The sequence below is a fragment of the Bos grunniens genome, chromosome 15 (genome assembly GCF_055505025.1).
Source record: "Bos grunniens cultivar Pamir isolate PY7600 chromosome 15, Bosgru_T2T1.0, whole genome shotgun sequence".
NCBI classification, from domain to species: Eukaryota; Metazoa; Chordata; class Mammalia; order Artiodactyla; family Bovidae; genus Bos; species Bos grunniens.
Window position 1 is genome coordinate 41,534,268 of NC_141179.1, and position 60,121 is coordinate 41,594,388.

General features: G+C 43.0%; 1 long non-coding RNA gene and 2 other non-coding genes across 3 annotated transcripts; 1 reads left to right on the top strand and 2 right to left on the bottom strand.

The window, feature by feature from the left end:
* Positions 1-9,029: 9,029 nt before the first annotated feature.
* Positions 9,030-9,138, bottom strand: LOC147357727 (U6 spliceosomal RNA). The gene has a single exon (XR_015142549.1). It is a non-coding gene; the product is annotated as a U6 spliceosomal RNA (small nuclear RNA).
* A 16,138-nt stretch (positions 9,139-25,276) lies between these two features.
* On the top strand, positions 25,277-29,807 carry LOC147357728 (uncharacterized). The gene is made up of 3 exons (XR_015142056.1): positions 25,277-25,559; positions 27,009-28,036; positions 28,624-29,807. It is a non-coding gene; the product is annotated as an uncharacterized LOC147357728 (long non-coding RNA).
* Positions 29,808-47,985: 18,178 nt separating this feature from the next.
* TRNAG-UCC (transfer RNA glycine (anticodon UCC)) lies at positions 47,986-48,058 on the bottom strand. Its single transcript has one exon. It is a non-coding gene; the product is annotated as a tRNA-Gly (tRNA).
* Positions 48,059-60,121: the final 12,063 nt, after the last annotated feature.

Consider the following 60,121-nt stretch of genomic DNA (forward strand, 5'->3'; position numbering starts at 1 on the left):
ATGAAGTAGAAAGGCAATGAGGTAACAAGGAATAGTGTAGGCAGAGCTGGGTTCAGATCCCTACCTTATCTGTAATGCACATAACCTTGGGTGAGTCATTTCAACTTCTAGATCTCAGGCTTCACATCAGTAAAATAGAGGCAATGAGGACATTTAACTCACAAAGCAGATGTTAAGCTTAATTATCAAGCTCAAAGATCCTCCATAAAATTTTAATGAAAAAAGTAGCTCATGCTCAGTTATGTCTGACTCTTTGTGATCCCATGGACTGTAGTCCACTAGGCTCTTCTGTCCATGGAATTTTCTGGGCAAGAATACTGAAGTGGGTTGCCATTTCCTACTCCAAGGGATCTTCCTGACTTAGGGATTGAACCCGAGTGTCTCCTACAATGCAGGTGGATTCTGTACTGCTAAGCCACCTGGGAAGCCCTGAAAAAAGTAGTCTGCAAAGATATATAATGCTTTTTTTGTGGAGTTGACTAACCATGGCAGAATATTTGAATGCCTAAGAAGGGTTTCTTCTCATCCCAAGGATGTACTGATTCAACAACCACCACATGGAGATAATGGGCCTGGTGCTTTTTGCATTTTGGTAACAAAGGCAGTATCCTGCCTACAAGGCTGGCGGTGCATAGCTTCATCAATCGGTCAGTTCCTGGGACTCAGTCATGAACACCAGACCCCAGTGCAATTTCCACTTGTTTATTCAACATCCATTTGTAAACTTCTCACCTTGCAAGGTGCTGCTACGTAATTGTGGGTAAGTCAGCATGTTTGCCTTCAAGGCCTCACTATTTAGGGTGGAATACCAACACACATAATGGTAATGCAGAGCTCTAGTGGCTGTTCCCAAAGAAACACTTGCCAAGGCTGGGAAGGCCTTTCTAGGTGTCCTTATTTTCCACTTTTTCAGAGGGACACATAGGAGCAGAGCTGCTAGAAAAGGAAACTCTGGCTTAAACACATTATCAGATTGTTTTCTGACCTGTGAAAGAAGTCTGGAGGTCAGTGGCTGGGGCTGAGGTGCTCCAGCTGTCCTGTCAGCATGCCAGCAGGAAGAAGAGAAAGGGTGAAGAGACAAAAGATGTTTACTCTCAGCTGAGAGTGGAAACTCTGGGCTCTTGTTGAGACCCTCCCAGTCTGCTAGCAGGGCATTTTGCTGCCCCCTACAGAATAGGAAGTGTAAAGTGTTACGTGTCCAACTCTTTGGGACCCCATAAACTGTAGCCCGCCAGGCTCCTCTGTCCATAGGATTTCCCAGGCAGGAATACTGGAGTGGGTTGCCATGCCCTACTCCAGGGGATCTTCCCAACCCAGGGACTGAACCCAGGTCTCCTGCATTGCAGGCAGATTCTTTACTGTCTGAGCCACCAGGGAAGCCCTACAGAATAGGAAGGGAGAGTGCTTTTTGTATAGAAAACTAGCAGTCACCACATCCACTTGTTAGAATATTAACTTTTCCACCACCTTGAGATTTCTTACAACTGTTTAAAAATAAAGATGGATGAGGGAGTGGTGGGGCTGAACCAGTGATGAAGCTTTGTGGTACTAGATGAGATACCATGGTTTTCAATGGCAGGATTTGTGTTGACTGGTATTCTTGATATGGTGAGTGAGGGCCAATGGAGTGAAAGATGGAGATGAGATGAAGTGGCTGAGCTGATTGGAGGCCGACTCAGAAGGAAGTGGCTTCCTGGGATTGGTTTTCTGAATGGCGCACAGAGGCAGCCCTGACTCCTACAATCAGAGAAGCCACTTTTCCTGTTTTCCACTGAAATGGGGAAAGCTGAAGAGAACATCAGGAGGTAATCAGTATTTTGGGGCCATTTCTTTGGCTAAGATGCCCTGACCTGAATCTACAACAGCAAAGGAGTTCTGCTATTTCAGCAAGCTGCCTGAGAAGCCCCACACCACTGAAATGAGTTTGAGTTCTCAGAAATGAGGCTATCAGCCTCTTGCAATCTTAAATTGACCTCTCATGATGGTGTAAAGCAATTGTGTCTTTCAGATCAGGATAATGCTCTGCTTAAAACTGCTTATAACTCTGGTTGCAGAGAAGATAAATTAGAATAATGAATAGAATTTGATGAGTGAAAATCTATCTTTACCTGCTTGTAGAGAAAGAGCTGAATGTCAGCCAAAAATGAATATGTCAGGACCTTGGAGAGATTGATGAGTGATACTGACAACCTGTTTAGTGGAGAAGTACTCAGAGGTGTGGGGCACTAGGTCATGGGACTTTCTGTAGCATTTATCCTCACCCCTCCTCCATTCCACTCACACAAAGGTGTTGACCACACTGTCACCATGGAAATGTCCACACATCCAACTGCCTGCCCTCCATCCCCACTGGGACCCACAGACAGCCGAAACCAGGCCCGTCCAAAACGACATCCCTTCCCCTCAAGTCTGTTTTCCATCCAGGTTAGAACTCTGGGTGGCATTCTTGACTGCATCTCACGTGCCCAATTCTGATCAACCATAAAGTCTCATTAATTCAAATGCCAGAATTTGTGTCGAGTTCATTTTCTCCTTTCCACCCTTCATACAATAGCCCTGGGTTAGACTTTTCTTTCTCCTCTTCTACCACCAATCTTCCAAAGGCTATTCCTACCCTGAAAGCTCCTCCTCAACTCTGTGTGTGATGGTCCCACCCTCTGTATAAAATTCTTCAGTGGCTGCCTTTGCCGTCCATGATAATGCCCAATTTCCTTAAGCATAACTGATGCCAATAATCTATCATAAATTTTGTGAAGCATGGCAGTCCAGAGTATATACTCCAGCGTTAGCCTGTCTTGGCTTTGTCACTTGCTGTGTGATTTGGGGCTGTTACTTTTACCGCCTGTGTCTTGATTTTCTTATCTGTAAAATGGGGATGATCATCTTATCTCATTAGGTTGTTATGAGAATGAAGCGAGTAAACAAATAAAGTAAAATAAATGCACACGCATACAGAAAAGTGCCAGCCACACAGTAAGCGCCGTATAAGCATTTGCTGCTGTGACTCCTTTCACATACGCTACGTCCCACAGCATCTGATGGTTTGCCCTCCCTTCTTTTTTTATTTATTTTATTTGTTTATTTGACTGCGCTGGGTCTCAGTTGTGGTACGCGGGATCTTCAGTCTTTGTTGCCGCATTTGGGATCTTTAGTTGCGACATGTGGGATCTAGTTCCCTGACCAGAGATTGAACAGGGCCCCCTGCATTCATTGGGAGTGTGGAGTCTTATCCACTGAAGCACCAAGGAAGCCCCTGGCTTGCCCTTCTTAATGCAGTTTCCTTTCTTAGTCATCTTTGTTGCCTCATTTTTGTTCAAGGAGCCTTTATTTACATGGACTTCTCTGCCTCGAGGACATCCTCCCCACCTGCACCCGGCCAACTCTCAGCCATCCTCAATGACTGAGTTCAGGAATCGCCTCCCTACCTCACGTGACACCTTGGGCTCATCCTTGGCTTCACATTTTCAGCTTTGTCTGCAGTGATGCCTTTACCAGCATATTTCCCCCACTAGCTCATGAAGAGAAGGGGGTTGCATCTTATTCACTTAAACGTTTTCCTGCCTCTAGCTTAGTGATGAGTATTTAGAAGAAATGCAGTAAAAGTTTGTGGGTTGGAAGAGGTTAGACTGCTAATAAAAATCCCACTATCAGAGCTATCTTTGTAAACACATATCTGAAGACAATGTTTCTCTGCTTGAAGATGTTGATTCTGAAAGAGTGAGGACTATTTGCAGGATAAACCACAAGACTTGAAACCAGCCTCTCCCTTGCAGGACCAGGAAGAGCCTGGCTGGAGAGCTGTTTAACCCAGGTCACCTAAGGCAGTGTAACCAAGGGAACACAGAAATCAAGAGGAAGGGAAGGAGAAGCAAAGGCCTGGATGGGTGACCATCCTGCTTTAGTAGTCATGTCCAAAGGAATGACTGCCTTAGCTCCTCTCTGGGCCAAGCCAGCTCTGACTCCTCAATCCTTCCTGATCATTGGGAACCTCGTGGTGGAGCTTCAGAACCTATTATGTCTCATGTGTTAACTGCTCTAAGGAGCTCAGGTGATGGTGCTCAGGTGGCCAGAGGTGCCATGGGCTTCTTCTCCCTGTCAGATGACAACAATGATCTCTGGTGACAAAGCTGTCAGTCATGACCCCAGGAGGCCACTAAAAACCCTGGAAAGCAAGCCCCACTGTAGGGCAGTGGCTCCAAGCCCTGGCTATACGTTAGAAGCACCTGGGCAGCATCTGAACCTCAGCATGTTCAGGCAACACCCCTAATAATTGAATCAGAAGGCCTGGTGGTGGGGCCCAGAAGTCAGTAATGTTTACAACTGCCCAGGTAATTCCAATATGTGACAGGATGGAGAAGCACTGCTGCCGGAGTGCTGCAGAGCTGGGTCAGAAGAGACTCGTTAACCTGGCTTTCTTCTGAGCTAAATGTGCTTCCTTCACACACACACAAAATGGTTACAGATTAAGCTCCTTTCCTCCTTCCCCACCCCCATGGTGATGAATAAAATAGACAAAGTTCCATGCATTATGGAGCCTATAGTCAAGTAGGAGAGACAGACCATGAACATTATAAATTCTGGAAACCCCATGGAGAAAAAAGCAGGAAGTTATGTGGAAAATGATTTGTTTTATATTGATTTATGGGGAGGAGAAACTTAAGCTGAGATCTACAGAAAAGGAAGGAACCAGTCATTTGGCATGATGGGGAGAGCATTCCTAGGCTGAGGGATTAGCATGTGCTAAGCTTTCACAGCAGGAGAAGGCTTGGTGTGTCTACTGCAGTCCAGTATCTACCACAAACATTCTCTGATTACCTACTCCTTGGCAGGCAGAATATAGGGATGGCAGGCATGGTCCCTACATTTGAGAAGCTCATAATTCAGTGGGGAGACTCTGTGAGGAGAAATATATCGCAAGAGGCAAAATTTAGCAGGACTCTTGGGGGAGAAATTTAACCACTGTAAGGAATAGTGGTATATATATATACCACTGTATGTATATATACACTCTGGAGAAGCAAGTGGCAACCTACTCCAATGTTCTTGCCTGGAAAATTCCATGGACAGAGGAGCCTGGAAGGCTACAGTCCATGGAGTTGCAACGAGTCAGCCATGACCGAGCGACTGTGTGTATATATATCTATATATCTATCTATATCTATATCTATCTATCTATCTATATATATATGAAATGAAATATGAAGTGAAATCGCTCAGTCATGTCTGACTCTTTGCAACCCCATGGACAGTAGCCTGCACCAGGCTCCTCCATCCATGGAATTTTCTAGGCAAGAGTACTGGAGCGGGTTGCCATTTCCTTCTCCAGGGAATCTTCCTGACCCAGGGATCGAACCCAGGTCTCCCACATTGATAGACAGATGGTTTACCATCTGAGCCACCAGGGGACCTATATATGTATATATCTCAGGGGTCTCGGTGGAGAGAATTAAGGCTTTGAATGATGACATAAACCACCTCTTTTGTCAGATGCTCTTTTTGACATCTGTGGGAAGAATTCTACAGACTGACAGGGGACAGAGTGCCATAGGTGCCAGAAAGCACATGTGTAAAGGCATGGAGGCATCAGAGTTTGGCATGCTTGGGGAATGAAGACGTTGGTGTGTATGGGGCTTCTGATGGGGCCATATGCTGTGCTGGAAGTGTGGCTGGAGATGGGTGGAACTGACAAATGAATGATATTAGGGACTCTCTCTGGGCTCCCTGGCATTAGAGGTAGCTAGGATGGACGATTCTCAAATCCCAGAAGAGGCTGCAAATTCCCTGGGACCTGAATAAACTCACCTCTTTCTTTGATCAGTTAGCTGTGCCTGAATTCAGTTTTTATAGAATGGGGGCTCTCAGGGTCTCTAGGTGCTAGGCAGCTGGCATCTCCTAGCAGTCCTCCACACACCAGGCACTTCAGCCTTCATCTGTCAGTGTGTGCTGTGCTGTGCTTAGTCGCTCAGTTGTGTCTGACTCTTTGCAACCCCATGGACTGTAGCCCACCAGGCTCCTCTATCCATGAGGATTCTCCAGGCAAGAATATTGGAGTGGGTTGCCATGCCCTCCTCCAGGGGATCTTCCCAACCCAGGGATTAAACCCAGGTCTCTCACATTGCAGGTGGATTCTTTACCGTCTGAGCCACCAGGGAAGCCCAAGAATACTGGAAGTGGGTAGCCTATCCATTCTCCAGGGGAACTTTCTGACCCAGGAATCTAACCAGGGTCTCTTGCATTGCAGGCAGACTCTTTACTAGTGGAGCTACCAGGGAAGCCCGAATTTCTCTGTACCTGAACCCCAAATGCTTATTGTTTCTCTTCTTCTTGAGGCAAAGCCACTTTCACATTTACTCCTTACAAAGAGAGAACAACAAGGGGCAGAGCCATCTGATGACCCACATATACAAAGCCTTGCTACAGCCTAAACATGCTTCTCTTCAGGATGCTGGAGGATGGTGGCTGGGCGTACCTGCTGACTCTCTGCCCTCAAAGTTCAAGTACACCTACAGTGCTTGCTATTGTTTGTTGCAAGCTGTTTTCACCATAGAAGAGGTGCTGGAGCAGAGAAAAGGTGAAGATGAGGCTGCGTGGTTTTGTGGGGCTAAGTTTGGAAGGGTCTTGTGGGCCATGAAGCTTGAAATTCAACCTTAGGCATCAGGAACAAGGGAAGGGTTGCCAGCCTGGGAGGGCCATGATGAGATCTGTGATTCAGAAAGATTTCTCTGTTGGTTAAAGGAGGATAGGCTATAAAATTGTGATACTAGATGATGGAGTTCATAAGAAGGCTCCCTGAGAGCCAGCTGTCTTGGTTCTTTAGTTCATTACTTTTCCCTAGGGTCTAGAACAGTGCCTATCACATGACTAGTACTCAATGGATATTCGATGGATGAATAAGAGCAGTTAGGAAGTTATTGTCCTGGTCCAGGAAAAAGAAGATGTTTAAACTTGGTCAGTGGCTTGGTGATGGAGAGAAGTTAAGATATTGAGATGGTGTGGAGGGAGGGAGTAGGAAGGAACAACGCAGATGGAATAGCAACTAAAATGGCTTTACTTCTTTAGCCCAGCACCAAGGACAGAGCATTCAGTAACCTGACTGTAGTGATCAGGACTGAAGTGAAGTGAAGTGGAGTGAAGTCGCTCAGTCGTGTCCGACTCTTTGTGACCCCGTGGACTGTAGCCCGCAGGCTCTTCCGTCCATGGGATTCTCCAGGCAAGAACACTGGAGTGGGTTGCCATTTCCTTCTCCAGGGGATCTTCCCAATCCAGGGATTGAACCCGGGTCCCCTGCATTGCAGGCAGACGCTTTAACCGCTGAGCTACCAGGGAAGCCCGTGATAAGGACTACTGGTTGACATAAGAGTCTCTATTTTCCATCCTGGGGTCAGGCTTCTACCCCTAGGAGTCATGGGCTCCATGATGAGCATCTTCTTCCAATAAGTCAGACTTGGGCACCATTCCATCCTTGGTGAACTTGGTGATACCATGGCTTCCTGGTGCAGCAGATGGGATTGTTGAATTTGCTGTAGTGCACAGTGGAAGACCTACAGAGTTTCTATCTCTGACATATTTTTCTATTTTAAAGTGGAAAGGGATACTATTAAAATGAAGTTTACCATTTGGATGGTTTCAAAACTCAACCTTCCATCCCACACAATGTCCTTCGATAGTCCACATGAAAGAATCCTCAGATCTAGTCTATACACAGGCAAATTGTTGTTTATTCTCTAGATTCTATTCATATGTTTGGTTTGCATGTCTTTTATGGCAATTTGGGCTGGTCACTAGCCAGCATGGCCGTGAGAGTACTGGTAGTACTGTTTTAAGGTATTTTCTGAGATCTGTCTTAGGCACTTACAACAGTGACTCAAAGGACTGCACTGTGATAATGATGATCTCTCACACAGTACAAATTATTTAACAGGATCACTTAATTTATTCTTTCCAAAAACCTTTGTATCTGGTATGTGATCAAAGACGTGCCTCCATTTTACAGATGTAGGAGCTAGAACTCAGACATTGATTGGTCTGTATCCACGCTTCTGACTTCCTGTCCAGCAGTCTATTTATTTCTTCTGCTATGAGCTGGGCGGGGTGGGAACTCCAGATTTTATTGATTTGGTGGCTTGTGATATGGGTTCAAGTGCGGTTGCCTGACCTCCCTCTTCCTGGGAAGGAGAGATCTGTGACCTCTCTCTGTCTTTCTCACCAAGTTTCCAAAGAGGAAGCAGCTCTCAGCCAGACCAGGAGCCTGAGCATGGTTTATAGGCTGTGGTGTATACAGGTGGCTCATTGCTATGTGCCCCAGGGCAGCAGTAAATTGATATTTGCTGATCTCTAGGCCTCTGGCAGAGATGGGGAGGGAGGGCTGGGAAAATGACATTTCTGTAAATAGCCACACCTGGTTCTAAGAGAAGAAGGACTGGCGTGTCCCTGTAGTCTCATCAATTACCATCAACCTTTTGCAAAGGGAGCCCCAGAGGAAAGAATCTCTCACACTCTTATGATTATTTATAGACACCCCCTCCTGTCCACACTCAGGGAGGAGTTTGGTTTGCTCGGCAGTGGCCTCCTTCCAGATGTGTTTATATTCCTCCAGGCCCAGTGGAATGTATCTCTCTGCCCCTCTATCATTAGACGGAGCAGAGAGGATGTCCTGGCATTGGGATATAATGAAGATATGAAAGGGGAGACATGGAGACGGCATGCTTGAATTTCTCAGCCAGATCCATGTATCTCCTGGCAATCACTGATTGAATAGCCACCTTGCTACTAAAGGAGGCAATTCAGCACGCTGGTTAAATAAACATTCTTTGTAAGCAGATAGACCTGGATTTAAATCCCAGCTCTGCCATTTATAAACTCTGTGGCTTTGCTTAAGTTACTTAAAATTTCTGTCTCCATTTTCCTCATCTTAAAATGGAATAATTTTCTCAGGGTCCTGGTGAGGTTTGAGTGCAAAGGGCTGAGTAATGCCTGACACAGGAGGTGATAGCACCTAAAGAATAGGTGCCTATTCTTTAAAATTTTTTTGAAATAGAGAATGCTTCATGATTTGCATGTCATCATTGCATATGGGTCATGTTAATCCTCTCTGTACTGTTCCAATTTTAGTCTCTGTGCTGCTTGCTAAGTGAGCACTGGTGCCTATTCTTACAAGACACTACTCTGTGTGTGTGTGTGTGTGTGTGTGTGTGAGTGTATGTGATTTGATAGACCTGAAGAAACAGCAGCAACGTAGATAGTACAGACAGGAAATTTTTGGTGAAAAAGTACCTATTAAAATCTAGAGAAGGAGACAGAGTGTCAGACAAGACAGGTCAGAGAAGACTTCTTTGCAGAAGAGGCGACTGAGCTACCTGAGTGTCTGAGATATGTTACTGGACATGCCAGCAGGATGCCCACCAACTGACTGTGGATTGGAAGAATGCCTTAGACCAACTTTTAGAAAAGGCTGTTTTAGCCTGGGAAAGATACCTGGTCTGCCAGTGTCCTGTGTCAAGGCTTGGCAGCCTCTGCAGATGGAGAGCTTTGTTGGCATGCCACACTCTACGTGGAGCGTTTGTTTCACAGGTAATCCAGCCCCAGTAAAAGGGAGCAAGAGAGATGTATTTTGGGTGAGTTACATGCACTTAATGAATTTTCCTGCTCTGTTCTCTCCTTTCAAATGGCCTACCTTCACTGAAATATAATGATTACCTATGTTATGAGCTTCTTACATTTAAAAATCTTTGGTATAAAAACGTTTACAAAATTGGGCATGATACTACAGGCAATCTTCATGTTTCTGTCACCCAGTCACAAAGGAAACTCATGGCCACTTTAGTTTCATATATACTCTCCTTGCCAGAGTATTTAAAACATTAAATATTGCCCCAGATCATTTCATTTCACCTGTAAATATTTGCATACATCTTTCTAAAAGAAAAGAACTTAAAAAAGAGAACAATCTTAACATCACTATTACAAGGAAAACATTAGAAACTTTTTAGTATGATCAAATATCCAGTTAGTGCTCAAATTTCCACAAACTGTCTTTTATTTTTCCAGTTAGATCAGGATCTAAATCCGATTCACACATTACAAGGGGCTGATATTCCTTTTCTTCTCTTCAGTTTATGAATTTCCCTGCCCTCTTTTTATTCCCTTGCAGTTAGTTTGTGGAAGAGATCATGTCCTACTTTCCAGATGGGACGCGCCGCAGTGGCCTCACCTGCCTTGCTCCTTTGTCCCTTGTGGTGGTTTAGTCGCTAAGTTGTGTCTGACTCTTGGCAGCCCCGTGGACTGCAGCATGGATGCCAGGCTTCCTTGTCCTTTACTATACCCTGGGCTTTGCGCACACTCATCAATGACGCCATCCAACCGTCTCATCCTCTGTCACCCCCTTCTCCTCCTGCCGTCAATCTTTCCCAGCATCAAGAACTTTCCAATGAATGGAAAAGTCCCCCCACTCCACCACACACTTTTAATTAAAGATTCTAATAGGTTTTAAAATCTGACAAGGCTATCCTTTCTTACTTCTCTTTCTCTCTTTTTTTTCTCACTGTTTTTTTTTTAAAGATTATTTTCAGGATTTTCCCTCTTGACTATTTTTGCTTATCTGTTCTTTCCAGTGAATTTTATAATAAATTCACCTAGCTCCAGAAAGAAATTTAGTCATATTTTATTGGATTATATTAAATTTCACAATTATATTAAATTAAATTTTGTCAATCACTTTTGGGGAGACCTGAAATCTTTGATATTAAGTCTTCCTATCCAAGAATACGGTATGTCTTTCTATTTATGTGAGGTTATTTTTGTGTATTTTTGCATGGTTTTATAGTTTTTCTTCATAGAGGATTTGGACATTTCTTGTTAAGTTTACGGTATGGTATTTAATGTTTTTTGGCTTTCACAAAGGGGGTTTTCTTTTCCAATATAAAATGATTTTTATTTGAAAATATGGAAACTTCATTTTTGTAGATTGATTCTATACCCTATTTTACTAATTTTTGTGCTTATAGTAATTTTCTATGAGTTCTTTTGGGTTATTTCTCTCTCAGGTGCTCAGTCAAGCAAGTCGTGGCCAGCTCTTTGCTCCTCCATGAACTGTAGCCCACCAGGCTCCTCTGTCCATGGAATTTTCCAGGTGAGAATCCTGGAGTGGGTTGCCATTTCCTCCTCCAGGGGATCTTCCTGACCCAGGGATCGAACACTTGTTTCCTGCCTGCATCTCCTGCGTTGGCAGGCAGATTCTTTACCACCCAGAAGACAGTGGTAGCAACACTTGGGAAGCCCTGTGTTATCTAGATGTATGCTTATATAATTCTTAGATCTAGTAATGATGAGTAATACTGATGGATTTTAGAATATTGAATCCGCTTTTCTTGGTCATGATGAATATTTTAATGTGCTGTTGGATTCTATTTACTAATTATTTAATATTTTTATCGGTATTTAGAAGTGACTGCTGTCTATAGTTTCCTTTTGTTAATGCAATCTTTTCAGATTGAAGTCACATTCACTTCATAAAATAACTTTTAGAAAAAGAGAATTTCCCTGAGAAACAATCTGGACCTGGTACATTTTCGTGGGAAAGCTCTTTTTTTATATATTTTTTTCTATTTCCTCTGTGGTATTTTATACATTTAGACTTTCTGTCTCCACTGAGGTTGATTTTGACAAGTTGTATTTGTCTAGAAAATTATCTGCTTTATTATTCCAAATTTATTTGCAAAGAACTGTACAAAGTAGATTCTTATAATTAAAAAAGTGTGCAGTTTTGATGGTGATTTCCTCCTTTTTATTTTATGTATATGGTACACCCCCTTACCCCTGCTTTTTTCCCCACAGTTATGTTAACTAATGGGCTCTTTTATTGTGTCCTTTTTTCAAATAATTAACTTTGGAATGTATTTATTAGTCCTATGTTTTCTGTTTCTAACTCATATCTTTTTTTTTTCTTTTCCATCATGGTTTATTACAGAATATTGAATATGGCTCCCTGTGCTATGCAGTAGGACCTTGTTGTCATTCATTCTATATGTAATAGTTTGCACCTACCAACCTCAAACTGTCACTCCCTCCCTCCTCCACCCCCTTCCCCTTCCCAACCACAAATCTGTTCTTTATATCTGCTTCTGTTTTGTAAATAAGTTCATCTGTATCATATTTTCAATTCCACATGTAAGTGATATCATGTGGTATTTGTCTTTCTCTCTCTGAATTAGTATGATAATCTCTAGGTTCATCTGTGTTGCTGCCTATGACATTATTTCATTCTTTTCAATGACTGCTTAATATTCTATTGTATACACATACCACATCTTCTTTATCCATTCCTCCTTTCCAGATAACTTCCTACCCTCTCCCAGAGGTGAGTGTTCTAATATTTCTCTCTATTGTTTAGTTTTGCAAGTTCTCAACCATCACACAAATGGGATTATACAGTTTGTCCTGTTTTGTGCCTGACTTTTTGTTCTTAATATATTTTTGAGACTCATATATGTTCTTGAGTATACTCATAATGCATTGTTTAAAAGTTTCTGAGTAGCATTCCCTGTTAGTTTTACCATAGTTTTTGTATCCGTTTGTTGGTGATTTTGGTTTGAGCAGCTTGGGGCTATAAAGAAAAGCTACTATAAATATTTTTTGTTCGAGTCTTTTTGTGGACACTTGGTTTCACTATTCTTGGATGAATACCTAGAAGTCAAGTAGTTGGCTCATAGGGTAAGTGCGTGCTAAACTGTATAAAAAACACCATTTTGTTTCTGAGTATTTAGCCTAAGGGAATGAAAACATGAATCAAAAGATATTTGCATGGTGCCCATAGTTAATAGCACTGTATTGTTTATTTGCAAGTTGCTAAGAAAGCACACCTTAAAAGTTCTCATCATAAGAAAAAAAATTACAGCCAAGGTGACAGATGTTAGCCAGATTTATTGTGGTGATCACTTAGCAATACACACAAATACCAAGTCTTTATGTTGTACACTAGAAACTAATATAATGTTATGCCTATTATACCTCAAGGGAAAAAATGAAAAAGCGAAAACTTTTTTAATAAAAGAAACAGGCAATTATTTTTCCGAAGGGTTGCACCATTAACCATCCACCAACATATGAATGTTCCAGGTGCTCTGAATCCTCTTAGACAGTATTATCAATCTTTTAAAATTTAGCCATTCTAGTGGATGTAGGGTGACATCTCATTATGGTTTTAATTTTAATTTCTTTGATGACTAATGTTGAGGGTCTTTCCATGTGCTTATTAGCCATTTATATATCTTCTTTTGTGAAGTAATTTTAAAAGCATTTTCCCTTTTTATTGAGTTCTTAGTCTTTTTATGTTTGATTTATATGTAACCTTTATATAGTTTTGAGACAGTTTGTCAGATATATGCTTTGCAAATACTTTCTCTCAGTCTGTGACTTACTTTTTCTTTTCCTTAATTCTATCTTTTGATGAGTAGATGTTATTAGTTCTGGTGAAGACTTATTTATTTTTTCTTTTATATGTAATGCATTTTATGTCCTCTCTGGAAAAATTTTCCTTGTCCCAAGGTCATAAGAATATTCTCCTATGTTGTCTTCCAGTTTTGTTGCTTTAGTATTTACGTTTAAGTCTATTTTCCATTTTGAATGAATTATTGTATGTGGTGGAGGTGTTTGTTTTTAGCAAACATACCCAGTTGTTTTATTCCTTGCAAGGGCTTTTCTTTCCCCAATGAACTGGCTTAGTGTCTTTGCTGAAGATCAATTGTCTATCTATTTGTGGGTCTATTTCTGTTTTCTCCAGTCTGTTTCATTGATCTGTATCCTGACACCAGTACTACACCATCTTGATTACCTTAAATATTTTCAAACCAGGCAATGAAAGTCCTGTGACTTAAAAAAATAAACTTAATAAGACTGTTGTGGTTATTCTATACCATTTGCATTTCCATTTTAGAATCAGTCTGTCAATTCCTATAGGAAAGCTTTCTAAGATTTTTGTGGTGGGGATTTGTGTTAGATAGGGCTGCCATAACAGAATACCACAGACTGGGTGGCTTAAACTATAGAAATTTATATTCTCACGGTTCTGCAGGCCGAAAACCCAAGATCAGAGCTTCCGTGGGTTTACTGTCTCCTTGGATTGCAGATGGCCATCTTCATACTGTGTCTTCATACGGCCTTTCCTTTGCGGAAGCGCACGCCTGGTGTTGCTTTATGTGTCCACATTTCCCCTTTGTATTAGTACATCAGTCAGATTGGATTAGGGCTCACACTGAGGCATTTTTAATCTAATCACCTCTCTGAAGGCTCTGTCTTTATTGTCACCTTCTGAGGTGAATAGGGCTTCAACATATGGATTTTGAATGGGACACAATTCAGCTCATAAGAGGATTGTACCATATCTATATATCAATCTTAAGATCATTGATATCTTAACAATACTGAGCCTTCCAATCCAAGAGCATATTTTCTCTCTCCATATATCTTAGTCTTCTTTAATTTCCTAGAGATATTTTGTAGTTTTCGGTGTAAAGGGATTGCACATATTTTGTTAAATTTACCTCTAAATATTGTCTGGTTTTGGGGTGCTATGATAAGTGGTATTTCAATTTTTTTAACAGTTTGTGATTAGTGTATAGAAATGCAGTTAGTTCATATATTGACCACACATTCTGAAATGTTGTTGAATTCCCTTATTACAGTAGACATCGCTGACTTTTTCCTGATCTTATAGGAAAAGTGTTCCATGTTTGCCAATAAGTATAGATCAGTTTTAGATTTCTCATAGTTATCCTATAACATCCTCAGTTCAGTTCAGTTCAGTCGCTCAGATGTGTCCGACTCTTTGCAACCCCATGAATCGCAGCATGCCAGGCCTCCCTGTCCATCACCAACTCCTGGAGTTCACCCAGACTCACGTCCATCAAGTCAGTGATGCCATCCAGCCATCTCATCCTCTGTCGTCCCCTTTTCCTCCTGCCCCCAATCCCTCCCAGCATCAGAGTCTTTTCCAATGAGTCAACTCTTCGCATGAGGTGGCCAAAGTACTGGAGTTTCAGCTTTAGCATCATTCCTTCCAAAGAAATCCCAGGGCTGATCTCCTTCAGAATGGACTGGTTGGATCTCCTTGCAGTCCAAGGGACTCTCAAGAGTCTTCTCCAACACTGCAGTTCAAAAGCATCAACTCTTTGGTGCTCAGCTCTCTTCACAGTCCAACTCTCACATCTATACATGACCACAGGAAAAACCATAGCCTTGACTAGATGGACCTTTGTTGGCAAAGTAATGTCTCTGCTTTTGAATATGCTATCTAGGTTGGTCATAACTTTGGGGAAACAGTGGAAACAGTGTCAGACTTTATTTTTGGGGGCTCCAAAATCACTGCAGATGGTGACTGCAGCCATGAAATTAAAAGACACTTTCTCCTTGGGAGGAAAGTTATAACATCCTCAGTGGCTATGAAAGTGTACCTTTCAGAGTCCTAGGTTAAAGATTGACAGGTCCAGCAGCTGCATTCTGAAACCCATCATTTTGTGCAGATGCCACATTTCCCAAAGTCTTCTCCCCCTCAGTGCCTAGGAGATGTGGGGTTCTTCTGGTGGGAGATGGTAACTTGAAGATTCCAAGACGGCTTTGGCCAAGTCTCTAAAAGCTGCCCTGGAGTTTCAGATGCTTGTGCACTATTTGCCTTCTTCCTTTCTTCTTCACCTGAGCTCAGATTCATATCATGATCTGACAAGTCTCTCATCCTCTTCCAGGCCTTTTCATTTCCTCTCACAAGCATCTCCTCTAATAAACCTCTTGCATGTCTAATCCTATCTTGACGTCCACTTCTCAGAGGACCGATACACAGAGACTGAGGAATTCCTGTTCTTTTCCTAGTTTGCTGAGGAAAGTCTTTTGTCCTTTAGTCACAAACACGTATTGAATTCTGTGAAAGGATTTTTATGCATTTACTAAAATGATCATATAAATTTTTTCCTCCTTTTTTTGTGTGTTACATTGATTGCTTTTTAAAAGTTAAGCCAACCTTGCATTCCTGAGATAAACACTGGTTGGTCATGAAGTTTTATCCTTCTTACGTACTGTTGTATCTTTGTTGCAATATTTTCAAGTGTTTTGTATTCGTAGGAGATATTGATCTGTAATGCCTAGTGTCTTCCTAAGGTTTTGGTACCAAAATTATTCTGATCTCATAAAATTAGTTTGGAAGAGTTCCGCCCTCCTTTGTTTCTCTAAAAGCGTTTTGTAAGATTGGCATTATTTCTTTTAAATGTTTTGATAGAATTTACCAGGGCAGCCATCTGTGCCTGGGGTTTTCTTTGTTTTCTTTTCTACATTTTTAGTCTTTATTTCTGGCATACTTTATTGTCTGTGGGGACATTATTTTGCTCACTCTTCTCTTTTTATCTTAAAATAAATTTGTGTGGGATTCAAACACAATCCTTTTTTGTTATCCATGCTTAAAGAGCATGAGTTCTCCTATTCACTTTGGAGGAGAGGGTGGTCCAGGATCCTTTCCCTAGCTTCACAGCTGTTAAGTTCACTATGCTGTTGTTATTTCCAAGTATTCAAATATGTGACCTTATATATTCCAGCACCTGTTGGCTCAGTTACAGTCCTCCAGATTTAAAAGGAACTTTGCTTTTCTTTTTCCTTAATACATTGTCCTAGACAAATTAGATTCTACTTCCAGTAATTTCTACTCAGTGTTGGCCATTGTCTTGGAAAGGAGCACTTGTTATTCTAAGAGTTCATAGAACCCAGACTGCTCTAGTGTTCTCCGATCTCATGCTCATAACCTGAAGCCTGTAAGGCACCTGCTGTTATGGCTGTTTCCCCTAGAGTGTGTTCCCCTTCCCTTGGGAGTATCTGTTGACAATTTTGGCTTCTCCGACTCTCAGGTTCCCCTTTGTCTCTCCTTTGCTTCCCACTGCACACTCACTGATGCCATATGGTCTTGGTGTTGTGTGTAGTTTTCCTGCAACAGTTCACATTTTGAGGCTGATGTATATCTTTGTTTTGCTGTGTTGTCTGCAGAACTTTGAATTTGCTTAGGCTCTGTCTGTTGTGTAGAGTGATTCAAAAAGATTAAAAAATTATAATACCATTGTCACTACCTTCCTAGAAATCCCTTACTGTCTCTGGAAATTTTGTGGTGGAGGTGGGGGTAAAGATATCCAATTGTATGCCCACCTGGGAGCTTAGGCAATATGTACAAATCACCAAGGGTTCTATTTGATTTTTGAAATGTTACAACTCTTGTGAAAAACTGCAGAACTCCTTTAGACTTGATGGTAGCAAGTCCAGAACACTAAAATTAATACATGTGAAAAAAAAGTGAGAAGAAAAATAAGAAGCTTCTTGTTGAGTTCTTCTTGGTGCCAGGTGTTGTGTGAAGGCTTTTAACATGAATTTTCTCAATTAAGTCTCTCAGCCACCCGATAATCCAGGTACTATTAGCTCCCCTACTTTATCGCTTTTGTCACTAGGCAGATAGTATCACCTCTACTTGACCGTGTTGAAATGAGACATAGAGAGGTTTGTAACTTTTCCACAGTCACATGAATCTCCCAAACTTCAAAAGCACTGTAGACACTCTTCCATACCACCTCCCACCTATTTGTGTACATACACCAGTGGGGAATGGAACTCAGAAGGTCAGGGGATTACTCTCTTTTAGGAAATAACTCTCAATGGGTACCTAAACTCTTGTTGAGTTATGGGGAGGGCATCACATGGCTAGATTTAATGACTTGAGGATGTCATTAAATTATATCCTCAAGGCATTTAATGTCCTGAGGATATAATGTAGCACTGTCTGTTCCACCCTCCCCCACCACCCCACCAAAAAAAGGAAAACTTTGAAGAAAGTGTCAACTCAATAGTCCAGTGGCAGAAAGAGAGGCTCCTCTTCAATCAGGCAAGACAACCAAGGTGAATGTGTCAATGGCAAGGCCAGCTTTGGTGGAAGTCACCAAATGACAGACAGGAGGTCAGGCAAGTGGAAGCATCTGGAAGGCTTCAGCTGATCTCGGTGATAAAGTAGGAGCCATATTTGCTCTGCTAGAAAGGCAGGGGGTTCCAGTCTTTGGCTTCCAAGTGGTTCTCTGGAGAAACCAAGGCCACCGATGGAGAATGCTACCCAGAGGCAATATGGATTAAGCGTGGGGGTTTCTAGAGGAAGATATCTGGGTTCATATCCTGTCTTTGTCAACTCTTGGCTATGGGACATTTACCAAGTTACTTTACTTCTTTTTTCTTTGTCTCTGTTGGCTGAGCTGTGGAAATGGGGACAATAGTAATAGCTGCTTCATTTTGTTGCTGGTGGGATTAAATGAGTTAATATATGTAAAGCACTTTAGGATGATTCCTTGTGCCCTATAAATCTCTAGATATGTTCCTTCTAATTAAAGTCCATCCTCACTATTTGCAGGTTCTGTTTTTGCAAATTTGACTTTACTGGCTAAAATTTGTGATTCCAACATCAATACCCATGATGCTTTCATGGTCATCTGTGAACCATGTGCAGAATAGTAAAAAGTTTACATCTCCAATGGGCATATTCCTGGCTGAGGCTGAATAGGTGATGCCCTGCCTTCTTGTTTCACCTTTCAGACTGTAGACAAGTGTTCTTTTTGTGATCTTTTGAGTACTACATTTTCTTTTGCATTTTTGTTGGCAACTTCACTGTCTAAAATGCACCCTCAAGCCTAGTGCTGAAGTGCTGTCGACTGTTCCTAAGCACAAGAAAGCTGTGATGATCCTTTCATAGAAAACAAGTACATTAGATAAGCTTCATTCAGGCATGAGTTATATTGCTTTGGCTGTGATTCAATGTTAACGAATCAACGATAAACATTAAAGTGTCTTTACACAGATACATACAGAAAACAAGGTTATGTATTGATCAGTTGGTGAAAATGTTGTGACCAGAGGCTCACAGGAGCCCAACCCTGATTTCCCCTATCAGCACGGGCTCTGTGTCCACAACAGTTTTACAGAACGTGACTACTGTGAGTGGGGGGCATCAGCTATCTTGTCTCACCTGGACTCTCCCAGCATCTGTGGCCTGGAGAAGTGAGGCTGAGGGAAGTGAGCCAATGTCTTCTTTTCTGGAGCTGGAACAGAAATGTTTTAAGCTCTGAACTACACTTTCATATGGTTTCATAGGGGCTTTCCTGGTGACTCAGATGGTAAAGAGTCTGCCTGCAATGCAAAAAACCCGGGTTCGATCCCTGGGTTGGGAAGATCCCCTGGAGGAGGAAATGGCAATCCACTCCAGTGTACTTGCCTGGAAAATTCCATGGACAGAGGAGCCTGGTGGGCTACCATCCATGGAGTCACAGAAGAGCTAAACTTGACTTAGCAACTGAAAGACAACAACACGGTTTTATGCTTTTCTTGACAAAATGTGGGGAGGACATGGGTATTTTGGGAAATGTCCACCTAGAGGGTGGGTGTCTCTTTGCAGTAGTGGCGGTGGGCCATGGGCCCCATGCACAAGGGCAGAAACTGGACTCTTGACTGCTGCCATTGGTGAGTGTGGAGCCACTTCTTGCTCTTGCCAGGCAAGCGTTACTTCTCTGTGCCTCTGCTCCCAGCCTGCATCCTCCACCGCAGACTGACAGCTGCCTCTCACATGGCAAGCTTCAGGAAGCACCTGGCGGACACCTGAGGTGAAGCCCAGGTCACAGCTCTTCAGCCTCTGGGGTAACCATCACCACGTGCTCTTACACTTCAGGAGAAACATGTGTGGCGTGTTTGGAGCCTCCTCTGGGATTCTGGGAGGAAATGGACCAGAGCAAGGTAGCAAACAGTGTCTCGGGCACTGAGATGAAAAGATTTCTTGTACCTCAAACCAGTTGGGAATCCCTCTAGTGAGAAAGGCAGTTTCAGACACATCTCATCCCCACTTCTTATAAGATCACAAAGCCAGAACACAGCAGAAGTCACCATGGCCTGTGACATCCTGGCAAGCTGCCATTGCAACACTGTGACACACTGCACATCACACTACAGAATGGACTTGGCACCAACACAAGCCCACAATGTGAGGTTATGATGGGGAGCTGCACAGCATACCACCATGCTGTAAGGCTAAGATTGTAATATGGCAACCTGATCGCCCCCCTGTACCTCCCATGATAGCATCACACATGTAACCAGCATATTATAAAACCCTGACCTCACAGCTTTCATTTTGGCCAACTTCCCTGACAGGGTCCTATCAGCTTAGAGTTCAGATGTTTCCCAGCATCAGGGTCTTTTCCAAGAGTCAGTTCTTTGCATCAGGTGGTCAAATTATTGGAGTTTCACCTTCAACATCTGTCCTTCCAAAGAATATTCAGGAAACTGGAGAGATCTCCAAGGTACTCTCAAGAGTCTTTTTCAACACCACAATTCAAAAGCATCAATTCTTCTGTGCTCAGCTTTCTTTATGGTCCAACTCTCACATCCATACACGACTACTGGAAAAATCATAGCTTTGACTAGTAGGCAAAGTAATGTCTCGGCTTTTTAATATGCTGTCTAGGCTGGTCATAGCTTTTCTTCCAAGGAGCAAGTGGCTTTTAATTTCATGGCTGCAGTCACCATCTGCAGTGATTTTTGAGCCCAAGAAAATAAAGTCTGTCATTGTGTCCATTGTTTCCCTTTCTATTTGCCATGAAGTGATGGGACCAGATGCCATGATCTTCATTTTTTTTTTTTTCATGATCTTCATTTTTTGAATGTTGAGTTTTAAGCCAACTTTTTCACTCTCCTCTTTAACTTTCATCAAGAAGCTCTTTAGTTCCTCTTCACTTTCTTCCATTAGGGTGGTGTCATCTGTGTAGCTGAGGTTACTGGTATTTCTCACAGCAATCTTGATTCCAGCTTGTGCTTCATCCAGCCTGGTATATCACATGATGTACTCTGCATATAAGTTAAATAAGCAGGGTAACAATATACAGCCTTGACATACTCCTTTCCCAAACTGGAGCCAGTCCATTGTTCCATGTCTGGTTCTAACTGTTGCTTCTTGACCTGCATACAGGTTTCTCAAGAGGCAGGTCAGGTGGTTTGGTATTCTCATCTCTTTAAGAATTTTCCACAGTTTGTTGTAATCTACACAGTCAGAGGCTTTAGTGTAGTCAATAAAGCAGAAATAGATGTTTTTCTGGAACTCTCTTTCTTTTTCAATGATCCAGTTGATGTTGGCATTTTGATCTCTGCTTCTCTGCCTTTTCTAAACCCAGCTTGAACATCTGGAAGTTCACGGTTCATGTACTGTTTGAAGCCTAGTTTGGAGAATTTTGAGCATTACTTTGTTAGTATGTGAAATGAGTGCAATTGTGTGGTAGTTTTGAACATTCTTTGGCACTGTCCTTCTTTGGGATTGGAATAAAAACTGACCTTTACCAGTCCTGTGGTCACTGCAGGGTTTTCCAAATTTGCTGGCATATTGAGTGCATCACTTTAATAACATCATCTTTTAGGATTTGAAATAGCTCAGCTGGAATTCCATCACCTCCACTAGCTTAGTTCATAGTCCCTCTGAGCTATTTTCCATAATTTGTACTGACTGCCCACTGTTGCCAGTGGGGATGGATCACTGGATTTAAGATGATGTCCTGTTCACACTTTTGCTTGGACACATTCATTTTCTGGGATTGGAGAAGCTATTTGATGAGTCCTAGACATCTGGGAGTCAGTGGTCAGTTGAGCGGTGTAGTGCTCAGTGCCTGAATATGTCTGGGGGCCTGGTCAGAGCTGCACCATGAGATGTTGTGTGTGTGTGTGTGTATGTGTGTGTTAGCCACTCAATCAAGTCTGACTCTTTGCAACCTTATGGACTGTAGCCCATCAGGCTCCTCTGTCTGTGGGCTTCTCCAGGAAAGGAAACTGAAGTGGGTTGCCATTTCCTCCTCCAGGAGATCTTACCAACCCAGGGATCAAACCCAAGTCTCCTGCATTGCAGGCAGATTCTTTATCATCTGAGACATCAGGGAAGCCCCAATGAGATGCTAGAGAGATGCAAATAGATCCAACTCTCAGGCATAAATAATGCATAGCATGAGAAGGTAGGATGTGCCTTATTCTACTGACATCATTTTGCTTAATTAAGTGATACTCCCAAGGATGTGCAGGAGTAATTACTCCTTTTCTGTCATGTCCCCCCTTTCTCCCACTAATTTGCTTCTGGAATTCCCCTACAACCTGAGGCCTGTCCTGGCTGACTATTTCTGAACTCTTTCATCTTCCTAACTTGCTAGGACTTCGTTGTGGTTTGGAGCACAGAGAGATTTGCTCCTGAATGCGGGGAGCCCCAGATGGAAGCCTTGAGATGGTGAATATAAATATTTACCCTAAAATATAATTTCATTAATATTATTTAGAAGTCCAATACTTGTTCACATATGTTCACGGAAGGCCTATTCATAATAACAAAAGAATGAAGTATTGATACATGCTGCAATGTGGAAGAACCTTGAAAATGTGCTTATACCAAGTATAAGAAGTCAGACCCCAAAGGTCACATATTGTATGACTCCATTTGTATGAAATAGCTAGAAGCAGTAAATCCATAGAGACATGTGTAGATTGGTGGTTGCTTGGGACTGGGAGGAGTGAGGATGGGGAGCAACTGCTTTATGGGCCTGGGGCTTCCCTTTGGGGTGATGAAAATGTTTTGGAATTAGATGGAGGTGACGGTTACACAACATCATGCATGTACTAAATGCCATGAATTTGTTCACGTTCAAACGGTTAACTTTATGTTTATGTAACTCTCAGCTTAAAATGGGGCCAAGTTTTTAAAACATTACATAGGAAAGATTTGATTAAAGCACCGTATACTTATTGGAAAGAGCTTGAAGTCATGACGGAAGCTACCTAGTCCTTCAGTGGCAGCAGCATATGAATTTCCTCCTCTTTACAGGTCCCCAGGGGTCAACATAGTCCCACAGTGCAGGGAGGCAGTGTGTGTTAACCCGGTGTATCCTGGGAGAGCGTCTGGGGTAGAAGAGAGTCGTGGGGAAGGGAGAAGTACCCAGACAGGGTGGGTTAGACTCCAGTTCAAGATACACTGGGCCATCTCTTCTGCCTGGGATGTGGGAGGGAGGAGACTTAAAAACCCACTTTCTCTATGACCTGTAAAAAAAATCAATTAAAGAATGCATAATTGAGTAGTAGTATATTTTTAGAGAAATGTTCTCCTTATGAATTTTTCTCTTAAAGTTAACTATAACTTTTTACTTAACTATAAAAGCAACCTACATATTGTATATAGCTTGGGAAGTACTGCTGCTGCTGCTGCTAAGTCACTTCAGTCGTGTCCGACTCTGTGCGATCCGGGAGACGGCAGCCCACCAGGCTTCCCCGTCCCTGGGATTCTCCAGGCAAGAACACTGGAGTGGGTTGCCATTTCTTTCTCCGACGCATGAAAGTGAAAAGTGAAAAGTGAAACTGAAGTCGCTCAGTCATGCCCGACTCTTAGCGATCCCATGGACTGCAGCCCACCAGGCTCCTCCATCCATGGGATTTTCCAGGCAAGTGTACTGTAGTGGGGTGCCATTGCCTCCTCATTGGGAAGTACAGATAAACATAAAGAAAAAAGGGGGAAATCACCAATTAGCCCACCCTACACAATGGCACCCCACTCCAGTACTCTTGCCTGGAAAATCCCATGGATGGAGGAGCCTGGTAGGCTGCAGTCCATGGGGTCGCTGAGAGTCGGACACGACTGAGCGACTTCACTTTCACTTCACTACAGAAGTAACTGTACAGTGGCCACTGCTGTTAAAACAGTTTAATATATCTTTTCCAGTGTTTTATCTTTGCCCTTTGTTCACATGGCTAAAATCACATGATGCATGCACATACTTCTTTCCCCCATGATATCATAGACTCAGCATTCCTCTGGTTTATTAAAACTGCTTTGTAAACATCATTGTGTTGGCTGCACAATATTCCATTGTTAGGAGGTATGGTTTATCTAGCCACATCCTTATCGGTAGACACTTAGCTTGCCCTCTAAGAGTAAAACACTAAACTCAGCACATACAGCAAAAGCACAGGTGGAGGGATCCAGGAGACTCTGAGAGACTGACTGTGTGACCAGGGCTATACAACCTTCAGGTGAGGTAGTTGCATGTAATCTTGGAAAGATGAGACTGGTATGTGATTATAATTTTGCTAGTAGGACCCAAACTCACAGCAGTTTATATCTGGTTTGGAGAACAAACAGAAGGCTGACCCCAACATGCAGCCTGGAAAAGAAAGAACTGGAGGCTGGCAGATTCATGCGGGCCCTGCTCAGCAGGGAGGGAGTCCTGGCCCAAAGATGTGTACTTTTTACTCCTTGGGTAAGTCTTTCCTGACCCCCTGTGTATGGCAGGTGAAGGAGACTCCATAGGAGTAAGGCACCCTCCATACCTCACAGGAGCACACATTTAGCAGGGCAGGCAGCTGTTCAGTGTGACTGTGAAGATGTGGGGCAGTGCAGTCTGTGCCATGGTGGGACTCTGTTCTGGGAGCAGGGACAGAGATCCTGGGTTCAGTCCAGGGAGGCTTCTCATAGAAGGTGACTCTTGAGCTGAGATTCAGGAGACAAACTGGAATTAGAGTCCCCTGAGCACCACCATGGATTCCTCCAAGTGGTCACCTTCTTCTGATTCCACACTCTCTAGGTAGCTGTAACTAATTTGACTTCTGATATCCGTAGTGAGAGAATGCACTGTTCAGGTCCTTGTGATGGGGGCATTTCTCAATGCCAAGGCCACGGTAGTATCTGCTCTTGAACTTGGTTCCTGTGAGCCTGTCCATGAGAAATGGACCTACTCTTTGTTCTGACCTGGTGAGTCTTCTGGGCCTGCAAGACCAAGGATGCCTGGGCATGAAGCATGGTGAAACTGCCAGGGTGATCTATGCCCCTAAGAACGCCTCTCTGGGAATGTCAGAGCTCCACCTTCTCCCTTCTACCTGCAACAGCTCCCTCTCAAGGGTGTTGTGAGGTTTAATCAGGATGATTAATGGGCAATGGGCCTGACTCTGAGTGAGTGCTCAGGAGTCTCAGTCTTGTCTTCCTCCGTCACAGACTCTCCTGCTCCATGTCAGGGGTAGTGGGTGAGTGGAAGGGATGAGTCACAAAACCTCCCTCCAGCTAGTTCTCTCAGCTCATTAACCAATCCATCAGTCATTGTGACTAATTGTTACTTTTTGAGATAAATGTTTAAAATATCATCTCTTATGACAAGTTCTTTAAAAGCTTCGCTGGGAGTGGTAGGCGAAGATAATAACGCATGCACAGAACAACCAGAAAATCATACTGGAAGCAGTTTGACTGTGAAGGTTCCCTCCTGGGCCTAGAATGTTTGCGGTCAGTGTCCAGTCTGATCAGTGCCCAGATAGTTACTGGCAGAGCTGGAATTCGAGCTTAGGTCTGTGTTTCTAAGCCCCAGGGCTTTCAGCTGCTACGTGTTTTGACTCCATGTGTGAAGAGTGGACAGAAAGTCTTGGACTTTGGTGTCAGAGGGACCTGAGTTTGCCTTACGAGCTGTGTGAACGTGGACAGACCATCAAGTCTCCTTAACGGCCAGAAGGTAACAGTGGCAGCAGCAGGAATGATAATGACTCATACTTACAGGGCTCTTGCTAGGAGTCAGGCGTGCTTTACTATGTTAAGTTGTTTTACTTGCAATAGTCCTTTGAGATTGATACTATTATGTTGCCAGGGAGTTAATAACAGTGACCGCAGTGGGATCACATGGAGGTTAAATGAGATACTCTATGTGTGTGAGTGCTTGGTCTGGCAGTAAGTACTAAATAATAGGGAATGTGGGTGACTACAGCTCTGAGAAAGACACGAGAGCCAGCTCTTCACTGCCAACATCCTCCATTTGTGAGAAGATACAACACTGATCTGGACTAGAATCCGGGCTCTCTTTGATTTCCTCCGCCCAGTGTAACTGCTCTTGTTCATGAAGCTGCCGCCTGGTGCTCCATAATGTCAGCTAGAGAATGAGCCACAGGCTCACAGGTCCCCGGAGCTAACTGATTTTGCCATCGTATATTCCAGAACAGACTGGTTGTTTCCTCAGACACAGAAAGTTCTTACCTGAGAGAAGGAGTACGGGTGCTCTTGCGCCTCTGGGCTCTGCTTTTTAAAAACAATTAATTAATTTATTTTAATTGGAGGCTAATTACTTTACAATATTGTAGTGGTTTTTGCCACACATTGGGCTCTGCTTTTTATTAATAGAAAAGAGAGATACCTGCATGGGTCACCACCATCCCACCCCCAATAGAATGGCCACCTTTTCTCCATATAGTTCCTGGGGATTTTATTCTGGGAATAGGAGGTGGGATAGGGGTTGGGAAAGGGGATGAGGGGGCAGTCGCCATACCCACTGGGAAAGACCCCTGTCATCCCAGAAGGGGTGAGCCTGGCTGCCCCCCTCACTGGAGCCCCATCTGAACAGAGGCATCTGCGTGAGTTCAGGAGGCTGGTCCACCAGGTGCCACGAGGCTCTGCCCGATGGTCCCCTCAGTTCCTGTTCCGGTCCATCTCTACCTGGACTGGAGACTGTCTTCTTTTTACCTTAACCTGAGCATCTGCTTCTGTGGGATATTAACTCATTTCCTTTGGGCCTGTGCTCTGAGCAGAGAGGGGCAGTGGTCACTGATTTCTGTCTAATAACTCTTCAGATCCTCAAAGACGGTTATTAACTCTCCCCTTGGCTGCCTCCCGCCCAAATAAACCATCGCTGCCCCTTTCACCTTTTCTCCACGGGTTGTTTCTCCACTCTGTACAGCACTGTTTGGAGCCCCTTTGTCTTCCCCACACCACCAGGAGCCTAGGAAGCCGAGGGGTTGGCCCAGGCTCAGAAGTCACTGCTGGCTGAGGGGTAAGGGCAGGGCAGCCAAGTGGGGGCGGGGGGTCCCATGACACTTTCTGTTGTCCCCGGGTTTCAAGTGCACAGACTCAACTTCTCTCCTTGCTGCTCCTGCTCTTAGAGAAAGAGGACAAAGGTATTTTTTTTTTCTACCAGGGTACAGCCTTGGCTCCCAGCTTTTCTCCCCTTCTCCTTTCTGGCTCTGCCACCTCCACGCTGACCACCATCACCGAGAACCTTCCTCTGGGTTCAGATGCACAAGAGAAGGCGTGTGGAGAGCAGACCAGCAGGCAGCAGCCACAGACAACAGCTAACATTGGTCATGAGCTGTCAGCTGACCGTATGCTGTATCTCAACTCTTCAAACAACCTTGTTGTTGTTCAGTCATGTCCGACTCTTTATGACCCCATGGACTGCAGCATGCCAGGCTTCCCTGTCCTTCACCATCTCCTGGAGTTTCCTGAAACTCATGTCCATCGAGTCGGTGATGCCATCCAACCACATCATCCTCTGTCACCTCCTTCTCCTCCTTCCCTCAGTCTTCCCCAGCATCAGGGTCTTTTCCAATGAGTGAGCTCTTCACATCAGGTGGCCAAAGTATTAGAGCTTCAGCTTCTGCATCAGTCCTTCCAATGAATATTCAGGATTGATTTCCTTTATGATTGACTGGTTTGATCCCCTTGCTGTCCAAGGGACTCCCAGGAGTCTTCTCCAGGACCATAATTCAAAAGCATCAATTCTTCGATTCTCAGCCTTATTTATGGTCCAACTCTCACATCCGTACATGACTACCGGAAAAACCACAGCTTTGACTATAAGGACCTGGTGGTCCCTATTCTATCCAAGAAGATTCTAAGTTCAGCTATAGAGCCATAAGGCACTTGTCTGAGACCACAGCCAGGAGTTGGTACAGCCTGAGCTGAAAGCCAGGCAGTAGGACTTCAGACACAGTGCTCTGAACACCTTCCATTATAGTCTACTTACTTTGCACAAGTGAAGCAAGGATGGGAAGAGCCCATAATGGGTAATTCAGGAGCAGGTGACTCTGTGGACAACTGGGGCTAAGGCAAAGGCCTCTGAGAGAGGCAGGAGAACAAGACAGGAGAGCTTCAAAAAGGAGACGATCCGCACCAAATACACAGAAAGGTCAAATATAATGATTCCACGTTGGTCTTCCTTTCAAGGTAAGTGCCCCCACTGGACCCATGTTCTGGCCTCTAGAAGGATCCTAGGCCCATGCACTGACTACACAGATATCACTGACCTTCGTCTCCATAAGGGTTCTCCCCAAGCTTCTCTGGTCCCAAGAATCCAAACTCTCTCCAATCCACCTCCTGGTTTCTACTTGGGCTCTCAGAGGGCAGGCCCAGGTGAGAACACCTGGGAAGGTAAGGATGCTCCATCTCCTCCCTATGCATGGACCTGGACTCAGATCTCCTGCTCCAGTCCATGGGTCTGCCTCTGACTGCATTGCCAGCACACTCTTGCTTTCCCATTTCTCTTCCTCCCTTCCTTTCCTCCTTGCCATAACCTGGGTAGAATAGGGGTCTTTAATTATGTTTTAGTTTCCACCACAACTAGCTGAGGTATGGGTGGGTAAAGAACAATCCCTAAGAGATATATCCATCCTTATTGCTGGAACCTGTGAATGTTACCTTATATGGCAAAAAGAGGTCTTTGAAGATGTGATTAAGTTAAAATTTTTGAGATGGGGAGATTAGCCTGGGTTATCCTAATGGGCACTAAATGAAATTATATGTATCTTTATAAGAGAGAGTCAGAGGAATATTGGATACCATCTGGTGTCAAAGGCTGAGAAGAGGAGAAGGCAATGTGAAAATGAAACAGAGTAATTAAAAGATTCTGACCTTGAAGACTGCAGTGACATGGCCTCAAGTCAAGGAATACCAGCAGCCACCAGAAGGAAGCATCACAGAAAGGATTCTCTCTTAGACTCTGTGAAGCCAGCATGGCCCTGCCAACCTTTTGATTTTGGCCTAGTGACACTGATTCTGAACTTCTAACTTTTAGAAACCTAAGAGAATAAATTTCTGTGCTTTTATGGGTATATATCCAACCCCCCAAAAACACTAATTTGAAAAGATACATGCACCCCAATTTTCATAGCAGCATTATTTACAATTGCCAAGATGTGGAAGCAACCTAAATGTCATCAGCCCGGTGAATGGATAAAGATGTGATATAAACAAACAATGGAATACAACTCAGCCCTAAAAGAATGATTGTTGCCATTTGCAGCAACATAGAAGGACTCGGAGAACATTATGCTAAGTTAAATAAGTCAGACACAGAAAGCAAATACGGTATGATTTCACTTATATGTGCAATCTGAAAAATACAACAGACTAGGGAATATAACAAAAAGGAAACAGACTCACAGGTATAGAGGACAGATTAGTGGTTACCAATGGGTAGAGGAAGGGGGGGAGGGGCAAGATGGGGGTAAAGGATTAAGAGGTACAAACTACTATATATAAAATAAGCTACAAGGATTTATTGTATAACACAGAGAATATAGCCAATATTTTATAATAACTATAAAAGGAATATAAGCTTGTGAAGATTGTGAATCATTATATCGTACACCTGTAACCTTTGGAAGGAATGATGCTAAAGCTGAAACTCCAGCACTTTGGCCACCTCATGAGAAGAGTTGACTCATTGGAAAAGACTCTGATGCTGGAAGGGATTGGGGGCAGGAGGAGAAGGGGATGACAGAGGATGAGATGGCTGGATGGCATCACCGACTCCATGGACGTGAGTCTCAGTGAACTCCGGGAGTTGGTGATGGACAGGGAGGCCTGGCGTGCTGCGATTCATGGGGTCGCAAAGAGTTGGACACGACTGAGAGACTGAACTGAACTGACTGAACCTATATAATATTGTATAGTAACTATACTTTAATAAAATAAAAGAAAAAAAAGAAGTTGTAAATATGCATTGTCTACCAAAAATTTTTCTGTGCTTTTAAGGCACTTCATTTGTTGTAATTTATTATAGCGGCCACAAGGAAATGAATACATGGGTATCGCCAATGTACATGAGGAGGTTAAAGTCTATGACCATTAAAAATGCTTGGATCCCATGTTTGCAATTCAATGCCTAGGAGTGGGACAGGAGTCAGGGTATAGCTCAAAAATTCAAATTCATTGTTTTGGGGAGGTAGGATTTTGCCACTGTTTCTTCATACTCCTCCTTCCTTCCATGCTTAAGGCTCTTAAGGACAGAAGCTTCTCCTATAGGATCTGAGAGGTTCTTGTTGAACTTGTTAATTTGTGCCTTCTCAGCAGGACTTGCATTTTAAAAAGAGTACCATCTCCCTGTCCGCTCTCCAAGTGCAATCTTTAATCTTGTGCCTTCCCTAGACTCTGCAGGTCTCTGAGGATGGCTACTCCATTCGCCCCTAAAATACTACAAAGGAAATAAAGATAGAGAACAATGAACAGTACGGTTGCTTAGATAGGGTAGTTAAGAAAGATTTTCTGAGGCCTTGACTTTCATGCTTAAAAGCTGGATTATTGTAAGCATAGAACAATGCAAGCAAAGGTTTCAAGGTAGGAAAAAATCAGATATGCTCTAGAACTGAAAGGAGACCAGTGTGTCTGGAGAGTAGAGCTAAATTAGTCATATACAGCTTTGTTGGCAACCATGGGGAGTTTGGGTTTTTCTTTAAGTAAAATGCAAACCAGGCTCACTTGTTAGTGCAAACTCTCAGATCCTTCACAATTCTGAACTTACCAATACATTTTGTTTTCCATCACACAGAAACTGAGACACAGAGAAATTAAGTTGAATAACTTGCTCAGAGTCACACAACTAGTAAATGGAGTTTGACTGAAAATCTAGTTCTGAGTCCAGACTCTGTGCTCTTACCCCCATGAAGGAGGGTCTCCAGTGGATTCACTGTGACATAGAGCTCAGCGTGACTGTAAGTAGAGACAGATTTCTTGGAGTGTAGCCTGAGCATCACAAACTTTAATTATGTCATTTAGAGACCTGATCACCCAAGATGTGATGGGGAAGTGCTGTTAATTTATTCTGTGCTGGACCCATCAGGCCCATGGGTTTTACTTCTAATTGTCTGAAATGGTTTTCTCATCCAATGTGCTCCAGAATGTAATGATCCAGAAACTCCTGGCTGATGATAGAGGATTGAGAGAGAGAGAGAGAGAGCCCTTGCCTGCTCTTCTCAATGGGCTGGGATCTGCTTTCAAAATGGTTTTTCCATCCTTTTTCTACCACTTCCACTATCAATAAATATTGCTATTATTATTAGTTATTGCCTCAAGATAGTGGAACTATGGGGAAGTTCCCAGAAGAGAAATAAAGCCAGTAAGATGGAGAAAGGGAGGATCTTGCCAGAAAGGCTTACCCAGTGGTATGGGTGGGGCCAGTCCTGCGGGATCTGGGCTGAGTTTGGAGACACTGGAAGGACAAAGTATAGAGGGGAGGGATTCAGAGGCCCTGCAACTGGACCTCCTTGTAAATGCTTCACTTTAATGGAATTCCAGACTGTATGGCTCCCCCTGTTCCACCAGGTACACGTATAGAAGAGCAGACCCTTGATACTTAGTTTTGGAGGTAAGGGTGGGAGGTAAGAGGCAGGGAAAGGGTGAGCGTCCTTTTTTCATCTCTGTTTGGCTGGAAGCTGGATACACGATGGACCCTTGGGAAGTGTTGCACTGTAATAGTGGGTAGGATGAAGTAACTGTGCTCCTGCCCTGTCACCTGTTCTCTGGGTGACCCTGGTGAAGCTGTATCACCTCTTTGAACTTGTTTTCCCTCACCCACCACATGGGCATGAGATTAGCAGCCACCTGGCAGAGTTCATCTTGAAGAACAAGTGCAGCGAATGCATCTTGTAGACTCTGGAGCCCTGAACAATTCTAAGGCGTGAAAATCTCCAAGACAGTGTCTATTGTTCCTTTTCAAATATGCCCAGGTATCACATTTTTCTAATTGTTAACAGCACAGTTCTCCCATTAACATATTCCTTCATAATAATGAGAACATGTATATTCTTCTTTTTGTGATTCATAAAGCTAGTTTTGTTCTGAATGCAAAAAAATGCTATTCTTAAGTATACAGTCCCCCTTCCCTCTTTAGTCTGTGTGAGAAAAGTAGTTCTTCACTGGTTTATGGCAAAAATGTCAGCACCATCATTTGTGCATCATGAAGACTTTCTCTTTGTCCCCAGTCCCAACAGTAGAACTTTCTGGAATCAAAGTTGAATTGTTAAGGGAGGAGATGCTTTCCTGTGTGTAGGGTCAGTCAGAGGGTGTCAGGGTAGAAATAAAGATCAGAAAAAGGCTAAACCACCTACAGGTCAATGTTTGTAGGCAGATAGCCCTGGTTCCGACCAATCCTGGATCTGCCACTTACAACGTCTGCGACCTTGGGAGTGAAGCTTGGAACCTCTGGATGCCTATTTTCTCATTTACAAAATGAGACGAGAGACACCATCCTTTTTGGGCCATGGTGGGAATTAATGAGAGAATGTGCGTGAAGGACATGGCACAGGGCTTGCCAAATACATGCTCAGTCATTGGGGCTGTTTTTAGGACTTCTGCTCAGCTTTCTGTTGGCTGACACAGAGAGGAGGGAGACTGCGGTGAAATGGTCAGACCTACAGCCTCTGGATTTATACGACCACAAATCCTTCTGCACCTGAAAGTGGTCCTGAAGTGTGTAAGGTGGTGTATGATACCTGTCTCCCTTTCCAGAAATGGAGACAGAGAGATGGTTGTGCTACAACCCCTGCCCAGACACTGTAATGGCATCACATTCTTAGCTATGCATTGCCCCCAAATGGCAGCCTCTTGCATCTGGAAAGCACTGTAGAGCCTCAGAGAGCTGTGCTCTTTGAGACACTGTTCTAGGTCATCCTGCCACCTCTTTGGGGCTAGCCTTGGTGTCAGAGTGAGATCCCTAGTTTCCTCTTGGTTCCCCTCTTCTTACCCTGTTCCGCTGCTTGCTCCCCTCCCAGCTGGCCTGGGCTGCATGAGCCCATCAGCCCCACTGGGCCCTTGACCTGCTGTCATGGGGTAGAGACGACAAATGCAAACACGGACTGGGCCTTGTGGGCGACGGGTAATAGAAAGAGTGAAGTCTGGCCCGGGGTTTGGTATGTGATAATGATCCTCTAAAAAAAGAAGCTTAATTACACCCTGAAATGGAATGATTCCTTTATTCTCTTGAACTGAATGTGCTGGACTTGGGAGGCCCCTTGCTTTCTTGCTGCCTGGTCTATTTCTACCTCTCTCTTCTTGCCTGTGTTGTTTGCGTCACATTCCAGAAATGTTTCCAAAGACTGAGGTCCTAATGAAAATGGACTGGCTTGTAACTCAGAGCCCCTCATAGGTCAGGTCCTTAGGCACAATTCTAAGGATCCACCATGGACTGAGTCATCTTGAATGATTTTAATTCACTACCGCCAGCTTGATTTTTACCATAGGAATAGCAATATCGAGCATATTGGCACCCAGAATAGATATTCAATAAATAATTTTGGAAAAAAAAATAAGTAAAGGACATAACCTGATACCAAATGGGCCATCAAGGTATATTAGTGGAATCTGAATTTGATCAGTTGTCTTATCTGTGAAAATGGCAATAATAATCACAGTACCTGCTGGCAGGGAGTCTGACAGAATGAAGTGAGATAATCTGTACAAAGAGCTCAGTGCCTGTCATACACGGAGTCGTCAATATCTGTTCCCTGTTATTATTATCAACTTTGCAGGCTCTGGGATTTTCATAATGTGGGTAATTCGAAGGAAGAGAGAAATGACTCCCCCTGAGGAGACTCAGCTGTCCACACCACACAGGCTGGAGTGTGAGGTGTGGGAGGATTAGGACAGAGAAGTAAGCAGAGGGACAGAGATAATCCAAAGAACATTTGGGGCTGCTAGTTCCTTTGCAAGGCACAAGGAGTCTAGATCAATTCCACGTGATGCTTTTTGTGACAAGAAAGAAGGCAGCTGGAGGGCACAGGAAGCCCCGTGAGACCAACTCCAGGCACCCTGTCCTTGGAATCCCAGGAGTAATTCGGCGGACTAGTCTGATTTCCACCTGCAAATACACGGTTTAGGGCACTCACGACAAATGGCTTCATTTCTAGCATGGCTGTACAAGGGAAGCGGCTGCTTCAAACTTCATCCCAGTAACAAACTGAGCAGATTTGCAAGACCAAGGCTCAGTGAGATGATCACTGCACCGACCTGATACGTAATTGATGATGACTGAGATCTCCCTCGCCTGTGAGCCCTGGAGATGGATGTGAAGCCCCATTCCAGGACTGTAGAATTTAGTTCCTCTCTACAATGTCTACGAATAGAGAAGGAAATGGCAACCTGCCCCAGTATTCTTGCCTGGAAAAATCCCATGGACAGAGGAGCCTGGCAGGCTGCAGTTCATGGGGTCGCAAAGAGTTGGACACGACTGAGCGACTGAGGACACAGAATTTCTGTAACCCCTGTGACCTCACGTCTCTACCATGTTTAGTCAGATGCGGGCCTCTTCCCTGTTCTAAATTCACGCCCACGTGAACTCACATAGACTGTACTGAACATTTGGATAAAAAAGTTCATAAATTAAAATTAGATGTTCTCATTCCTAGAATGTTCTTTAGCCATTTCCTCCACGGGGAGCATTGCCTCCCTCTCTAACTCTCTCTCTTCTTGGCTTTCTCTAGTGACTAGTTCCTACTGTTCAATTCAGCTCCCTGTGTGTGTGTGTGCTAAGTTGCTTCAGTTGTGTCCGATTCTTTGTGACACTGTGGACAGTAGCCCGCCAGGCTCTTCTGTCCATGGGATTCTCCAGGCAAGAATACTGGAGTGGGTTGCCATGCCCTTCTCCAGATTCAGTTCCCTGCCATCTTGCATATCCAAAGGGACTGTCACCATCGTCAGAAGGCAGATGTGCTTATAAATTGCCCCCCATTTCCCACTGCATACTCAGAACCAGGAGGATTTCTCCACCTGTTTGTTAAAGAAGGTCATGAAAATGTGCTCCATGTGCAGGAAGATGCTTCCTCCTGAGCTGAACAAGACAAAGGTCAGAACTACCTGTCTGGAGCTGCTGGTCTCCCTTTCCAGCCGGGAGAATGGACTGGCCAGCTTGGCTCCGTCCTCTGGCTGGACATGGGTTTTGGATGCAGCCTCAGGCCCTGGCCATCTGCACACAGGGCCGCGTCTGTCGCTAGGCAGATCCTCTCACTGCCTTGGACTAACAAGCCTGGGAGACAGGTGGTGAGCATAATATTACAGGCCGAAGGTTTCAGCCAGAGGCCAGCACTCACGCTGACCAGCCCCAGCTCTTGGCAGACCCGGCACCACCTTGAAAATCATGCTGCTCATATGCGCTTCTCCCTGTCCTGAGATGTTACAGGAGCGAATTAAACACAGCCCAGTTGTTTCCGCTTCCTCCTGAGGAGCAGGAGGGCACAGGGCTTCCTTTTTCTAGCACTGACTGAAGGCATCCTCCGTGAAGTGGTCTACATGGGTAGTCTCATCCAGTCTTCACAGGCATCCTGTGTGGAGAGAGAATCTCGTCTGACAGAGGAAGGGGGAGGCCTGGGGTTCACAAAGAGCTTGAGAGCCCGCTCACGTCACCCTTCATGGCGATGCTGTCCCATCCTCCCTGGGCAGAGGAAGCACACTGACATTCACTGGGCACTAGCTCTGTGCCAGGTGCTCCCACGCCAACGTTACCCTTTTAGGTTAGAATTGACAGCTCTGAGATTCTATTAGCCCCAGTTTCCAGGTGAGGAAGCCAAGTCTCAGAGGCTGAATCATCAGATGTGACATCAGGGCTCCAGCCATGGTTCTTCTGCTTGTTGTCCCCACAGAGCAGTGACTCAGGTTAAGCTGACTTAGGCTAGCCCGTCCGGTGTGGGTGCCACTGGGACCCACCCAGCTCTCCCTCCAGCCTCGCTGGCTCATTGTCTCCAGGCCTCCCCAGCTGCCGACTTTCATAACCAGCCACTGGCAGGCTCAGTTCTGCCAAGGCCTGCAGCCAAGGGGAGCCTGGCCCAGCACAGTGGCAATTCCCTGTCCATTGGAGAGTGACTTCTGGAGTGGGACTGCTGCCCCATGCCCTGTGATAGTTGCCCAGAATGAGTGAGCTGAGCAGGTGGTGGCTGCGGGAGCATCAGGCTGTGGCCTCCCTCCTTGACCCCGTGCCTCCTTGGCCTTAAGCCAGGACACCGGTTTCAATCCAGTTCTTACATCACAGGGCCTAGTGGGCCTGGAGAATGGTCTTGACCCTCTGCCTTTGATCTGGGCCTTTGATCTGACTTGAGTATATCTTGATCAAGCAAAGTGCTCTACTGTATAGGTTGGGGGACAAACAATACCCCCAACACATTCCCAGAATGCACTGCTTGAGTTCTATATTAGTTTGGGCTCTACAGAGAAACAGAACCAATTTGATACACACACATGTGTATGTATATCCACATATATGTATATGAACATATATATATATACACACACACATATGTATGGGCTTCCCTGGTGGCTAGATGGTAAAGAATTGGCCTGCAGTGCAGGAGACCAAGGTTCGATCCCTGGGTCAGGAAGATCTCCTGGAGAAGGAAATGGCAATCCACTCCAGTATTCTTGCCTGGAGAACTCCATGGATAGAGGAGCTGGGTGGGCTACAGGCCATGGGACTGCAAAGAATCAGATGGGACTGAGTGACTAACATTCACTCACACACACATAGAGAGGGGAGTATTTGTTCTAAGGGATTGACTCACCAACTGTGGGGGTGGACAAGTCTGAAATCTGTAGGGCAGGATTTCTGTTACAGTCAGGAAGACAGCGCTTTCCTCTTTGGGAAAACTTGGTCTTTGATCAAGGCCTTTAACTGATTGAATGAGGCCCACCCACTTGTGGAGGGTAATCTGCTTTATTCAAAGTCTACAGATTTAAATGTTAATCATATCTAAAAAATATCTTCACAGCAACATCTAGACTGGTGTTTGAAGAGCTGAACATCATAGCCTAGTCAAGTTGACACATAAAATGAACCATCACAGGCGCCCATCTGTGAAAAATAGTGGCAAGTCTGGGAGTCCAGCCCATGCCTCTGTAGCTCCTTGAAGCTCCCTGAAGTTCCTACAATGGCCACACAGGTGTCACCACAAATAGCAGTAGCAAATCTCCCCAGCATCGTGTTCAGAGGATGGTACTCAGCTTTTCAAATCCCCAGGCACGAGGAGATGGCATTTGCTATGGCAGACTGTGAAACTAGAAGCCAAATGCCCAAGTGGGCTGGGCACCAGGATATTTATGGATTATGCAGCTGAGTCTCAGTGGCAAAAGCAGCTCAGCTACCCTGAAGGTGATGCTTGCAGCATGAGAGTGGAGGTGCATCCTCTGCTCTGGCTGCCCTTGGGCAGGGGTTCACGGCTCTGGAGCCCGCTGCCCCCCACAGCCTAACCCCAGAGGGAAAGACTGAGCTGTCAGCTTGCCGTGGCTCCGCTCCTGGTCCTAACTGTAGCCGGGTGCCCTCCCAGAAAGCCTTTATCCCTTCTTCCCTGAAAGATGCTGGCCACTACTCTCTGTGCAGGCAGTCCTAAAAGGTTCCATTTCTTTTAGAGGGGACTGAAGGAGTGGATCATCAAGAACTGGCAAGCCCTGCCTCCCCCACCCCTCAAACTGGTGAGAGAGTAAGAGCACCAATGAAGGGCCACATACCGTATGCTTACATATTTAAAAATTAAACACTGTTAAATACAATACATTCTGTCCTCCTACCTGGACAACAGTCGCTTCATAAGCACCCAGAAGGCCAGTCTGAATTTGGAATCCTCAGCCTCCCCTGAGTTCTGAGAATATGGTGTTGCAGGGAGAGCTGTCACATGGCCCCCAGCCTCCAGGTCACCTCTGTTTCTCTTCCCGTTTCTGGCTCTGACCCCCACTGCAAGGGCCATTGCAAGCACCCAGTGGATGTCCCAGCGTACATGTCTAAGCTCTGTCTGTAAGGCCTGCCAACAGCTCCTCTTGGCCGCCACTCAAGCCTAGGGGCATACACATGAGTGGAGGGGTCTAACTTGTGGAGTTAGACCTAATGAGTGGAGGACTTGTCCTGGGAGGAGGCCTGCTCAGATCTGGGAAGCAGACTCTGACTGAATGGGCAAAGAATTTAATTCAGGGCACCCAAAGCAGCTGATGCTCAAATGGTAAAGAATCTGCCTGCAAAACAGGAGACCTGGATTTGATCCCTTGGTCAGGAAGATCCCCTGGAGAAGGGAATGACTCCCCACTCCAGTACTCTTGCCTGGGAAATCCCACAGACAGAGGAGCCTGGCAGGCTACAGGCCATGTGGTGGCAGAGTTGGACATGACTGAGTGACCAACACTTTCACCCTTTCACCCAGAGCATAGTCTGGTGCAGAGCAGGGGACCAGCTGAGAGTGGGTGCAACCACTTGGCCCTGTGGACTCTCTGCTTCATGGGGAGGGGTGTGGCCAGAGGAGGGCCAAAACAGGGCTCTCTAAAATATGGGGACCAGGACAGGGACCCTTCTTGTGTAAGAGTGGCACTGTACGTTGGAATGGTTTCAGAGATGCTAGCTCAGTTTAGCTTCTTGCTATGGATACCAACTATTCTGTGATTTGATGTTCAATCTGTTTCTATGGTTATCACCTCCCTCCCATCATTCTCATTTATGGGGAAGGAGATCAAACCAGTCAATCCTAAAGGAAGTCAACTCTGAATATTCATTGGAAGGACTGATTTGAAGCTGAATCTCCAATACTTGGTCCACCTGATGTGAACAGCCAACTAACTGGAAAAGACCCTGATGCTGGGAAAGACCAAGAGCAGGAGAAGAAGGGGGAGACAGAGGATGAGATGGTTAGATACCATCACCATATGGACATAAATTTGAGCAAACTCCAGGAGATAGTACAGGACAGAGGAGCCTGGTGTGCTGCAGTCCATGGGGTTGCAAAGACTCAGACACACTTAGAAACTGAACAGCAGCAAACTTTTTTGCCTTTTTCTTTGGGGTTCTGTTACATCTTTTAATATTTTACCCAGTTCCCTTTGCATCCTAGGTTTCATCTTTGCTTGGTTTCCCTTTGTGGTTCTTTTGGTCTGCCTTCCAGCATCCAGGTCTTCTTTCGTGGTATTGAAGCATCAAGCAGGTTTCTAACAATTTACTGTGTCTCCTGTGGTAAATAATTTTTCAAAGATGTAATTTTGCCTGTTTCTTCATTGTGTTTCATGTTGGATTTTCCAGTTGTTTGTCCATTTGTGAGAAGAAATTAAACTAGACTTTCTTTTATTTTGCCAACAGATTGCCCTCATTCCTCAAGTGTCCTGGCATCTCACTCACTCCCCAACCCCCTTGCATATCTTGACCTGCTCTGTGGTCTGAGAAGCATGGCTTCTGCTCCAGCATCAGTATCCCATGGTCCTCAGGCATCTGTCTTTGGGCAGAGGAACTGTCTCCTGTTCTGAAGTCCTGGTTCCCGGTCTAAATGTGAGCCTGAGTCCGGTTCTTTTTTGTCTGATGCAGCACACAGAAAGCCCTAAGCTCTGGAATACTGGGCTTCTAGGGTTTTCCAGGATGTAGCACCCTCTACTCAGAGTTTGAGTTTCTAAAGAGTTCTAGAAAATATGGTGAGGGTCAGAGGGAAGGGAGCAAATAAATCAACATGAATTTTCCTGCCTCAGAAAGCAAATATTGAACAGTATAGTTGGTAATTCTCTTATTTTTGGTAGATTCTCACAGGCCAGAGGAAGACAGTGGGGGATGGAGAGCATCATACAAAGTTTTTTATTGCTTTTTTCCCTGTTCCCTGCCTTGTGTTCACAGGGCAGGGTATTTAGTCATTAGGCATGTAACTCAATCTGACCTTAACAGAAACATACCAAATGTTTGCTTTTTAAATTACCTCTATAAATTAGAAAAATTTCCACCCCGATTCTGGCAATGATCTTCTCTTAACCTTAGTTTCTGCCTTATTCAAGGATTATTAGGTGCAAGTGACAGGACTGTGCAAGCTAATTTAAGGAAAAAGTAGAATTAATCGGAAGGACATAACAGTTTCTCAAAAATTCAAGGCTGGGAAATGAAGTTCCCAGCCCCATGAGGGACTGGGTAGTCAGAGGTCTCTGACTTATATCATAGGATGTGATTAGCATGCCTTGGCCAAGTGTCAGGGGAGAATGCTGGACCACCCATTCTGGGAGCAGTAGGAAAATCAGAAACTCAGTTTACCCTTGCAAGGCTCAAATGCCTCGCCCTTTATGTATGCAATGCTTGTACTTTCAGCTTGGGGACCCTGCTTATCCCATTGTGGTGCAGACTGTTTTGGAAGGAGGCTGCTGCTGAGTTAAAGCTGGCCTCGGTGGGCTGTGGCCCCAGCCATCGTAAGTTTCAAGAAGCCACTGCCCCATAAGAGGGCTCCCCCAGCAAATTGGCCATATCACCTAGGGTCTACCACAGTGTGTGGAGCCTGCGCCTTGGGTGACCCAGTCAACACAATGACCTTCTCTTTTTAGATTGTTAGAAAAATGCAACAAAGCCCTGCTTTCTGCTGTAGAAAATCATTTATGGAGCACAGCCACCTCTCAGGTTATTTCCACATGAATCTCTACTATGGATGGTGGTGTGAAACCCTCTTCATTTGCTATGCTTCCTCAGGGTTTTACTTGGGAGGGCTCCATGTTATAAGCCTATAAGTTAGAGCATTCAGGATCTGCCTTTTTCAGTACAGTCCATGGCCACAGAATGGGACTCAAGTCAGTGTCTGAAAGACTGGAGGCAGGCTGGCTTTAGTGCCTACTCATTCACAATCTCTGTTACTGGAGTGGGTAGCCTGTCCCTTCTCCAGTGGATCTTCCGAACGCAGGAACTGAACTGGGTCGCCTGCATTGCAGGCGGATTCTTTACCCACTTAGCTATCGGGGAAGCCCAATAGGGTGGCAGGACAACCCATAAGTTCTACCTGTCTCTACTCCCATGGCGATTTATTTGTGGCATTCCTTTGCCTACCACTGTCACTGGGCACCCCATTGTCTAAGACCACCCCACAAATATTCCTCCATTTAAGTCTTGGAGGGAATAGTTAAAGGCATGGGTTTCTTCCCTCCTAGAAACTTTTCATGTTACAAATTCCTCCACTTTTTCGTCAGTACTCCCTGCACTATAAACAAGTAAAAGGGTCCCATCGTATCTTTTTTTCTTCATGGCTGGGACTGCCTGCTTTACATCATAAAAATAAGAGAAGTCCTCAAGAGCAGACCAACTGACTCTTTTTCCTTGACCAAAGTAAAAAAGATTATGAACTCAGGGCACTCTAGGATAACCTGAAAGGAAGTAGATGTCATCAGCCTCAAAGGCGGTCTTCACCTCTTCCCGGCCCCTCCCCTTCCCCGGCTGCTCCTCTCCGCTTCTCTCAGTGAACCTCTCTGTTCTGCCATTTTTTCAGAGTGCCGTTGTCTGCCCCACTTAAACCTAACCAAACACAACTTCCAGTTTTACATACCTCCCCAGATGAGCTACTCTCGAATAGAGCTCCTATACTGCAATTTTAAAGACTGGGAAGTAAGACTCAGGTTGGTCAGTTTGGGTTGGTGTTTGTCAGTGAACCAATCAGCTCTAGCCAAGGTGTGGTGCTACAAGCCCACTGTCCAATCAATGGAGGCCCTGGGGGAAGTCTCTCTGGGAGTAGAGATGGCAAGGCAGGGAGAGTGCTGGCTCTGGTTTCCATGGCTTTATTGTGTTACCTCTCGGTATTTTCATGAAACATAGAAGAGGGCTCACCAAGTGTTCCATGTAAACCTGAGACGTGTCACCATTTGACAACCTGGTCCCCAGGTCTGTCATCTGACTCCATAGGATAGAGGCTATTGAGACTGTGCAAAAGCCTGTGTGGCCTTCCTGGGGAATGTTCCTGGCCTTAATGTTGTAATGATACAGTGATGAATAATGCCAATATGTGATTGTTCTTAGTTTGAACTCAGTAATTCAAAAGGGATAGCAAACAGCAAGAATGAAATCAAGTCTGGACTATGGGGTTGAGGATATAGGGTTATGAAGCTGTAAAAAAAATTTGTTTTCCTTTTATTCTATAATTTATCTAGGTCTATAAGACAAGTGCAATGTATTTTCTGCCTCCCTGAGTCCTCTGGGCAGAGCAGTGTCCCTCCCCTCTGCATTCCCACAGCACTTTGTTCATCTCTCAAAATACCATTTATCATACTTTGTGGTAACTGTTTGCTGATGGGTCTGTTTTCCTCGCTAGACCAGGCTCCTTTGGGAATCTTTATTGTGTTCCTTTTGTATTCCTAGCATGAATTGGATCTGAACATAGTAAAAGTTCAATAAATATTTGTTGAATGAACCAGACCCAGGACTCAATGAGCCCAGGCAAACCTTGGGTATCTGTGCAGCAGCCAAGTGGAAGAGTTCCCTGCCTTTCTGCTTCTCATTATGTGGACTCCATCCATAGTTGGGGGTCCTCCCATGGCTTCCTGATTCATTTCACACACTTTCTTTCAGATTATGGGTCTTACCCAAACCCCAGCCCACTTGGCTGGAGCCTTGATCCTATGCCTGACCTTTGTAGCCCTCTTCTTAGCAGATCAGACCCTGAATCGTGTTCCTCCTCGCATCACTGCCTGGATCCAACCTGAACAGACAGATCTCAGGCACCATGATGCGGCACTGTACATGATACAGCACAGCTGCCTGCTCTAAGGGGCTCTTCTGTTTTCTTCTTCATGTTAGATTAGGCAGTGATCGCTACACTCCCATTTCTGTCCCTTGCTCGTGTGGACCGTATTTAAACTCCAGAAACACTTTGGCTAGTATAGCACCTCCCTCCACCTCCACCTCCACCCGACATGGTATCACTCACTCTTCCTCATGCTATTGGCTGATCCCTGCTTTCCTCATTCCATCATCTCATGCAAACACCCCAGGACAAAAGGATCCTATCTTCCCTGGGTTGCTGTGCAGAAGGCTCAGCCTGAATCCCTTCTGGTCTCTTTCAGAAGGGATTTTTCTTGCATTGCTAGTAAGGGAATAGTTTCCTCAGCTGGACGGTTGCCATGTTCACCATGTCAAATGGACTCCCCTGGGGCCAAGGCTGGGATTAGGTTAAGCCTCTATAAAACCGAGGCAAATTTGTGCTTGACTAACTTAGCACAGAGCTCAGCACTACCTGGTTTTCTAAGGCTGGGCAGGAGAGACCTGGGACTTTGAATAAAGCTCATCCACTAGAAAGGGACCAGAAACTCCAGGCAGACTTAGATTCTTTCACTTAGAGAAGTTTCAGTCTAGCAGAAAGGCAGGTGTCTGTGGGGACCACAGGGAAGGTAGAAGCTGTATTTGTTTCTAAGCCTGCCATAAAAAAATACCACAGCCCAGGTGACTTAAAACAACAAATTTACTGCCTCATAGTCCTGAAGGCTAAAAGTCCAAAATCAGTGTGTTGGCAGGGTCATGCTGTCTCTGAAACCTGTGGAGGAGAATTCTTTCTGGCCTCTTCCTAGCTTCTGATGGTTTGCCGGCAATTCCTGATATTCCTTGACTTGCAGCTGCTGCGCTTCAATTCCTGCGTCTGTCATCATACGTCATTCTTCCTCCATGTATCCCTGTCTCTTCTCTGCTTATGAGGACACCAGCCACATTGGATTAAAGGCCTACCCTAGTCCAGTGTGACCTTATCTTAACTAATTGCATCTGTTATGACCCTGTTTTTAAATAAGGTCACATTCTAGGGCACTGAGGTTAGGATTCCAACATATCTTTTTGGGGAGGCACAATTCAGTCCGTAACAGTCATGCTGCAGTGGATGTCAGAATAAAAGGTTAAGGATTTCATTAAATGGGTGGAACAAAGAGAAAGTGTGTTGCTTCTATCACAGCTCAAAATCTCCTAGAGCTACGTCCTTAACAGGCTCTTGTTGCCATCTTCTCTCACTTTCTCAAGACTTACTTCTCCAGTTATCTCCTGTCACTTCTAAATGATCAACCCCTCCCCCCCTTTTCAGTGGGACTATTTGCTTCAGCTCATAAGCATGATTGACTATCCTTTATGTTTAAAGTCCTTCTTTGGTTCCTCATCCCTCTCCAATTACTGCCCATTTCTCTGCATCCCTTCACAACTTAATGTCTCACAATATTTGTTTACATGTTATCTCTATTTCACATTTTATCACCTCAAAATTCTCAAATTATGTCTCTTCCATTGCACCATTTCACCAAAACTTCCTGTGTCAAGGTTACTGTAATCTCCATGTTGTCAAGTTCAATGGACAATTTAGTTTCTCATCTTACTCTCTCAGTTGCATTAGATCCAGATGACCACTCTTACACCACTGATTTTCTTCTTATCTCTGATGTCTATGACAATTTCTTCTCAGTCTTTGTTATAGACTCTCTTCCAATGTCTAAATATTGGTGTTCTGCAGGGCTGCTTCTTTCTCTCTTCCTAAATGATCAATTTATATAGCCCAAGATATCATCTACATGCTGATAATGACCATATTTATATCTCCATCTCACTCTCTCATTTGAACTCCAGTCCTACATATCCAGCTACCTGATTCAGCTACCTACTTGAGTTTTCTACTTGGATACATCATAAGCATCTTAGTCTAAATATGCCTAAACAGAGCTCCACTTAGTTCCTCAAACACATGAGGAGCTCTTTCCTACCTCTAGGCCTCATCTATGCTACTCCGTCTACTTAATTCCAGTTCTCCTCACTTCTTATTCTTCAGGTTTCAGGGAGACTCTTCTGCCCTCTGCCATCTAATATTCCCTTCTAATGCTATTGATATTTCTCAGGTGGCTCAGTGGGTAAAGAATCTGCCTGCAATGCAGGAGATGCAAGAGACATGGGTTCAGTCCCTGGGTTGGGAAGATTCTCTGGAGGAGGGCGTGGCAACCCACTCCAGTGTTCTTGCGTGGAGAATCCCATGGACAGAGAAGTCTGTTAGGCAACAGTCCATAGTGTTGTAGAGTTGGACACGACTGAAGCAACTGAGCAACACACACACACGTACACATGCAATTACTCATGTATGATTTTTTCCCTCTCTCCTCCACTGGACTGTGTTCTCTTGAAGGCAGGGTTGTGTTTGTTTTCTTCTCCATCATATACCCCACTCACAGTACAGTGCCTGACATGCAGTGGATGCTCAGCAATGACTTGCAAAATGAATGAATAGCTAATGACAGGGTTTTATATTGCCTTGGAAATGCAAGTCCCTGGGCAGGGCAAGGAGACCCCCAGGACTGTTACCCAGTTTCAGAAATTAGTGTCAGGGAAAGACCATAAAATTTCTTTCTAGGAAATCTGAAAATGTTTCAAATAAATGTGTCTATTCATTTATGTAATTGCACAGAGCACTTCTCCAGAGCTCTCATTCTAAGTACTTCAGTAAAATAGGATAATGAGTCAGAGTGTTGAGAGGAGACAAACTGCCTTGGAACTTGAGGTCTTGGAAGAATCAGAGCCAACACCCTAAGTGTTGCTTCTCTTTAAGGAGGGATGTTGGTTCAAAGGGCCACAGTGGGTTCATCATCGGAAACTGGGACACCAGATTCAAGCCTGGGAGATGCCTTCTTGGTTGATTACAGATCCTTCAGACCCAAAGAATGAACTCTGCTTTATATTGCTATAGAAAAAGTGCTGACTTGGCTAAGTGAAGTTAGCCTCTGTTGCCTGGTTTCCCAAATGCATATGACACCTCTAAAGGGTCACGTTCATGACTCATTCACTCATAGACAGCTTTAGAAGATGAGGATGAGGTTGAGTATAAACAACTGAGGCAAAACTAATGATGCCTCTTGCAGAAAAGGCAACCCAGAGGCTGGGTTGGTGATATATAAAAGAAGACAGCAGTGGGGCAACTGATCAATAAAGAAATATTTTATTTGTTTCAAAGATAGCATGCTTCAAAATTAGCTGCTCTTTCCAAAAAGAAGAATTTCTTCCAGTTATTCTATATAGCCAGGGAAGAAACTGACCTCTTTGGGAACCAGCCTGTATCAGAGAGGAATCAGGCTGAACGCAGTAGAAATGGACTCTGACTACTTAAACTAGAAAAGGGGGGGGGTTGGAAGGATAGTGAACAGCCCTAGGACTGAAGAAAAAGCTGAACAATCAGACGCCCGAAAGGCCAGTTGTCAAGGGAGCTCCGGGGTTCTCAAGTGATCAACATTTCTTTAGGAAACTACTATCCGATGACTGAGATTCCAAATGAGAGCCTGACTGACCTACACCGAGAGCCATATGCCTGCTTCAGTGGGAGGGGGTTGGAAGCCTGAGATTCTTAGTCCCACTAGAGCCAAAGGGAGTAGAGAAAAAAAAAAAAAAAAAGATTCACAAAGGACTCGATAGAGCAGACAAAACAAGCAATTCATGATTCTGATGGTGGTAGAGGTGTCAGTAACCAGATTAATGAATTAATTCATTGTGAACCTTATCAGTATTTATATAATTCAAGTCATGTGACTATAAGCTGTGTTATACAGATGAAATAAAAGACACTGATTAACATTAAAGAAGTTACCATGCAATGTTGGGAGGCAATTAAAAAGACATGAAATTGTTCAAGTTATGGTTCCTTGGGTTGCAAGAAAACAAAACTCAGAGTTACTCAAGTAAAGAATAGTGTTTATTGCAAGGAAGCAGAGCTCTCACAGAATCAAAGGACATGAAATCAAGTGCAGTCGAGCATCAGGGGAGATGGAGAGGAACAGAAGCAGCTGGCTACTGGTTCTACTTCTCTCTCTTGGGCCACGGGCTCTTCTCTGCTCTTTCCTTCTTGTCAGCTCCATTTTCCTTTCTCTGCAGAACAGCTTCCGCCTTTTACTCATCAACTTGCAAACGTTTGCCATTATTTTCAGTTTACAAGACTTTTTCACCACCAACTGTCAGCAATCTTATGTCTCATATTAAGTTCTCAAGATAGAATCTGTTCAGCCTCGCTCTTCTCTTGGTGCAAGGTCACACAAAGTCAGATTTCTAGGCAACTAGTGGCTCAGACTGTAAAGAATCCGGCTGTAATGCAGGAGACCTGGTTTTGATCCCTGGGTTGGGAAGATCCCCTGGAGAAGGGAATGGCTACCCACTCCAGTAGTCTTGCCTGGAAAATTCCATGGGCAGAGGAGCCTGGCAGGCTACAGTCCATGGGGTCACAAAAAGTAGAATGTGACTGAACAACTAACATTTTCACTTTTTTAGCTTTCAACACACTCGCTAATTTGGAGTCAGGTGGTCATCCTTCGTTCAGTTCGGCCTTAGCTGTGTGTGTGCGTGTTTTTGGATGGATGTTGGTCAGAAGGAGGTGTGTGTGTGAAACTATAGGCAGGGCAGAAAAATGTTTTTTTTTTTTTAATTTCTTATTGGAGTATAGTTGCTTTATAATGTTGTGTTCTTTTCTGCTGTACAGCACAGTGAGTCAGTCATACATACACATAGATCTCGTCCTTTTTGGATTTCCTTCTTTTACAAAAATATAACTATGATGAGTTAAAGAAGATAAATGGCTGATGTCGATAGAGATGGCTCTATTGTGTCCATGTTTTGGAAACATCTAGTTGAGAGGATAAAAGAGATGTAACAGAAGCTTGATAAGGTAGGACAGAGGGAAAATGTGGTGAGCATTTATTGTTTCTGCCAGATGAACATTCCCTCCCTCTGCTTTTACCTATGGTGCTCACCACACCATCCCTCTGTTTCTTTAATCTGTGAAATCTCCTCTAAGCACTTCTAATCTTTACATCTATCCCAGAAATTTTGACATTTTGTGATTTTATGTTTATTTAGTTGAAAAATATTGTCTTTTTCCTTTTGATTTCTCTTTTGTCAAATGGAATATTTGTAAGCATGCTGTTAAATTCCAAACATTTGGCTTTTTGCAGATATCTTTATGTTAATGATTCAGTTAATTTCATTGTGACCAAAAGACATACATTATATAGTCTGATCTTTTTTAATTATAGGCTTTTTATGGTCCAGAATATAGTCATTCTTGGTAAATGTTACATGTGTGCTTGAACTGGTATGTTCTATATGGGTCTGTTTGGTTTGGCTTATTCATGTTTTGTTTCTGTTTCGGCTTGTGGGATCTTAGTTCCCTGACTGGGGATTGAACCCAGGCCCCTTGCAGTGGAAGTGCAGAGTCCTAACCACCGAACCACCAGGGAATTCCCCATTCATTTTTTCTATATTTTTAGTGATCTTCACCAAGTTGTTCAGTACTGAAAGGTGTTAAAACATGCAACTGCAATTGTGGATTTATCTAATTCTTCCTTCAGTTCTATCAGTTTTTTACTTCCTTTTTTGAGGTTCTGTTATTAACGGTATATACATTAGAACATATATACATATGTTCTCTCCTCTTGATGGATTAATCAATTTATTATTATAAATGTATCCCTTTATCTTTTAATATTTCTTGTCCAAAAGTGTTTTCTCTGTATTAATGTAGCCCCTCAAACTTACCTTCAATTAGTGCTTTCACGGTGTATCTTTTTGCATTCTTTTAACTTGCTTGTGTCTACAGTTTTATTTACTTATTTTTATTATTTTTTTGCCATCCCATTGTCAGACACATTATTCCATTTGGTCAGATTATGTTTCTTTGCTCATCTTTTGGTTTTCAGAATGAGTCTAGCTCTTATTTGCAAATGCACTGAACTCACATGTCCTTGCATTTCCGTGTACTACTAAAACTTTTGTGTTTCTAAATTTTAACTTAAAAAAAAGTCGTCTCTTTATTTGTCTGCACTGGGCCTTGTTGTGGTATGCGGGATCTTTAGTCTGCACATACAACTTCTTGGTTGAGGCATGTGGGATCTAGTTCCCTGACAAGGGGTTGAACCCAGGCCCCCTGCGTTGGGAAGGCAGAGTCCTAGTCACTGGACCACCAGGGATGTCCCTCTAAATTTCAAGTTTTGCAGATGGGTGGAAAATATGGTATGGGGAGGGAGGTGGGAGGGGAGTTCAGGGTGGGGAACACGTGTACACCCGTGGCGGATTCATGTTAATGTATGGCAAAACCAATACAATATTGTCAAGTAATTAGCCTCCAATTAAAATAAATAAATTTATATTAAAAACAAATTAGTGTCTAAAGTTTTAAAGTGGGTTTTTATAGATAGAACAAAATTGGTTCTTGCTTTTTTTAATCCAATCTAACAATCTCTGCTTTTAATTGCAGTGTTTAGATTGCCTATATTTAATGTGATTATTGATATGTCTGGGTTTAAATCTACCATATTGCTGTTTGTTTTCTATTTTCCTATTTGTTTTTCATTCCTTCTTTTTCCTTTTTTTTTTTGCATTATTTTTATGATTCCTACTGATCTCTTTGTTGCCTTATTAGCTATACCTCTACCTTGTCTTGTTATTGGTTCCTCTACCATTTACAATATATTGATACATCTTTAACTCATCACAGTCTACTCTCAGATAGTGTTAAACCGTTTCATGTAAAGTGTAAGAAATTTTTCTCTTCTTTTGTAAACTATTGTTGCATTTTACTCCTATGTATGTTATAAACACCATGGGATGCTGGTATTATTTTATTTTCAATAGACAGTTTTAATAAAGAGATTAAACAGTGGAAAATATCTTTTATATTAGTCCACGTATTCCTCTTGATTCTTTTGGGTAGATACAAATTTCCAAATAGTATTATTCCTTATGCTTGAAGAATTTCCTTTAGTATATTTTAGAGTGCAGCTATGCTGGTAATGAATTTTCTCAGATATTGTTTGCTTTAAAAAGTTTTTAGCTCACTTTCATTTTTGAAAGATACTTTTGTTGGGCACAAAACTCCAGCTGATAGCTTTATCTTCTTCTGGTTTGCACAGTTTCTGACATAAAATCTTCTGTCGTTCTTGTCTTCATTTCTCTGTACGTAATGTATTTGTTTTCCTCCGACTGCTTGTAAGAATTTCTTTTTAACCATTTTTTTCGGTAATTTGATTATTAAGTGGTCTGTTGCATTTTTATTTTATTTTTAATCAGTATCTGTATTGAAGTATAGTTGATTTACAATATTGTGTTAATTTCTTCTGTGCAGCAAAATAATGCAGCCATACATACATAAACATTCTTTTAAAAATATTCTTTTCTATTATGGTTTATCATAGGATATTGAATATAATTCTCTGTGCTATACAGTAGGACTTTGTTGTTTATCCATTCTATACATAAAAGTTTATATCTGTTAACCCCAACCTCCCACTCCATCCACAGGGAACCCTGCTCAATGATCTGTGGTGACCTAAATGGGAAGGAAATCTAAAAAAGATTGGATACTTTTGTATACTGATTCACTTTGCTGTATAGCAGAAACTAACACAACACTGTAAAGCAACTATGAAAATGAAAATGAAGTTGCTCAGTCGTGTCCAGCTTTTTGTAACCCCATGGACTGCAGCACGCCAGGCTTCCCTGTCCATCACCAGCTCCCAGAGCTTGCTCAAACTCAGGTCCATCGAGTTGGCGGTGCTATCCAACCATCTCATCCTCTGTCATCCCCTTCTCCTCCTGCCTTTAGTCTTGCCCAGAATCAGTGTATTTTCCAGTGAGTCAGTTCTTCACATCAGGTGGCCAAAGTATTGGAACTTCAGCTTCAGCATCAGTCCTTCCAATGAACACCCAGGACTGATCTTCTTTAGGATTGACTGGTTGGATCTCCCTGCTATCCAGGGGACTCTCAAAAGTCTTCTCCAGCACCACAATTTGAAAGCATCACTTCTTTGGTGCTCAGCTTTCTTTATAGTCCACTCTCACATCCATACATGACTACTGGAAAAACCATAGCTTTGACAGACCTTTGTTGGCAAAGTAATGTCTCTTCTTTTTAATATGCTGTCTAGGTTGGTCATAGCTTTTCTTTCCAGGAACAAGTGTCTTTTAATTTTGTGGCTGCAGTCACCATCTGCAGTGATTTTGGAGCCCCCAAATATAAAGTCTGTCACTGTGTCCATTGTTTCCCCATCTATTTGCCATGAAGTGATGGGACCAGATGTCATGATCTTCCTTTTTTGACTGTTGAGCTTTAGGCCACCTTTTCACTCTTCTCTTTCATTTTCATCAAGAAGCTCCTCAGTTCCTCTTTGCTTTCTGCCATAAGGGTGGTGTCATCTGTATATCTGAGGTTATTGATATTTCTCCCGGCAATCTTGATTCCAGCTTGTGCTTCTTCCAGCCTGGCATTTCACATGATGTACTCTGCATAGAAGTTAAATAAGCAGGGTGACAATATACACATACTCCTTTCCCAATTTGGAACCAGTCCGTTGTTCCATGTCCAGTTCTAACTGTTGCTTCTTGACCTGCATACAGACTTCTCAGGAGGCAGGTCAGGTGGTCTGGTATTCCCATCTCTTGAAGAATTTTCCTCAGTTTGTTGTGATCCACACAGTCAAAGGCTTTAGGGTAATCAATAAAGCAGAAGTAGATGCTTTTCTGGAACTCTCTTGCTTTTCCAATAATCCAGTGGATGTTGGCAATTTGATCTCTGGCTCCTCTGCCTTTTCTAAATCCAGCTTAAACATCTGGAAGTTCTCAGTTCACATACTGTTGAACCCTCACTTGAAGAATTTTGAGCATTACTTTGCTAGAGTGTGAGATGAGTGCAATTGTGTCGTAGTTTGAACATTCTTTGGCATTGCCTTTCTTTGCAATTGGAATGAAAACTGAGCTTTTCCAGTCCTGTGGCCACTGCTGAGTTTTCCAAATTTGCTGGCATATTGAGTGAAGCACTTTCACAGCATCACCTTTTAGGATCTGAAATAGCTCAGCTGGAATTCTATCACCTTCACTAGCTTTGTTCGTAGTGACGATTCCTAAGGTCCACTTGACTTCGCATTCCAGGATGTCTGGCTCTAGGTGAGTGATCACACCATCGTGGTTACCTGGGTCATTAAGATCTTTTTTATAGTCCTTCTGTGTATTCTTGCCACCTTTTATTAATAAATCTGCTTCTGTTGGGTCCATACCATTTCCATACCCATCTTTGCATGAAATGTTCCCTTGGTATCTCTAATTTTCTTGGATTCTATTGTTTTCCTCTATTTCTTTGCATTGATCGCTGAGGAAGTCTTTCTTCTCTCTCCTTGCTCTTCCTTGGAACTCTGAATTCAGATAGATATATCTTTCCTTTTCTCCTTTGCCTTTAGCTTATCTTCTTAATGAAACTACCTATGGAACAGAAACAGAAAAATGCACAGGCTGCATTTTTTAAATGTTTGATCTCCTTGGAGTCATTGAACTTTTTTTAGAACTGTGAGTTTATAGTTTTTATTTTCAATTTATTACTAGTAATGTTTTATTGTTAACAAGATGTATTTCTTTAAAAAATCTTTTCTAGCTTTATTGAGGTATGATTGACAAACAAAAATTGTACAGTCACACCCCAAAGATATTGCAAGTTTGGTTCCAGACCATTACAACAAAGCAAATATCCCAATACAGTGAGTCACAGGATTTTTTGCTTTCCCAGTGCATATAAAAGTTAAGTTGATACTATACTGAGGTTAAATGTGCAATAGCATTTTGTCTAAAAAATATGCATTCCTTAATTTTAAAAATATTCTATTGATAAAAAATGTTAACCATCATTTGGCAGTGCAGGGTTACCATAAACCTTCAATTTGCTAAAACACAGTATCTGTGAAGTTCGATAAGGCAAAGTACAATAAAACAAGCTACACCTGTATATACTTAGGTTGTAACAATATGGTTTCTTTAAGGTGTACAATGCGATAACTTAATATATGTATACATTGTGAAGTAATGACCACAATCAAGTTAATTAACATTTCCATTATCTCACATGGTTTCCATTTTTGTGTGTGTAGTGAGAATATATGATCTATTCTCTTAGCAAATTTCAAGTATATGTTACAGTATTATTAGTTATAATCACCATACTCCATGCTGTACATTAGATCTCTAGAACTTGTTTGTCTTAGAACTAGAAGTTTCTATCATTTGCATGTTTGGTAATTTTTTGTTGGATGCTGATGTTATTGATTTTAGTTAGTTACTCGGTGTCATTGTATTTTTTGAAAAAATACTGTTGGGTTGTCTTTATCTGACATGCAGTTATATTCCTTGAGATTAGTTAGATCTTTCTCAGGCTCAAAATTAGGCTTTGTTGGAGCAGATCCAGAGCAGCCTTTGGTATGGGGTTAATTTAAACAATACCCTTTGGAAGACTCTAGTTGATGTCATTTGTACTATGAGGTCTTTCTACTTTGGTGGTGGTTGTGATGGTTTAGTTGCTAAATCATGTCTGACTCTTTTGCCACCCCATGGACTGTAGTCCACCAGGCTCCTCTGTCCATGGGACTTCCCAGGCAAGAATCCGGTAATAGGTTGCCATTTCCTTCGCCACTATGTTGGTGGCAATCTGAAATATTCTCAGTCCTGGGTGAGCTCTGAAAGTTGTTCAGCCTGCTACTTTTTGGTGATTTTTTCATCAGCCTCAGGCAGTTTTATCTTATACATGTGCAGATCAGTACTCAACCTAAATTCAAAGGACCCTCTCTTCAGATCTTTCAAGTTCTCTCCCTCTTTCTGAGCAACTCTCTTCTCTCTGGTACTCTCTCATACAAATCCTAGTCACTGGCCTTTCTGAACTCTGGTTTCTATCTTCTTGACTCACCAAGATCACCAGGCTGTTTGGAATCCTTGTCCTTGCATTGTAGCCTGCAAATAGCCTTCAGGCAGTATTCTAGGGCAGTTACAGAACTTACCACATTCACTTCTCTTCTCACTGAGATCATGGTCCTGTGTTGTTCAATGTCTGAAAAATTGTTGTTTCATATATTTTGTCTGGTTTTCTAATCGTGTAATTTGAGATGGTAAATTCAATACCTGGCACTCCCTCATGCCCAAAATGAATGCCCCGTGTAATTGTTTTTAATTAGAAACATCTTCTAGTAAGCAGAATATGTGTATTTTTACAGTATATGTGTATTTTATATTTTAAGACATTAAATATATCTTAACGATAATAAAAGACAACATTTCAATATCCTGTGCCATCCCATCTTAACCCCGCTATGTAGAAACAACCGCTTCTTTAATTACTTAGGTTTTCTTATTATAGCTAATCTATATTTCTAAATAATATATTTCTACTGCTATTTCTCATTTATTTCTGATGTTATCTATTGACTTCCTTTTATGGTAGGAAAGATTAAGCTTTTTTATACCACATCTTGATTTCTCATCTTTCACCTTCCCAATAAAATTGTATCACAATTTTTTATATAACAAATAATTAGTTTTATATCATTATGACTATGCAAATATTGCTTACTTCAAACCCTAACATATTACTATGATTCTGTTTTATTTCTCCTTCAGTTTTTATTATTCAAATTCATAATTACTTAATTTAAAAATATTTATTTCACCATTCACGTGTTCTTAATCTTTTCCAAATATTCCATTTTTAGGATATCATATGGAGTCTCCTTCTCTTTTTATTGCAAGTGATTCTCCTCAGATTCTCTGTGATGCCAGGAAGTTGCAGATCTGTTGCCCTGGAGTCCCCCAGCCACTGTTTTCCTAAGTTGTATCCATTGCTTCCTGTTTTCTATGTCATTATCTTTCTTGGTTTACTCCCTCTTTTTTTTGCTGAAGTATGTGCTACGTAGTTTCCTAGTAAATGGATATCATTTTGGGTTCATTAAATACCTGAAATACCTTTGTTCCACTGTTGAATTTTGGTGGCTAGTTTGACTACCTGTAAAGTTTTAAGTTAAAAAAGTTTCCAAGCAAATTAGATGGCCTTGATCCATAGTTTTTGGTATTGCTGAGGAACTAAAAGCCTCTTGATGAAAGTGGAAGTGGAGAGTGAAAAAGTTGGCTTAAAGCTCAACATTCGGAAAATGAAGATCATGGCATCTGGTCCCATCACTTCATGGGAAATAGATGGGGAGACAGTGGAAACAGTGTCAGACTTTATTTTGGGGGGCTCCAAAATCACTGCGGATGGTGACTGCAGCCATGAAATTAAAAGACGCTTACTCCTTGGAAGGAAAGTTATGACCAACCTAGATAGCATATTCAAAAGCAGAGACATTACTTTGACAGCAAAGGTCCATCTAGTCAAGGCTATGGTTTTTCCAGTGGTCATGTATGGATGTGAGAGTTGGACTGTGAAGAAGGCTGAGCGTCGAAGAATTGATGCTTTTGAACTGTGGTGTTGGAGAAGACTCTTGAGAGTCCCTTGGACTGCAAGGAGATCCAAGCAGTCCATTCTGAAGGAGATCAGCCCTGGGATTTCTTTGGAAGGACTGATGCTAAAGTTGAAACTCCAGTACTTTGGCCGCCTCATGCGAAGAGTTGACTCACTGGAAAAGACTCTGATGCTGGGAGGGACTGGGGGCAGGAAGAGAAGGGGACGACAGAGGATGAGATGGCTGGATGGCATCACTGACTCGATGGACGTGAGTCTGAGTGAACTCTGGGAGTTGGTGATGGACAGGGAGGTCTGGCGTGCTGCGATTCATGGGGTCGCAAAGAGTCGGACATGACTGAGCGACTGAACTGAACTGAAGGAAAAGTCTGAAATCATCATAATTCTTATCTCTTTTAAATTATTTTCACTTTGGAATATATTATAATTTTCTCTCTCTACTCTGGTCCTTGAAATTGCATGTTTTCTTCAATTATTGTGCTAGATAACCTGTGGGTTCTTTCAACCTGGAGACATATATTTGAGATGTTCTCTACTCCTTTCCCCTAACTTTCTGTTTTTTTCTTTCTGTGGCTCCTGTAAGCTGTATGATATAATTCTTGGTTTTAACTTCTATTTAATTTTTTCCCTCTCCTTCGGTTATCTCTTTGTCTTTTTGTTTTATTTTCCTTCAGATTTTTTGGACTTTATTTTGAAGACATTCTATTCAAGTTTTTTATTTTGGCAATCATATATGCTAATTTCCAAGAGCTCTTTCTTAATCTTTGAGTGTTTTCTGTCTTAGTTTCCTGCTGTTTAATGTGCTTGTTTCTTTTTTTTTTTTTTTTTCCCCTGTATCTGACAGGGTAATAATTTGGAGCAAATCTTTTCTTCTTCTTTGTATTATCTGTTAGATAAAGTGTTTTTTCCCTGTGATTGTTTTGATCTTTCACTTCTATGTTAGAGGTTGTTCTCAATTATTTTTGATGAGCCTTGGCTCTTCATATTTAACAGTAAGACACAAAAGTGTGTGTGTGTGTGTGTGTGTGTGTGTGCGTGTGTGTATAGCGTGTGGGAGTGGGTGGTGGGGTTCACTTAAAAGATAGTTGGACAAGTTGTTGGTCATTTTACTGGTTCTCCCCAAATGCCAGAGAAGAGACCTCCAAAAGCCAACCAGGGAAGTGCCTGATTACCGGCATTCTGCCTGGAGTCCAGATGGGGACAAAAGAAGACTTGGATCTATCACTTCATTTTACAGACTTTCAATTAATCTTTTTGTCATTAATCCTGCTTTCTACCTCCTAGGTGCCTCTGAAACCTGAACTTCTGTTAATTTTGCCAAAGAAGAAAACTCATATCTTCTACCTGGCAAAGAAGTAAGTGGGTTGGGAACCAAATGCCTTGATCTAGGTGTTCTGGTTCCCCTGAATTCTTAGTCTTTCCAGGGTTTTATCGAACAAATTGCTCTTTTTTTTTTATCCCCTCCTCTGGTTTTCCTTTATCTTACTAAGCCAGTAACTATTCCTCCAACAATTTGTAGTCTTCTAAAAATTTATTATGCTCTCTCATATACTGATGTTCCCTTTCCCATTCCCTTTGTGGCCTTAAAGAGTTTTCCTTTCTATCACATTATTGGGGACACAGAAGAAATAAACACATACTAGCAAACAGCCATTTTTGACCAAAATTTTAGCTTATGTAATTTTTATTGATATTGCAATAATGAAAACTTTCTTGTGTCTATAGCATTTTTTTATCCTTTTGCATTTATGGATTAGTATAGAATCAAAAGCATAAGTAAGAAATTAGATTTAAATAGCTAGAAGGACATTTATCCCACTTTTCTGAAGCTGAGAAGAGTTGTAGAGAGAATTTGAGCCTATTGGGAAGAAAGAAAGCTCTGTATCACATGTTTTCAGCTCCTTCTTTTTCTTTGTTGATGAGCTCACCGGTAAGAAACAGAAGTGTGAATGCCTTGACTCTTGAAGTAAGTAGGAGGGTCTAGAGCACTTTTATTTGAGAAGTAAGGAGCTTTATAAGGGTAGTTTTGTCAAACTCAGTTCTTGGCCTGGGGCAGGCCAGTTGGCAGTCCAGAAGACTTAACTCTCCAAGGAAATAAAAACTCTACTAAGAAGCCCAACGTGTTAGTCCTGAGGGCCAGACATCTTTCAGAGATTACACCTGTGTACGCCAAAAGTCTATCCTCCCAGACCCCATCCCCAGTGGGCCATGTGTCTGTGGAGATCCCACAGGGTGGAGACAGGGCTTGCAGGGCTCATTCAGCAGGAAGGAACTGCTCCACAAGTGCTCTGTATTTGGGGTGGGACCAGCTACCCACACAAGTCTTCTTTCAATGGAGAATGGGACTTTATTGTTCAATGGATACAGAATTTTTGTTTGGATGACGAAAAACTTCTGGAAATGGATGGTGGTGATTGTTGTACAAGGTTGTGAAAGTGGTTAATGCCATTCAACTGTACGTTTAAAATTATTAAGATGGTAAATTTTGTATCATGTGTGTTTTAAAACAATAAAAAATAGTTTTTTAAAGGCTTCCCCCAAATGAGAGACCCCTCTTGTTGGTTCACTCCAGGCTCTGGGTCTCAGCTCACTGAACTGTGGTCTGTACAGGAAGCTTCTAGCCCATTATCAGCAGTACCTGTTCCCTCAGTGTCTTGGGCCAAATAAGCAAGAGGTGGTCCTGGGCTCCTAGAGTAGAATGATTTGTCTCATTTCACCCTGGTCTCTAGTTTGAATTATCAACCCTTCCAAAACTTTTATTTCTTTTATTTTGTCACAAGGACTCATGTAGTAATGTGAGCACAGTAGAGGCACCAAGAAAATGCTTTTTAGTTAAAAATTAGTCCAAAGAAAAAGATGGTAAATGAACAGCCACTCCCATTTGCATAGCATTTTATAGTTTCCACAGCCCTTGTCTGTGCATTGGCTCATCAGAGTCCCAGAACTGCTCCAGGAAGTTCTCAGAATAGTAAATACTATCTTTCTTTTATGGATGAGGTAATTGAGGTGTAGATAAGTTACACAATTTATCCAAGGTCTGACAGCTAATGTGTGCCAGCAATAAGACTCTGTCCCAGGTCTTTTGACTTCAAGTCCAGGGTAATTTCCAGTGTGTGATGTGGCCTTGGAAACATGATGACAACACAAGCAATGTCCATGAAATCATATTATATTATACCCAGACACCTGAGTCTGCTTTCAAGGGTTTTTATAACTTAGAGCTATTTATCATTTGATTGATTAATTTCCAAATTGTTTTTATATCAGTTAGTTCATTCATCCACTAACTTAAAAAATAACCATGAGTTGTTTACTTTTACTTTGTGTTTAGTGCTGACTAAACAGTTCAGTTCAGTTCAGTCGCTCAGTCGTGTCCGACTCTTTGCGACCCCATGAATCCCAGCACGCCAGGCCTCCCTGTCCATCACCAACTCCCGGAGTTCACTCAGACTCATGCCCATCGAGTCAGTGATGCCATCCAGCCATCTCATCCTCTGTCGTCCCCTTCTCCTCCTGCCCCCAGTCCCTCCCAGCAAGAGAGTCTTTTCCAATGACACAACTCTTCTCATGAGGTGGCCAAAGTACTGGAGTTTCAGCTTTAGCATCATTCCTTCCAAAGACATCCCAGGGCTGATCTCCTTCAGAATGGACTGGTTGGGTCTCCTTGCAGTCCAAGGGACTCTCTAGAGTTTTCTCCAACACCACAGTTCAAAAGCATCAATTCTTTGGTGCTCAGCCTTCTTCACAGTCCAACTCTCACATCCATACATGACCACAGGAAAAATCACAGCCTTGACTGGATGGACCTTTGCTGTCAAAGTAATGTCTCTGCTTTTGAATATGCTATCTAGGTTGGTCGTAACTTTCCTTCTAAGGAGTAAACGTCTTTTAATTTCATGGCTGCAGTCACCATCTGCAGTGATTTTGGAGCCCTAAAAAATAAAGTCTGACACTGTTTCCACTGTTTCCCCATCTATTTCTCATGAAGTGGTGGGACCAGGTGCCATGATCTTCGTTTTCTGAATGTTGAGCTTTAAGCCAACTTTTTCACTCTCCACTTTCACTTTCATCAAGAGGCTTTTGAGTTCCTCTTCACTTTCTGCCATAAGGGTGGTATCATCTGCATATCTGAGGTTATTGATATTTCTCCCAGCAATCTTGATTCCAGCTTGTGTTTCTTCCAGTCCAGCGTTTCTCTTATATGCAGATGTACTCTGCATATAAGTTAAATAAGCAGGGTGACAATATACAGCCTTGACGAACTCCTTTTCCTATTTGGAACCAGTCTGTTGTTCCATTTCCAGTTCTAACTGTTGCTTCCTGACCTGCACACAGATTTCTCAAGAGGCAGATCAGGTGGTCTGGTATTCCCATCTCTTGAAGAATTTCCCACAGTTTATTGTGATCCACACAGTCAAAGGCTTTGGCATAGTCAATAAAGCAGAAATAGATGTTTTTCTGGAACTCTCTTGCTTTTTCCATGATCCAGCGGATGTTGGCAATTTGATCTCTGGTTCCTCTGCCTTTTCTAAAACCAGCTTGCACGTCAGGAAGTTCACGGTTCACGTATTGCTGAAGCCTGGCTTGGAGAATTTTGAGCATTACTTTACTAGCGTATGAGATGAGTGCAATTGTGCGGTAGTTTGAGTATTCTTTGGCATTGCCTTTCTTTGAGATTGGAATGAAAACTGACGTTTTCCAGTCCTGTGGCCACTGCTGAGTTTTCCAAATTTGCTGGCATATTGAGTGCAGCACTTTCACAGCATCATCTTTCAGAATTTGGAATAGCTCAACTGGAATTCCATCACCTCCACTAGCTTTGTTCGTAGTGATGCTTTCTAGACTAAACAGTACTAAAGTATAAATACTGACTACACAACATCCAGTAGTTCAGCACAAATTGTAGTGTGTATAGGTAGGTTGCTCAGTGGGTAAAAAACCCGCCTGCAATGCAGGAGATGCAGGAGATACTGATCCTGGGTCAGTAAGATCCCCTGGAGGAGGGCATGGCAATCCACTCCAGTATTTTTGCCTGGAG